Below are 72,089 nucleotides of genomic sequence, written 5' to 3'. Positions count from 1 at the left end.
CCTGAAGGATATATGAAGCTTTGTTTATCCAATAATATTCACATTTCATGAAGGCTTTGCCCGAGGAAAATACAATTTTTCGAGGATGAGCAAATCTGAAATATCCTGAAGCCAAGAGAAATTAATGTTGTTTTCCACTGCCTATGCTTTGTTTACTTCTTGAACATAAATTATTACTTTACATACATTTGTTTTCACTATCCGCTTGTTTTTATAACCAAACACGTCACACACATTGATAAACAGTACGGATCAAAAGTTAATGTTTAGTCTTTTTGTTTAAAAGCCTGAAATAAATTTAAACACGAAAATGAATTTTGCTATCTCTATTTAAAAAAAAATTAAGTTCAAAACGCTATGTACAATAACCGAGCATAACGTCGCACGATGTAGTTCCGACATTTCAGTGGCCCAGGATGGGTGGGGGTAGGGGTGTTTTTTTGGGGGATATATGATACTCAGAGGGGAATATAAAGATGTGTTTAATGACACGTTGGATGTCTTAACCAATCAAATATTTATTAAGCTATCAATATGTATAAACATGGAATAATATTAAGTCCTTTTCTTTAAAAACTTAACATATTTTTATAACATGGTTTTTTAATATTAATTAATGAAAAACTCTGAATATTCAAGAATACTTTCGTCCACGTTTAAAAGTTTCACTCCCGGTTTTTAGTGGAATTCGCGTTGTTTCTTAATTATTATTTATAACTGTTGATGTAAGTGTCCTTTGGTTTTATGAGTCTTTGTTTACTCCTTGGTTTTGATTGTTATTGTCTTGAAAAACATATATAAATAAATAAGTATATTGCACTATTCAAGGATTGTTTTTAACATTTTTAACATGAAATGAAAGCTGTTGTTTTTGACATTTCGAGTATAAAACCTACAAAGAAAGGCCCTTTCGACATGTTTTGGGTCTTGGGCAGTCTAAGTACTGAACAAATATTTCCATACAGCAAGATGAAGCTTGCGATTGCAGTTTTGCTCATGATCGTGTCGGTGTGTTTAGCAGACGATAGAAACCAGGGGAATCCATGCGGTATGTCTATTTTAGTTATTTAAAAACTGACATCACTATATTTATTTGCCGAATGTTTCCCTTCCATTTTGATATGATTTCATTAAAAAAAAAATTGTTATTTAATTGTTCTCCACCAAGCACGTAGTATTTACGAATTGTGTGAAGACTGTTAGTCTTGATGTCTGAAAAGTGTGTTCCGGGATGGTTTCTTGTCTTCATGCAGAATATTTCCTTGCCAAATATATGGGTAAAAAATCTTGTTCGAATCAGTTTTTTGGTAAATTCAATTTACAATGTTATCGTCCCGCATGTGCTTGTATCATTTGTGTATGGACTCAAAGTAATTTCGTGTGTATGCATAAAGTCCAAATATATTATTTGATTACAGGAAAAGAGAAATAAAAAACAACTTCAAATGATGCTTTCACTCCTGGTTTAATTTTCAACCATATTAATGTTAAATAAAATTGAGAAAGGAAATGGGGAATGTGTCAAAGCGACAACAACCCGACCATAGAGCAGACAACAGCCGAAGGCCACCAATGGGTCTTCAATGTAGCGAGAATTCCCGCACCCGTAGGTTTCCTTCAGCTGGCCCCTAAAAATATGCATACTAGTACAGTGATAATGGACGTCATACTAAACTCCGAATTATACACAAGAAACTAAAATTAAAAATCATACAAGACGAACAAAGGCTAGAGGCTCCTGACTTGGAACAGGCGCAAAATTGCGGCGGGGTTAAACATGTTTATGAGATCTCAACCCTCCCCCAATACCTCTAGCCAATGTAAAAAAGTAAACGCATAACAATACGCACATTAAAATTCAGTTCAAGAGAAGTCCGAGTCCGATGTGAAAAGATGTAACAAAAGAAAATAAATAAAATGACAATAATACATAAATAACAACAGACTACTCGCAGTTAACTGACATGCCAGCTCCAGACCTCAATTAAACTGATTGAAAGAGTATGTCTTCATCATATGAATATCAGGCACAATCCCTCCCGTTAGGGGTTTAGTATCATACTATCATAAGATATATGAGAAGAACATAACCCGTGTCATGCCAATAACTGTTTTTTGAAAAATAAATGTGTTAAGTTCCGATGCAAAGACCCTATAAGTGAATCAATATTAAAGCCAAAATATGCAATCTTTAATGCCCTGACAACAGTATCGTAACTATATTCCTTCTTAATAAGTTTGTTTAAAGGTTTTGTAAGCTTTTGGGGTGAATACTGACATTTTTGTGCTTTGTAAAGAATATTACCATAAAAGATTGGATGTGAAATACCTGAACGTATAAGATGTCTGCATGTTGAGTTATATTTACGAATTATTTCCTTATACCGGTGATAAAATTTAGTAAATGTTTTGACCAGTTTGTGATATCGAAAACCCTGGCGTAATAATTTTTCAGTAATACATAAATTTCTCTCGCTAAAATCTAATACGTTGTTACATACACGAGCGAATCGTACAAGTTGAGATATATAAACACCATAAGATGGTGACAAGGGAACGTCACCATCTGAAAATGGATAATTAACGATAGGAAATGAAAAATCATCTCTTTTTTCATAAATTTTTGTATTAAGCTTCCCGTTAATGATATAGATATCAAGATCGAGGAAAGGGCAGTGGTCATTGTTAGTATTAGCTTTATTTAAAGTTAGTTCAACAGGATAAATTTCTTTAGTATACATACTGAAGTCGTCATTATTGAGAGCCAATATATCATCCAAATATCTAAAAGTATTGTTAAATTTTTGTATCAAATGTTGTTTCGATGGGTCTTTGTTAATTTTAGTCATAAATTGTAACTCATAACAATACAAAAACAGGTCCGAAATAAGTGGTGCACAGTTAGTCCCCATTGGAATTCCAATAACTTTACGATATACGGAATCTCCAAAGCGAACAAAAATGTTATCAAGTAAAAGTTCAAGCGCATATATAGTATCAAAGCATGTCCAATTGACATAGTTCTTTTGTTTATTGCTACTAAAAAATGACCTAAAAGAGTTTGAACATATATACTCGCATTCTGACTTTTTAAATGCCCAGTTAATAAGGGATGTGATTTTTTTCTTAATTAGAATATGAGGCAAAGTGGTATAAAGGGTAGAAAAATCAAAACTTTGAACAGATTCAAAATCACCAATATATGCATGCAATTTATCAAGTACTTCCAACGAGTTTTTGACACTCCAAAAGTAATTAATTCCACAAGTTTGTGTTTGTTACAGATGTCGTTTTCTGAAAATGAAGTCAGTTGGAATGTTGGTGAATTCGTGATTTCCTTTTGCAGAACCTCTTTATAAAATTTACGTCAAACAATAATGATATTATTGGCAGCTTTATCAGCCGGGACAAAAACAAATTCCTTGGCTAGTTCTTTTAGTTTATGTTTGATACGCGAAATAGAGTTTTTATGGTTGTTGTTAAGAGTAAAATTATCTTTAAAATGTTGTATTCGAATATCAACTATCTTCATTACTGAATTTAAAAAAGAGTCCAAAGATTTTTTGTCAGCTTTTTCCCGTTTTACCCATTTCAAACAGTAGGTATGGAGTGAGTCGTGGATGATTTCCAATTAATAATTGACAGGGGACTCTCGGTCGCGGACGATGTTAAGGTCTCCTGTTATGACTTGGGAAATTGGGCCATAGGTGTATTCAGAATTTCTGCAATTACACGACATAGGTGTATTTTCAATGATATTTATATCTTTACACAATTGGCTATAATTAAACACATATTTCCGGGTAGATTTCTTGTAAATATAACAAATAAGAGGGAGTTTACTTTTATCGAATGTATCATCCTTTCGGTGCTTCTGTTCTGAACAGATTGTTAACACATGTTCTGGAATTCTCCGTTGATAAATCACAAATAGTTTAGTCAAAGTTTGAAATACCGATAATTTATGGTTACGTATCATTGACCAAAACAATGAAATAGATCTTATTTTTGAAAAGTTATGGCACATACTGTTAATAAAACTTTAAGGTGAGCTTTAGTCTTCAGTATCTCTCATTGTCATTTTGTTAGTACATACGAGTGTTCTTTTCTGCTTTTATATTGTCCTGTTTAGTTCATAAAAAAAACCCCAACAATTTATAAATTGTATGCGATCAGTGCGTTTTTCTCCAAAGCCAAACATTTGAAAGCAAAGGAGTAAAAAAAAAAACGACAAGAGTTTTTATGAAAGGACCTAAACATATAGTCAATTTCATGTAGGTCAAATTTGCCTTACGGAGTTGAAACCTTCGTTTTATTCATAATTTATAACCAAACAATTTTAGAAAGGTTTGGAAAAACCTACTTTTTTTAGCCTCATGGGTATAATGAATTCCTATTTGTACTCTTGAGTGTGGATTAAAAAGAAGCGAGGGAAGGTGCTGTAAACATGGACACTGCTATGCAAGTAAAGGCTACTTCTACTACGACTTTAAGTCAGGAAAATGTCGACCATTGCATTACAAAGGCTGTGGCGGAAATGCAAACAAATTTTACAGCAAAAGGGCCTGTATGCAAACCTGCAGAAGTAAGTTTTTGTCAATGATTTATTTATAAAAAAAAATAAGTGTATATGTCACTGAAAACTAAAATTCAGAATATTCATTTATATATCCTTCTCCGAAACGTTCGAACTTTATTTAGCTACATCACAAAGTTATTGTCGCTATATACAAAGACGATTTTTTTTAATGTAGAATATTTTATGTAGAATGTTCCTTACTTTGAAATTACTGCGCTTTATGTTTGTCTGTTACTCTAGATACTTCAATTGTGTGTAAATGCGTAGCACCATGTTATTGCCATCATACGGAAATCAAGCATTTTTCTTAATGTCTTTACAGTCTATTCAATATGTGTGGGTTCACATTTCAGTAACAGCTTGAATATCATCTCATTAAACTTGTCAAAATATATACTACCGAAACTATAGGTCTGTCACATGTCTGGACCTTGCTTCTTGATATTCCAACAGATGGAATTCTTTACACTATGATATATGACACATGTGACAATTTCAGCAGTCTCATTAATAGTGAGGTTCTCATTTCTAAACAATAACATATCCAATTGATACGTTACGCACGCAAATGCTCAAGTTATACGACCATCGTTAATTTGCTGCTTTAACAAGAACTGTAACAATCAGGTTTATGCGTTATTAATATAAGAGAGGCGAAAGATACCAGCGGAGCATTCAAACTCATAAGTCGAAAATAAACTAACAACGCCATGACTGAAAAATAAAAATAACAATTACTACCGTACGGTTACCATCATAAATTGGTTGACTGATACGTTTTGTCTGCGTCACAAGTAATAAGTATAGTAGCATGTTTTCGCGGTCTTCAACAAATCTAACGTAACCTGAAATGTCGTTTGAACTGTCTATTTATCGTTTGTGTCGTATTCCCTTATGTGGAGATTTGGCTTCGTGTGAATTCGCATGGCCGACTTTTTGTGCTTATAGCTTCGTTTAAGATTACCACATGGTTTTGTTTTTATATTCATTTGCATATTCTAAATTTATTTACTAGAGTTTAAAACCAATCGGTAAACAATTGTTAATTCAATATTGAGCTCTTCTTTCTTGTCATTAATCATTACTTAAATAGGACAACATTACGGAATCGAACAAAAACTAATGAAAAAGGGTATTTGCTGCACTAAAAGGAAAACATTACGGACATTAAAATCAAACTTAAAAATAAAATTTTCCAGCTGAATAAAATTATTGAGGTAAAGAATGAGTCATCCCCACTGTCAAATTGATTAGGTGTTGTCGTCGATGTCTTTGAAACATGAGTGGTAAAATATCACTAACATGTTCATTAGATGAACGATTGGAGCTAACGCTGGTTAATTAAGTTATATCGTATCGTCTGTATGTACTTTGTGTACTTTCAAGTGCAGTCTTAAACAAGGGACTTTCTATACCAAGACGTTATATTAATCTCAAAGAGTACAAATTATTATACTTGAATTAATGAATGTAAAAATGCATTTTGATTATTTTCAACACTGTATTATACAAATCATCTCCTTTTGGTGTCCCTCAGTTCCTGATATACACTCAGAAATAGTTAATATCTCCAATTGTTAAAGTTGTGCTTTACTATGATTAAAAAAAACCTGATAATATTCAAAGTTTGGTATAAAACTCTTTGTCAACATCAGAATTCGTCGGATATTTATTTTTTATGATATAACGTTTGCTATTAATTTCAGAGGGGAGAGGTAATGTATGTGAGGAATGTCCATCACCTTCATACTACCATTCTAGTCACTGTGGTTGCCTTAAAAGGGATCAATGTAAATGTAAACCTGGATTTTATTGCTTTCCTGTTATGTGTGGTTATGCTGGACCTATGAATAACGGTTACACATGCAGGAAACCAATACAAAATAAGTACGAAAAAGGCAACAGTACTAAACTGTTGGTCAATAGTCATAAATCCTTTAATCGAAAACAAATATGGGTCACACACTGAAACCGGGGAAACACATCAACTATCAGAGGTAAAAAAAAACCGGAATGACAGAACACTGCACCGCTACAAAAACAAACACCAACATACATAGAATCGGACTATATGATAACAACTGCCATATTTTTTACTTGGTACACGAAATTTTAAGAAAAATCAGTGAGTTGAACCTGGTTTAATTAACGATATTTTTGTATCATTAATTCTTTTTCACAGTGTGATGCTTGTATTTCAAATAATCATCAAGCATTTTTAGAAGGTTTTGATACAGAAATGAAATGTTTTGACAAGTATTTCAACCATACAGCTGTTTTTAAGGTTAGGTTACGTCATAAACATACAAAATACCTCTATAAATATATTGTCTTTACTCGAGGAGGTTTTCATATTTGCGTATAGAAAAATTATGAATATTTTCAAAAATAGACTACCAAATCACTACCAAAACATCAAATTATATGTTTTTATAAACAAAATTGACAAAATTATCGGCATCATTGTTTAAGTTGAAGAAAAAACAGATATTGTAGTTTCCTTTTCCTTTTTGCGATTAAAATTATATTTCATCAACATTCTTCATTTGTCTCAATAAGGTATAAATATAATGCAGAAAAAAACAAAATAGATCCAGGTATAAATAGGGTAAGAGTGAAAACAATCTGAATTGCATAATCTTTCAATTTTATATTTTGTGTGAAATTTTATAACAAACATTATTTGTTTTCACAAGTAAACTATCATGTTGTTTTGTATCTTTCATTCAGAAAAATGTGCTTCGGGAAAGGGAAAAGGGAAAGGAAAAGGAAAAGGACAAGGGAAAGGGAAAGGGAAAGGGAAACATGGAAAGGGCAAGGTCACGGCCCAGGCAAGCAAGGTAACATACACGGACAACAAGGCCACAGCAAAGCCGGTAGAAAATATGGCAACTATGAAAAACGTGGATGAATAAAATTCATATTTAAAAATATTGATCAAATAATTTAAAAAAAAAAAGAAAAACTTCGAGTAACATCATGTATTTGCAGTTTTATATGGATTTGAGAACTATACATAAAGGTGTTTCATAAGTGTTTGCTGCATGATATACCTACTCCTTAACTAGTGTTCAAATAATGTTCATGAGATATTTATCCACCAGAAATCAAATGATGCGGATAGAACACTGTTGACCCTTCAACTAGGAACAAAACACATACCACATAGTAAGGCTATATAATGTGAAACAAACCCAAAGAGAAAATCTAAAGACTGGTTTGTGCTAAACCATCAAACAACTTTGTTTTTCAATCATGAAATGGAAGCCATTGATACTGTCAATTAAATGTCCTTTTGTGCTTTTTGTCAACATAAAATTTTCGTCTGATTGGCTGTAAGGGACGACTTTCTATATATACTAAAAACAGGACAAAATAATTTACTCGATTTCGCCTGAACGTAAAAAAGTGAGCCTGATTTGTTTTCTTTCCGATGATAACATTACTATCCATTTTCAAATTTATTTTATTCAAAACTGCTATTGACGCGGGCAGATACTGGTGCCGGTTAATCCTTTTAAAGGTCTATCTGTGAAATTTTGTTTCTTTCGAATTGATGCTTATGCAAAATTATTTGAACATAGAATAATCGATTGTAGTGTGAAAATGTTTCTTTAATTCTAAAGTTCACAAATATCTCTTGGTTCCTTCATTAGATTTGAGTATAAACAATTACATACATGGGAAAGATTAAAAAATCCTCAATTATGCACCTAAATTGAACTTTTAAAACAAGAGAAACAGATGTAAATAATCCAAAAATACCGACTTGGCCATTTGTACCTTCTCTTTTAAAAACTTCCATTTCGTTGGTTTAATTTCAACTGGATATCAGCTTGCAAAGTACAAACGTAGGTTGGTGATAATATGGAAGAAACATCTGAGCCAAATTGAACCAAATCTTGCAGGAATACATTTGGAAGGGGTCTATGACTATTCCTCATTTCATTCTTATCAGATGAACAACATGGCCACCAGAGGCAATTGTTACCTCTGATAAGTCAAATAAAAATGTTCTTTCCTCTTAAGCAAAACAAGGTGAAATCGCTTCAAACTTTACAGAATAGATGATTGCGATACCCTATACAATATTCCTCATTTTGTGCTGATAGGTGATATGCGTGGTGGTTACAGTGGTGCATGGTTTTCCATCAAAACCTACAGAACAAGAATGTATCCATATATAGTACACGGATGCCCCACTTGCATTATATTTTTCTATGTTCAGTGGACAGTGAAATTGATGTCCAAACTCTAAATTAGAAAGATCATATCATAGGGAACATGTGTACTAAGTTTCAAGTTGATTGGACTTGAACTTCATCAAAATATAACTTGACAAAAAACTTTAACCAGGAGCGGGACAAACGTACGTACGTACGGACGAATGGACGAAAGGACGCACAGACCAGAAAACAAAATGCCCCTCTTCTATCGTAGGTGGGGCATAACAATCTTATTTCGTATCATCCCTCTGAAACCGGATTTCTAATTTCATTCTAATCGGATTCAAAGTATGGATGCCAAAGGAAACTGATTGGTTTAATTTTCAAATTTCTTCTCTGCAATTGCAATGTCAAATATTTTCAAACGCTGTATACATGATGATCAGGAGATTCTACAAAACTTCCTCATTTTCTGCTGATTGGATGGCAAACCTAATGGCGACAATGGCAAATTATGCTGTTTCCATGTGAAGAATTCAGGCTCCTTAAAACCTCTGGTTGTCCATGTGCAACTGGATCAATTGACATATACCACAAATCTTTCTTTTTTCATATAGATTAAATAGCTAGTGTAACTCTTGGGTACATCAGAAAAACCGCGTCAGATATCTTAAAAAGACCCTATAAAATATATGATTAGATATGAAAAAGTAAACATGTCTAAGGTATGTTTAGACACAAAGAACATTTGTAATGATCAACCAATTCAAGATAAAAGCCATGGAACTATGTAATATTGTTAGAATACTTCTTCTCTCTGCACTACCATCAAAAGCTTTTTAGCATTTCTTGAAAGGCAATTTGGTAAAATATATTGCATGTACCACATTGTCAGTTCAGTTTAAGTAGGAACTTTTGCTATGAGGTGCAGAAAAATTAAACTATAACGGTCAAGAGAAAGTTTTTCTTAAAATCACTAACACTCACAAAAAAATAAGTAGGATTATGTGTATGGTCTTTGAACCTCAAGTTTGTTTCATTGAAAAAAACTCAATGTGGAATTTTTTTTATTGAATCCTCTAAAACCCTTCTTAAATTAACAAGAGGCTCTCAAGAGCCTGTGTCGCTCACCTGTTACTGTATTTACTGATGTTGGCCATCTTGGTTGGTAGACACTTTTTTAAAATAGATACCCTAGTAATGATTGTCGCCAAGTTGGTTAAATTTGGCTCATAGTTTTAGAAAAGAAGATTTTTGTGCAAGTTACAAAAATGCAAAAAGTTGTTCAATATTGACTATAAAGGGCAATAACTCCTTAAGCGGTCCTCTAACAATTTTGATCATGTTCATTTATTTGTAGATCTTACTTTGCTGAACATTATTGCTGTTTACAGTTTATCTCTATCTATAATAGTATTCAAGATAATAACCAAAAACTGCAAAATGTCCTTAAAATTACCAATTTTAGGGCAGCAACCCAACAACGGGTTGTCGGATTCATCTGAAAATATGTGAGAAGATAGATCTTATTCTGATGGACATTTAAATCCTGAAAGATTTGCCCTAAATGTCTTAGTTTCAAAGATATAAAGCAAAAACTGCATTTTACCACTATGTTCTAATTTTAGCCATGTCAGCCAAAAAATTGACTATAAAGGGCAATAACTCCTTAAGGGGTTGACTGACAATTTTGATCATGTTCACTTATTTGTAGGTTTTACTTTGCTGAACATTATTGCTGTTTACAGTTAATTTCTATCTATAATAGTATTCAATATAATAACCAAAAACGGCAAAATTTCCTTAAAATAATCAATTCAGGGGCAGCAACCCAACAACAGGTTGTCCGATTCGTCTGAAAATTTCAGGGCAGATAGATCGTGACCTGATCAACAATTTAACTCAGTCAGATTTGCTCTAAATGCTTTGGTTTCAAAGATATAAGCCAAAATATACATTTTATCCCTGTGTTCTATTTTTAGCCATGGCGTCCATCTTGATTGGATGGCCAGGTCATCGGGACACATTTTAAAACCTAGATACCCCAAGGATGATTGTGGCCAAGATTGGTTAAATTTGGCCCAGTAGTTTCAGAGGAGAAGATTTTTGTAAAAGTTTACAGACGACGGACGTCGGATGCCAAGTAATGAGAAAAGCTCACTTAACCTTTCAGGTCAGGTGAGCTAAAAATGGAAATAAGGGAATGTCTCAAAGAGACAACAATCAGTAGAAAACAGCCCAAGGCCAAACACAGCGAGAAAATCCTATTCTAGGAGTAAGGCGTCATGTGTACTTTTTCAGTGAAAATAGACGTCACACTATCCTCCGAAACACATAAATGACCTAAAATCTAAAAAACATACAGACTAACAATGATCAGATGCTCCCAACTTTGGACTGGCACAAATATACAGCAGGGTCAAACATATTTTGTGAGATCTCAGCCCATCCCCATACCTCTAGCCAATGTACAGTAAATAAACACACAGCAATACACAGAGGAAAACTCAGTACAAAGAAGTCTGAAGTTAGAAGTCAGAAAAGTTAACAGAATGAACTTATTACAAGAGTGCACACACTGAAATGTCTCGCCTTCTTTACTAATCATTGATTTTATGTTGATAGTCCTAAGTATAAAGCTTGATTACAACTGTCACATATAAACTTAACATTAACCAAGATAGCTAAACAAAGACCAATGAACCATGAAAAGTAGGTCAAGGTCAGATGAACCATGCCAGGCAGACATGTACAGCTAACAAAGCTTCCATACAACAAATATAGTAGACCTATTACTTATAGTTTAAGAAAAATAGACCAAAACACAAAAACTTAACACTGTGCAATGAACCGTGCAATTGAGGTCATGGTCAAATAAAACCTGCGGGACTGACATATAGACCATAATATATTTCCATACACCAAATATAGTTGACCTTTGGCATATAATATTAGATAAAAAGACCAAAACTTAAAAACTTAACTTTGACCACTGAACCATGAAAATGAGGTCAAGGTCAGATGACATCTGCCTGCTAGACATGTACACCTTACAACCATTCCATACAACAAATATAGTAGACCTATTGCATAAAGTATGAGAAAAACAGACCAAAACACAAAAACTTAACTATAACCACTGAACCATGAAAATGAGGTCAAGGTCAAATGACACCTGCCAGTTGGACATGTACACCTTCCAGTCCTTCCATACACCAAATATACTAGCCCTTTTACTTATAGTATCTGAGATATGGACTTGACCACCAAAACTTAACCTTGTTCACTGATCCATGAAATGAGGTCGAGGTCAAGTGAAAACTGTCTGACGGGCATAAGGACCTTGTAAGGTACGCACATACCAAATATAGTTATCCTATTACTTATAATAAGAGAGAATTCAACATTACAAAAATTTTGAACTTTTTTTTCAAGTGGTCACTGAACCATGAAAATGAGGTCAAGGACATTGGACATGTGACTGACGGAAACTTCGTAACATGAGGCATCTATATACAAAGTATGAAGCATCCAGGTCTTTCACCTTCTAAAATATAAACCTTTTAAGAAGTTAGCTAACGCCGCCGCCTCCGCCGCCGGATCACTATCCCTATGTCGAGCTTTCTGCAACAAAAGTTGCAGGCTCGACAAAAATGCAATGATACATAAATAACAAAGTACTACTAGCAGATACTGACATGCCATAATTTTAATTCAACAAGATTATGTCTTCATCATATGAAAATCAACCACACAGCCCTTGCTTTAAGGGTTTAGTATCATAACCATCATAAATAATGATGTCTCACTTTTTTGTAATTTTGATTTTGCAAATGTTGAAATTAAAATAGCAAAGCTTAACATGTTACATAAGTTACCTACCACTTGTGGTTCACCACAAACTAGACCTAATCACAAACTAATACACTGTTGACGCTGCTTCTGCCTCCTCCGCCACCATCACCACCATCACCACCATCACCGCAAACAGCATACTATCTTGCTTTTTTTCCGTCAAGCAAGACAAAAATATGAGAAAAACATAAATTTTTCAAATTGTTCAATTTCTTTTGAGTGTTCAAAACTCTTCACATCATTTTAAATTGCTTTTAAAGCTATCTAAAGTAAATTCAAACTAATAACATACAAGGATATAAAAGAAAAGTAGATACATTGCCAATGAAGGATCATCGGTTAAGAAATAGTCATTTATAAATTCATTATATTTTGTTGTATTTCAAACTCAAACTGGTATCCACCCCAAGGGTGACTGGGGTATAAAAATATGGTCACTTGGTCTTCTCCCGACCAGCAGTAAAACGCTTGCCGAAGTGGGGCGTCCGTTTGGCTGTGCGGAATGTATCAAGTTCGCAGTCATGTCCAGTCAAAAGGGGGACGTTAAATCCGATGCCTCGTGTAAAGAGAGTGCCACGCTCTTTGCACATTAAGAACCCTTGCAACAACTCTCTGAGGGGTCCGTAGGTGGCCTGTTGCAAGGCAAAATTTCTGTCTCTATCCAATATACCCTCATTTTCCAGTGGAAGTCCAAATTTCCCCGACCATCATCCTCTATTATAACAACCTACCTATTGTGTTTATTGTTAAGTTGTTCTTGTCCTGAATATGCATGAAATATTTGCCACTAGATGTTAAGCAACCAACAATCAATCAAACAATCAAACTGGTATCTCTTCTCCTCAGTGGAAAAGTCTCCACTTTAATTGAATAAAAAAAGTCTCAGTCATAAAAGTCTCAACTTCAAATGAGTAAAAAAAAGTTTGTTTGTTTTTTGTTTTTAATACAATAAATATATACTATATACAACTTAATACAAACAATGAAAATTTACAATGATATACCAGCTGTAACTTACAGTTGAATTCTAGCCATTCTTATATACAATGTTACATAGATCAGGAAAGTCTTCCTATAAAGATATGAAGCTGTTTATTCAATGAGACAGCTACACACCAAAGGCCAAACAAGAAAACACAATTGAGAGCAATTTTGTTTTGGAATTATTTTGTCATTATATAATTTCATAAAATATGGAATGTGACATTGAATTATATAATTTCATAAAATATTGAATTTGTTTAAACAAGAATATGTGTCATTTTGTGTTAAGTGAATTGTGCAATTTTGGTCCAAACCCTAATTTGGCATAAATCTATCATAAAATATCATGGCAGTAACGTTTATAAATGCAAGAATATAATCTAGCTTGACAAAGATTTGTTCATTGGACGGATACTAAGTTCATAACCAAAAGGTTTTTTGTTTATTCACAAGGTACAGCTGGTGGCCTCTTTGATCTATTCTCTAAAGCAAGTCTTTGTCTTAAATTCCTGACTTCATTTAACAGAGCTATTTCCTTCTCATCAAAAGCACGACCACTTCTTTCTAAAGAAACTGAAAATAAAGAAAACAAATTTAAAGTGTTACCAATAGTTATATGTGTAGAGGGCTTCAGTAGAAAATCCCATTATGTTACATTTAAGCAAACTATACAGTTCTAAAGTGATCTGATATTTGGTTTGAATATTTTAAAGCTCACAGATCCTGCAAATTGAGTCAAGTTGCAATTCTGCTTGACAAACCTTGCCTTTTTTGAACACGTTGAAGCCAAAAGTTAAGCAAAACTAACTATATTTACTATCTTTAGTTTCATTCCTGTGTCTATGAAGTTAAATAGACAATAATATTTCCTTTGTTATTCACTTTAAAAAGTCAGTTCAAGATTTCCAAGTTTTCCTAATGATGGTTAGATGTAAAACATTAAATAATCACTGATTCTAAAACAATCATAACAAAATGTTCTTAAGGGCAGTTACAGGGGAGGTAATGACGTTGCTAACGTAAAATGTTATTTTCGCGACGTCAAACTATGACATATCGGGAAAAGATGCATTTTTCGCCTGATTTTTATCATTCAAACTGATTTAATTTGAAAACGAGTGCATGGACCCCTATTTTTCAAAACGGCAATTTGTTTCATTTTGCAAGGAGATTGTGTGACCCAAATTTTATAAAACTGTAAATAGCGCAATTTTTTTAATTTTGATAAACATGCAGCAAAAAATTACGTTTTTTCCTCTATTCATGAACATTTGATAAATATGAGTTATTTATTAATAAGAATTGCATAATTTTTAATGATACTTATAAAATACAGAAATTACCGATTATTTAACGAAAAACAGTTTGTGTTTATCTTTTAAAACAAAAAAGTTATGTCTTTCTTTAGAAAAAGAAAATAGCGACACAAATCTGAATTTTGAGCAAATATACAAAATTTCGACCTCATTTTACTAAAAAATTAGCATATGAAGGTATATTTTTTATTACATATTTGATTTAATCAGGTAAAAAATAGCCTATATGCAAATTTTCATCAACTTGTAAATACAGGTTCAAAACTGTATCGTATGCCCTTAAGGAATATCACTTAAAAGAAATGCTAAAAATTTGAATATGGGTACGAAAGCATTTTAGTTATTTTTGTTTCATTGATTTTCCATTACCTAGGTACACTTTTTTTGTCATTTAAATTAGCTGAAGCCAAATCTATCTTATAAATTAACCTGGCTGTCCTGGCATCAAAACAGTTAATGTTTTAGTCTTCTTATAGTTAGTGTGACCCTAAACTTTGACCTAATGATAATAAAATCAAAAGATCTTGCCCACTTCAAAGGGATTTCAATTGAATAAGTTCAGAAAAATGTGAATAAGTATAAACTGACCAAAATTTCCTGAAACTTCAGTCTATTTAATAGAGAATTGATCTTGACCTTAAAAATCATAAGTAAAAAGTATCGCCAGTGCCTTAACTATGATTAACCTACCTCCAGAAGAATTAGTTGTAGTCTGTAAAGTCTGATACATATCCGACTGTTTTGTACTGTTTAATGTGGTATTTCCTAGCCTAGTACCTGTAATATATTAATTGTTTTGTACTGTTTAATGTGGTATTTCCTAGCCTAGTACCTGTAATATATTAATTGTTTTGTACTGTTTAATGTGGTATTTCCTAGCCTAGTACCTGTAATATATTAGTTGTTTTAACCCTGTTTTCTGTGGAAGATTTAACATTAGAATTTGTTTACATATATATAAATCCCCAGTTATTGTTTATCTCAGGACTTTAATTTGAATAAAAAAAGATACAAACAATGGCTTGTGTGTCTTTGATAGGACTTGTTCTTGTATGAATTGGGAATTTTCTATGAAAAATCTGTTTGGACAAATTTTTTTCTTGGAAATGTTAAGTTCCTGATTCAAACAGGCAGAAAACTATCAAAGAACTTATAAGTCAATGCCCTCATTCTTGAAAATCAAATAAAAAATATTGATTATTGTTGGCCTAATTCTCAGTGGCAAATATTTCAACCATCTTCAGGAAAAGAACAAATTTTAGTCCAAAAAATTGTTTCTGCAAAGAAGTTGTTAATGATAAAGGATGGAAAATATAAATTACCACTGGAAAAGAGATTATGTTAGGAAAGGTTTCAAAAATTTTGTTGTGCAACTAGCCATCGACAGACCTCTCAAAACAATTGTGGCAAGGACTATTATTTGTGAAGACGGTAAGGCACTCTGCTGACACAAGGAAACTAAATTGTGAAGAAGGTGTGGCATCTAGCCTACACAAGGAATCTGATCTCATGTGTTCAACTCAATCGGACGTGGTTTTGAATGTGTACATCCAGCACAGCCAAAGGATGTCCCTCTTTACTATGGGTTTAGGTATTGGATGGGAGAAGTCCAGTTGACCATATTTGATATCCTAGTCACTTTGGATGCAAATGGGAGAGCAAAAGTTTGTAATATATATATATATATATATATATATATATAAATGCCTAAAAAGTGTACATAACAACACCAATAACACAAAAAGGAACTATAAATGTAAGTATTTATAAATATTTCAGATAACAGATATCCTTCGTCAGTCAGATTCTGATGTTAAATGAATCATCTTTAAGTCTTCTTAGATTAAACTTTTACTAAATCTTGAAATTTATACAATAAAAAAGGCAAACCGAACATCAGTTAAGACGCTTGCACCATTCTAAAAATTTGTTGAATATGACATAGGTTATATGACTAATTACATCAGAGAGTTCAAATATATGCTTTAAATAAAAATAATAATGTGCGATATGAACTAGCACAATTTTAAAGCTTTAACGGTGTCGATATTATGATGTTATAAGAAAGATTGCGTCAATAAGAATTCCAAATAAACAGCACTGAACGGTCTAAATTTCTAAATATTTCAGATTTGACAACTGTAGTGTAGTTACATTAGTGTCTGCGATGTTTAAAACAAACGGCCGTTAAAATATAATAACAAATTTTGACTAAAGTAAAATAGTTGGACGTGGCTTGGTACTTATACATCCCTCAAAAAATTAAGCAATTTAAATTGTTATATTCAACAGATTTATTTTTGAGATGAGTAAGGTAAAGAAATAGAAACGGAAACTGTAATAATAAGTAATATAACCCAGATGTGAAGCACTGCATGGTGTCGAACTACATCTTTTCATTTATCCCATTTGGTGCCAAAGTTGTTAATTTTCTTATCCAAAATCTTTCCCGAGTAAGTCTATCCTCCCTAGACCAAGCAGAGTTGTGGTCAATGATAGTAATGGTCAGTCGATTGAGATCTGCCTTAGTGTGGCCAGGGGATCTCAAATGTCGACTAAGAGGGAGGTCTGGCTTGCACTGGTAGTCGCTACGATGACCGTTCATTCGTTTGTGAAACGGCTGTTCTGACTCGCCTACATACTGTTTACCACATTTACACTGTAGGAGATACACAACATTTGTAGTCTTGCAATTAACATTGCAAAATATGGTGTATTCTGTACCAGTGGAGTGACTGTTAAAAGTCTGGGTATCCAGTATTTGTTTGCAAGTCAGACATCGTTTGTTTCCACAACCTTTACAAGAGCCCACTGACGAAGAGCCTGCTTGAGAGGATAACTCAGCTCTCACCAGCAAGTCTTTAAGGCTTTTGGGCCTGCGGAAAGCCAGTACAGGTGGCTCGGGAAAGATCTTGGATACTTTAGGATGTTTTTCGATATCTTTCCAACTTTCGCGGATAAGGTGAGACAAGTTGTCAAATTTTGGATGGTAAGTCAACACAAAAGGCACCCTCCTGTTGACCTTTTTGACTTTATATTGTAAAAGTTCATCTAGTCTGATGCTGCTAGCACGAGAAAAACCTTTATCAATGTCTTTCCTTTTGTAGCCTCGATGTTTTAGGTGACCGTGAAGTTCTTGTAGTCTTTTTTTGGCAACATCGTTGGTGGAGCAAATCCTTTTTATTTGTATGGCCTGGCTGTAGGGAATGCTCTTGGTGCAATGTTTAGGGTGACAACTTGAAGGAGACAGATATTGATGTTTGTCTGTGGGCTTGCAATACAGATCTGTAAATATGTTTCCATCCCTCACTTGCGTTGTCGTGTCAAGAAATGTGATCTTAGAGTCAGAGATTTCATAAGTGAATTTTATTGAGGGATGGGCATTGTTGGCATGTTGAATAAACAAATCTAGTTCTTGTTCAGTATTATCCCACTTCATGTCAATATCTTCAATAAATCGGAACCAAGAGAGGGGTTGATAAAGAAAAGAATTGAGAATTATCTGTTCTAATTTCCCCATAAAAATATTGGCATAAGACGGGGCCATCTTTGTTCCCATTGCTGTTCCATTAACTTGGAGAAAGTGTTCACCATTGAATGTGAAGTTATTGCATTTTAATACCAAAGTTAGAAGCTGGATGAGACATTCAGTTGGTGGATGTAAGGTGTTACAAGAGTTACAGACTTACCTACAGGCTTCAATACCATCGTCATGGGGGATATTAGTATAGAGGGAGGTAACATCAAGCGAGACAAGGATCGTTTCAGGTGGGAGAGGGTTCTTAAATAAATCTGTTGAATATAACAATTTAAATTGCTTAATTTTTTGAGGGATGTATAAGTACCAAGCCACATCCAACTATTTTACTTTAGTCAAAATTTGTTATTATATTTTAACGGCCGTTTGTTTTAAACATCGCAGACTCTAATGTAACTACACTACAGTTGTCAAATCTGAAATATTAAGAAATTTAGACCGTTCAGTGCTGTTTATTTGGAATTCTTATTGACGCAATCTTTCTTGTAACATCATAATATCGACACCATTAAAGCTTTAAAATTGTGCTAGGTCATATCGCACATTATTATTTTTATTTAAAGCATATATTTGAACTCTCTGATGTAATTAGTCATATAACCTATGTCATATTCAACAAATTTTTAGAATGGTGCAAGCGTCTTAACTGATGTTCGGTTTGCCTTTTTTATTTTATAAATTTCAAGATTTAGTAAAAGTTTAATCTAAGAAGACTTAAAGATGATTCATTTAACATCAGAATCTGACTGACGAAAGATATCTGTTATCCGAAATATTTATAAATAATTACATTTATAGTTCCTTTTTGTGATATTGGCGTTGTTATGTACACTTTTTAGGCGTTTATATAATTTATTTTATTGTGTACATGTATTGTTACTTGTAACGATCCAGTGCCCTCGTGGGAAAAATCGTTGACTATTATTCAGACGTTTTATATATATATATATATATATATATATATATGAGTCTGAAAGATTGTGTAACAATACCGATAAATAGATGGAAAACAAAACACTAAAAAGTGTTGAATATCATTGCACAAAGATGGAAAAACTGAACAGATGATATAAACTATACAATAATTGCAAATATTTCGGCTCAACAAATGGCCTTCTTCGGTGACAAAAGTTTTAACAATAATGAGATACAATGTATAAGGTGTAAACATAGATCACTAATAATACAGGTAAGTTTTGGTCGATTGATTTTAATCCAAAATCCTGAATATAATAATATAAACACTAGACTGTAAATTTAATTATTTCTTTCTATTGATTCCATCTGGATGGAGGACACCCAGTGTTTTTATCCAAAACCTCTCCCGATTTTCTCTTTGCCTATTTTGCCATGTACAATCCTGTTCGATCACAAGGATCTTCATGTGATCAAAATCTTTCAGATTGTGATCTGGTAACCTGAAATGTTGGCTGACAGGAATATACGGTTTTTTTGTGAGGTCACTCCTGTGGCCATTGAGGCGTTTGTGAAATGGCTGCATAGATTCACCAACATATTGGAGACCACATCTAGGACACTCAAGAACGTAAATCACGTTTGAGCTTTTGCAGTTGACATTGCAGAAGATCTTGTATGTCTTTTCTGTGGTCTTACTGTGAAATGTTGATGAATGCTGCAATTGGTTGCAACATTTGCAGCGCTTATCCCCACAAGGCTGACAATTACCTACAGTGTGGTTAGGTTTGGAAAGGTCAGCACGGACAAGTATATTTCTCAGGCTGTTAGGTTGTTTGAAGGCAATCATGGGAGGCTCAGGAAAGATTTTGGATAACTTCGAATGTTTCTCGATTGCTGTCCAATGATCACGAATGGTCTTGAAACTATTTCTCAGGCATGGATGGTAGGTGAGCACACATGGGATTCTTTTACTTTTCTGTTTATCTTTGTAAGTTAGCAGACTGCTTCTGGGGATGGATTCCGCTTTTCGAAAACTATTTTTGATGTTTTTGTGTTTATATCCCCTTCTTTTCAAATGTCCTTTAAGCTGCCCCAGACGTTGTTTTGCAGTGTCTTCAGAGGAGCAGATTCGCCTTATTCTTAGAGCTTGGCTGTATGGAATGCTCTTCGTGCAGTGTGGAGGATGGCAACTTTCAGGCGACAAGTATTGATGAGTATCTGTAGGTTTAGAGTATATATCTGTGTTTATTATACCTACAGAGAGGGTGCTAGATGTATCAAGGAAGTTTATGGTGGAATTAGATGTTTCATGGGTGAATTTGATGGTAGGGTGTTGATTGTTAGCATTTGTTATAAAAGTTTGTAATTTTTGGTCTCCCTTGTCCCATTTCATGTCAACGTCATCAATAAATCGATACCAGGAAAGCGGTTTTTCGATGGAGCACTCCAGCAGTTGCTTTTCAAATTTACCCATGAATATATTGGCATAAGATGGAGCCATTTTTGTACCCATAGCAGTGCCATTTGTCTGTAAATAGTGTTCTCCTTGGAATGTGAAGTTGTTCTTTTTCAAGACCATAGTAAGCATTTCAACTAAGCAATCAGTAGGTGGAATTTTAAGAGATCGAGAGTCCCAAACTTCTCTACATGCTTCAATACCATCCGCATGGGGAATATTCGTATAGAGAGAGGTGACATCCATAGTGACAAGAGTAATGACGTTTCGTCCTCAGTAAGTTGTTTGCTGGAAAGATTAACAACGGTATTGATCTTGTTGCTAAGGACTTGAGGTGTACGTCTAAAATGTCTGTTTTTGTAAAATTCATAAACCTGGTAACCCAGGTAGACCAATCGTCTCAGCTAATGGTCATCCCACAGAAAAAATATCCGAATTCGTTGATTACTATCTTCGACCTCATGTAGAAAACTTGCCATCTTTTATTAAAGATTCTACAGATTACTTACTAAAGATGCAGGATTTAAACCCTCTACCTGCCAATACTACTCTTGTCACTATGGATGTCACCTCTCTCTATACGAATATTCCCCATGCGGATGGTATTGAAGCATGTAGAGAAGTTTGGGACTCTCGATCTCTTAAAATTCCACCTACTGATTGCTTAGTTGAAATGCTTACTATGGTCTTGAAAAAGAACAACTTCACATTCCAAGGAGAACACTATTTACAGACAAATGGCACTGCTATGGGTACAAAAATGGCTCCATCTTATGCCAATATATTCATGGGTAAATTTGAAAAGCAACTGCTGGAGTGCTCCATCGAAAAACCGCTTTCCTGGTATCGATTTATTGATGACGTTGACATGAAATGGGACAAGGGAGACCAAAAATTACAAACTTTTATAACAAATGCTAACAATCAACACCCTACCATCAAATTCACCCATGAAACATCTAATTCCACCATAAACTTCCTTGATACATCTAGCACCCTCTCTGTAGGTATAATAAACACAGATATATACTCTAAACCTACAGATACTCATCAATACTTGTCGCCTGAAAGTTGCCATCCTCCACACTGCACGAAGAGCATTCCATACAGCCAAGCTCTAAGAATAAGGCGAATCTGCTCCTCTGAAGACACTGCAAAACAACGTCTGGGGCAGCTTAAAGGACATTTGAAAAGAAGGGGATATAAACACAAAAACATCAAAAATAGTTTTCGAAAAGCGGAATCCATCCCCAGAAGCAGTCTGCTAACTTACAAAGATAAACAGAAAAGTAAAAGAATCCCATGTGTGCTCACCTACCATCCATGCCTGAGAAATAGTTTCAAGACCATTCGTGATCATTGGACAGCAATCGAGAAACATTCGAAGTTATCCAAAATCTTTCCTGAGCCTCCCATGATTGCCTTCAAACAACCTAACAGCCTGAGAAATATACTTGTCCGTGCTGACCTTTCCAAACCTAACCACACTGTAGGTAATTGTCAGCCTTGTGGGGATAAGCGCTGCAAATGTTGCAACCAATTGCAGCATTCATCAACATTTCACAGTAAGACCACAGAAAAGACATACAAGATCTTCTGCAATGTCAACTGCAAAAGCTCAAACGTGATTTACGTTCTTGAGTGTCCTAGATGTGGTCTCCAATATGTTGGTGAATCTATGCAGCCATTTCACAAACGCCTCAATGGCCACAGGAGTGACCTCACAAAAAAACCGTATATTCCTGTCAGCCAACATTTCAGGTTACCAGATCACAATCTGAAAGATTTTGATCACATGAAGATCCTTGTGATCGAACAGGATTGTACATGGCAAAATAGGCAAAGAGAAAATCGGGAGAGGTTTTGGATAAAAACACTGGGTGTCCTCCATCCAGATGGAATCAATAGAAAGAAATAATTAAATTTACAGTCTAGTGTTTATATTATTATATTCAGGATTTTGGATTAAAATCAATCGACCAAAACTTACCTGTATTATTAGTGATCTATGTTTACACCTTATACATTGTATCTCATTATTGTTAAAACTTTTGTCACCGAAGAAGGCCATTTGTTGAGCCGAAATATTTGCAATTATTGTATAGTTTATATCATCTGTTCAGTTTTTCCATCTTTGTGCAATGATATTCAACACTTTTTAGTGTTTTGTTTTCCATCTATTTATCGGTATTGTTACACAATCTTTCAGACTCATATAATTTTTCCTGTTTGTGTAGTATTGTCAATTTTGATGATCCAATACCTATTAAGTTTACTGGTTGGTAGATTCGTATAGACTCTATATATATATATATATATATATATATATATATATATATAAGTTGATTATAACATTCATATGCATACTCACTATTGTTATTTAGATTATATATGGCGTCTTGTGTGAGAGATTTCCCATGCTCATGAGCAACATATCCCTCTTCTTCCAATAATCTTAATCGTCTCTGACCACTCTCAGCTGCATCCTGTTTCTGTTCATACAGTTCCATGTGAGCAACTTCTGTCTCTGTATCCTAAATAAAAACAAGATTAATATAAATAAGAATGTTTTTATACTACACGGATGCTTAACTCACACTTTCATTTTCTATGTTCAGTGATCTGTGAAATTGGGGTAAAAACTCTAATTTGGCATTAAAATTAGAAAGATCATATCCTAGGAAACATGTGTACTAAGTTTCAAGTTGATTAGACTTCAACTTCTACAAAAGCTTTGATCAAAAACTTTCACCTGTAGGCGCAAAAAAAGACAAACGAACTGACGTCATGCATAGACTGAAAAACATAATGCCTCTCAATGGGGCATAAAAACATAAACAGCTATAATTTAAATAGCCCTTTCAACAAGTTAAAAAAAAAAATAAGATTATTTGGTTTATGTCCCAACAAAATAATTTATACCACAGGAAATTCTTTTATTATTTATACCTTTCTATCTTGCACCTTTGTCATTAAATCTTGTACTTCTTTTTCTAATGACCTATTTTCTGCATTCCTTTTGGCAAGCTGGAAAATAAAGATAATAAAAGAATAAATAATAAAATACTTACAATCTTATTTTTTTTCTATTTCAATAAATCACATTAACAAAGTTATGAGAAATTCTGACCAAATGGCAACTAAAGCTATAACGTAGATGAAGTCAATCACAAAATCATGCATGGGATACATGGTCAAAACCAGCATGCAATATTTCTAAACCAATACACATTTCATTAATCAAAGGAAACCAATAAAATTCAATTTGGTTAAATTCATGGCAAAGTTAATTGTGATGTATTAGTTAATTTTTTTGTAGAAAATCTGATGGAAAAGAAGCTCATATTTTTCAGGAGAATTAGCACACTAGACAAACAACAAATGCATTACCAATGATTCAAAATCTTTTCCAGGATTTTACATGCATATAGAATTAAAGTAACAAACAAATGATTACTTACTTGTAATGACATAGTCTCTCTTTCTAGATCTTGTAGCCTACGTCTAGATTCATACTCATTTGAAGCCCAAGCTTCAATATTCTGTTGTGATGACTTGGCTAATCCATCTTGTAATGTCTGTAAATAAAGGAATGATATATTGATAATTCGATTGATTTGTGTTAAATTCCACTTTTAACGCTATTGTGATATTTCATGGGCGGTCAGTATTTATTCGTGGAGGAAGCCATAGTAGGAATGATATAGCCATTAAACATTGGCATAAAAATCATAAAAATAAAGATGTTGTTTTAAAACATCTGACTATAACCTATATGATAAATGCATGCAATTCAAATTATAACTGTGGCCATTTTTTCTCTTTTCTTTTAATGTTCTTTTTTTGGGGGAGGGGGGTCAGCAAATGAGCAATTTTTCACAGTTGTGTATTATTTTTCAAATGCTAAATGATAAAAATGCTGATACATGTACTTCCTTAATTTAATACAATTTTTTTTATCATATCTATGCATGCTTGTCATAGAGTGTTTACTTCTATGAAAGTTAATGAAAAGTTTCAGATGCAATATAATAATATATTTAATTGTTGTTTTACAAATAATGTATTTATAGCTTAATGAATTGTCATTTGTATTGATTTACAGTTTTTATTTACTTAAGGAATGACTGTAATATTTTTTCTGTCTATGAAGAAATAACATCAAAAATGTGGTGCACACTGAATAACCCGCGTAGCAGGTTATTTAAAGTGTGCACCACATTTTTCATGTTATTTCGAATAGGCAGAAAAAATATTACAGTCATTTCTTATAATTTAATTCTTAAATCCATTTTGAACTGGAGTAAATCAGGAAAAAACGTTGATGATGCCACAATCACATGACAAAATTATGTCTATGGGCTGATAAACAAAACGATGTCAGCCAATCAGAAGACGCGTTACATTCGAAATTGAATTATGCTAAAATAACAAAATTATCTTACCTTTCTTATTTCCATTTGTCTTTCTCTCTCAGCATCCCTCAGTTTTTCCTGTATTCTCTCCTCAAGCTCAGACTGTTTACGATGCATGTCTTGTTCAGTTCTGAGATGGTGAGATGATGTAGCAAATTCTCTAAATAAATCCTGTGTAGAAAAAAAAAATAATACTAATTTAATACTTTATTTCTCCTTATGTAATCTTAAATATCAACAATTGTTGACCAATTTCAGTCATTTGTGAGAGGTTGTGAGTTTTTCAATACATGTATAAAACTTGAGACATTGTGGACCAAAATTAAAAAATAAGCATTTTTCATCAAAAGGTTAAAACTGAACCTACAGGTCATATCTAAATACCGATTGTGATTTAAAATAGGTAAAAAGTCAAAAGTGGAAGATTAACCTTGATTATTATTTCAATAAATAAGAACATCACAAAGTTTTAAAGGTGGGTCCCATAGGGGTCTAAGCGTGATACATGAAAGTCAAACTATTGTGGCGTGAAAATGGGAAATGAGGTCTTGTGGGACCCGGGAAATGACCAAAAAATGAGAATTGCTTGCGTACATAGTGTAAGCGGGATATGGGAATCTGACAAAACAGTAAGCGGGATACAGGATTGGAAACATCCAATGAGACCCCCTTAAAGAGATATAATAAGTTGAGATGTGTGCATTACAATCTAATAAAGAATCCACAGTAAAAAAAAAAAACGCCTGTTTGTACAACTCCTTATCTTTTCGAACTTTTTCATTTGTAATTGTAATTTCAAGTTTTCCATTTCTAAGTGTAGTTGCTATTGTAAATTTTCCATACCTGTTCAAACATTTTCTTTTGTAACTGTAACTCTAAGTTTCTTATTTCTGCCTCTTCCATAGCTGTTTCTGTTTCTTGGTCTCTTTGTAAGGCCTGAAAAAAACATAATGAATGTCTATTTCACAGTATATCAGCAATCATGTAATTTCAAAATATCTCTTCATAACCTAGAAAAGCAAAAAATTAATGAATGTTAGTTCTTCTGAGATGCTTCAAGATCAGTGTTTAATGCATTTTAGGTTTCTGAAAAAATGAACTTGTACTTGTTCAAGAAAACAGGATGATGCCTTTTAAATTGAAAAGAAATATTTGCTGCATTTCCTAAGTCAAAAATTCTTAAAACATATATGCTTTATCATCTTTATAGTCTGGTCAAGCTTCAAAACTTTTCATGTAGGGTACTTTTGAAAGACAGACATCAGCGTTTGCTTTACAAGACAAAAGTAAAATCACCAAAAAATTATTTCCCCTTGAAGCACTTGCCTTTCTGAAGAAATTAAAAAAAAAAAAAAGGATTTATGTTTGATTTTAAAAGGTGACCACACAAGTTAGACAACTTCATATAATTACGCATCCATTTTCATCTAAATAAGTTCCTTTTATTTCAGACAAATATTTGTGGTTACGAAATAGAAGAAAATATATTTATCCAACAAAATAAACATTTTTTTTTTTTTTACCTTTCTTTGAACTTCATCATCAAGTCTCTTCAGTTCAGATTCTCTTTGTTGTTTCTGGAAATGTAAAAACTTTCTTCTTGCTGCATCTAATAATTGTAGCTCTTTTAATTTTACTTCCCTGTTCATGGCATACAATCTGAAAACAACAAAAGTAATTTTAGACATCTTTGAATCGTTACTGACTTCGACTTATCCAAAGGAGTGTTTGGGTAATTTTTTTAGCAAATGACTTATATTATTGAATACTGTAAATGCAGAAATTAATGGGAGGTTTTTATTATTGCGAAAAATGCGACATAGTTGTAAACGCAATAATTTAAACTCGCATTTTGAAATATTTTATATGAATTAAACAGGATTTTCTCAAAATCGTAAAATTTAAAATTGCATTTTAGTCTAGAATTACAAAATCGCAAAAATAAATGCACACTATAATTTGTGAATTTACAGTATATAACATGGAATGTGTGGCTAAACAATAACAACTGACTTAAACTTGTATACAAATTTTATTGAATACTCCAGCATTTGTTCCTTCAAATAGATTACTGTGGATTTTTTAATATTCGTTGGATACTAATTTTCGTGGATTTCGTGGGTGTAAGGTGACCACGAATTTAAAGGTTCAACATATTACAAATTTTCCATAGGAATATATGCAGACTTTGCCAAAACCACGAAATGAAATAACCACGAATATGCAAGTTTTTCTCAAAAAACGAAAATTGGTACTCACCAAAATAAATGAATCCACAATATGTATGTATCTCAATGTAATATTGCTTTTATTTCAACAAACAGATTTCAAACAGCTCTAGACAGAATTTAATGTGAACAGACCCATAAAGTTAATTGACTGATTGGTGTTAATGCCACTTTCAGTATTATGAGCTATACTGTAGCTGCCTGTCCTGGTGGAGGAAGCTGGGGTGCTTGAAGTGAACCACAAACCTTCAACAGGAAAACTAGCAATCCTAGTCAACGAAAGTTAGAGTCAAATGTACTTGCCAGTTAGAGTCAAATGTACTTGCCAGTTAGAGTCAAATGTACTTGCCGGTTAGAGTCAAATGTACTTGCCAGTTAGAGTCAAATGTACTTGCCAGTTGCAGGGTTACAACCTCAGTGTTGACAGGCTGAAGATACAGTACATGTACTACTTACACCACTCATCCACTGAGGCCCCTAATTAAACCTGAACAGATCTGTAGAAATAAAATAAGGACAAAGATATTGTTTACCTCTTTCTTTGATCTACAAGTTTCACTTCCTCGTCTTGGATAAGTTTACGTCTTTTATCTTCTGCCTCCAGGAGGAGCTGTTGTTGTCTGTACCATGCTTCTTCCTCTTGTTGTCGTTTCTGGGTTTCTTTCTGCATTTCCAAAGACAAATGTCTGAAATTATGAAAGCAAAACTATATAATACTTAGTTTACCCTTTTTTGATTCTGTTAATTTAATTCTAATGTGTAGGTTGAAAGCCGTATGGTTTATAATTGCTCACATCCATTTTATTTGAACTCTGGTGTATAGTTGTCCCTCTGGAAATCATATCCATCTCTAAAATTTAAAAATTGATATCACAACCTGTTTAAAAACTTAGTCTGGTCTTTTAATAATTTAAAAAAAAAAAAACACTTTTTTTTTAAATAGATCTTATTTGCCTCACAGAATAAGGAACGATATCAAAAGTTCAATGAAGTATAAAAAAAACTTAATTCATATAGTTTTTTCACTGACCTCCCCCCCCCCTTTACCCCCTATTAACTCATGATTTGGGAATAATAAATTGACCAATAATGATATATATAAAATCGATGTCAATTAGACAAAACTTGCAGCAATTTTCGAATTTTGAACCCCGCCCAAAAATTATTTGAGTTAAGTTTTTTTTTATCCTTCATTGATTTGTTTTATATCGTCCCTAAAGGTTTAAATGTTTCAGCTGCTATCAGTTCACTTCAGTTTTATATTCTGTGTCCAAAACGGACTTTGACTAGAGAAGCTCAAAATCGGACGTCGATTAGAGAATGTCAAAAAATGGACGTCGATTAGATAGACATAAAATTGGCTGTCGATTTGGAATGTTATTTTATTGTGAAATCACATTTGGACGTCAATTTGAGGAACGGACGTCGATATGAGTCTTACATATATGCTTTACATATTTGCACTTTTCTGAAAAACACACGAGAAAATTTGATAATTTCACAAAACTCAATGATTCAGAAAAATAAAAATATGTGTTTTTAGTATAATTTAACAAAAAATATAACAGTCTGGTTGAACTGCAATCTTAACTAAGCTCTGAACTATAACAAAATTATATCGATGTTATATATGAAATTTCTGGAAAAGAAATTTGATTTTATTCATAATCAGACTCTCTTCTAATCTTATCGTTTCTAGAATCTCAGTGACATTTACGCTTTTTTTTTTTTAAATAAACCTTACCCCCCCTTTTTTCCCAACCTTCCAACCCCAATGTTACATTATATATTACATTTGTTGAACCTTCTGAAAAGAACAGAAGAGGCTGTGAGTGAAGAAAGGATTCTGTCATATTCAAATTTGAATATAAACACCCTTTATATATGTATGTTTTTTACATAAATTTCCATTGATACATTTTAAAAAAGATGTTGCTATTGATAATATGTATTTCCATGGTAACTATTGATAACTCTTACCAATAGTTATTTAGAGTTAGCATATGCTTTAATGTATTTTCTTATCGTTTATGAAAAAAATCAGTACATTAAACAGCTAAATTCTGCAAATAATAACTCCGTTTCCAAGGAAAAAATCGGTTGCTATGGTGATCAAACTAAAAAAGGTCCCAAGCATTTTTTTATTTAATTTGGTAAAGTAATATCCAAACTTCATAACTACAGTGCTAACTATCTTGTATACATTTGCAGTTTTCTGAAAAACACCGAGAAAACTTGATAATATCGCAAAAATTCCAAATTGGGGAAAAGTTGAAAATATGCATTTTTTGGCAAACTTTTTCAAAAAATTTACAAATTTGGTTTACATGCAGTCTTAATTAAAATGAAGCTTGAACCAAGTTGTATCAGTGTAACATATAAAAATTAATGAAAAATGCTTGATTCTATTCATAATAAGGCTCTGAATTGTAGTGATTTAGCTGATTTTTGAAAGATTTTACCACGCTTAGCAACCCAAAAATAGAGTGTCCGTTACCATGGCAACCACTCATATTTTCCCACTCAAATTTATTTTTTGAGCAGTATGTGGTTACTGCTTCTTCTAGGCCATTTATAGATAAAATCTGAAACCTTCATAAATAATGTATATGGCACTCTGCCTGATTCTTATGAAGAGCTGTACTTAAGGATGTACTTAGGTGAGGTTAGATGAAAATTAATGAATTAAGAAGTTAAAATTGATACTATAACCTGGAAAAGCATCAATTAAGGATAAATATAAGCTAAAAATATGTATAGGTCATGGACCTCCTTTTCGAGATATTTGAGATTTGAAATATGGCGGGAAAAGACTGACTCAGACTTTTACCTTATATTTGCATTGGTATTATCTGGTCTCAAAACAAAAGAAAGAAAATTAAGAATCTTCTAAAATTTCAGTAAATGACCTTTCATGAGGTATTAAATCTTATATGAAAAAATAAATGGGTGTTATGGGGCAAAATATTTTACAATGTGTTGTATGGAAAAACACCAAGGAGTCCGAACATTTGACCCAAATTCTAAAACCTCACCTAAGTACATCCTTAAGTCTTTTAAAATAACTTTCATATTTAAATGTTGTCTGCTGTCAACTGTCAAAAAGACTTAATTTTATGATACATACATCATTAATTATATCCTTTTAATTCTACAGCAATACCAAATCAAAACTGACATTACAAATAATAGTAATTACAATGTACAACTGTTCTATTTAACCATCATCTTTTTATAATTCATGTTATGTAAGCCCCTATTGTTTATCCACTATTTGAACTGCTTTTCCTTTAAAATCAAAATCTATCAGGAAATTTTGGAAGTTGAATACTGAGGATTAATTTTAGATCTTTGGATACAGAGAAAATAAAGGAATCCTCAGTTCTTGTCTTTGAACCATTACAACAAAATTATATACATGTTAGCAAATGTTCAGGCATGTTTCTAAGAGTATCTCATTGACCCTTACACTGACCATCTGTAACTTACTTTTGTCTCATATATTCCATTTCTTCATGTCTAATTCTTTCTCTTTCTTGTACCTATAAGTAGTTAATGAACACAAGGTTATTATCATGATTGTAACAAATAAGCAATGAAATATAAAAACATGCAAAATGAGTTGCAGTCTCAACTATTGAAGTAAAATGAAAGGTCTGTTTATAAAATTATGTAACTTTCTTTATAACAATTTTCAATGTTTTTATGATACAGTGCAGTTTTAAAGAAATATACAAAGGTTTGAAAAGTCAGATTTGTGTAAAAAATAAATATCAGCTTCCTAAACTGCATGAAGAATTGGTTGCATGGTGTTAAGAGAGTCTGCAAGCATGTGCCAAAAGTATGTCATAAACTGATGCATTGATAATTTGTTTTATTGACTGATTTTTGTTCTTGGTAAACATGTAAATAAATAATCTTTTACACAGTATCTATTAATTGGAGTTTTCATTTTTGCATCATGCATTTCATTCCAATCTTATATGTCTGATATGAAAAAGGTTTAATCCTTTTATTGAAAAAGTATGTTATTTGTCACTTTTGTAATTTTACCTGATAATCTACAATAAACTTTGGGTATTTATTGAAGACAGGATATTGTCCTACAGTAAGAGGTTTGAAATCTTCCAATGTCTTCTCTGGATGAATGTCTTTAGGGGTAGATTCCATCAATCTATAGGTTTCCTTAACCACATGTTTTATATCTACTGCATTTCTATGGTGGTAAAAATACTGAAATAGAACAATGAAAAACATTGTAAGTTTCTACAGTTTCAAAAGCCAGTACTAGTGTCCCCTCCCTTTTATGAAAAAAATTTGAATGATTATTAAAGGGAATCACTGAAACAAGACTTGAGCAGCCTCCTCTTAGGCAATCAGTGTGTCCCCTTATGAAAATTTCTGGATCCACCACTGAATGTGTTAGTATATAGATATTTTAAGGTGATAAATCTTTAATTATCATTAAGAAAAATGTGCTTGCCACTATCAGAAGTTTGTTCCCTTGTTTTTCTCTAACAATAATCATGTTTATACATCAAAATAAACATTAACTATAGTAGTCTTAAGCTCTTCATGAGGGGGAGTTTTTTCATTGCTTGAGTTATGCAGTAAGCTTTGGTTGTTTACTGGTATTCATACTCTATACATAAGAGATAGTTTTTGTTATATATTTACAGCAAAAATTTTCAACCATGATGAAATAGTGACAACAATATTTAACAGGCTATTATTTGAACTTGGAATTATTTTTAATTATGGAATTTGCATAATTTCTTGTGTTTAAATTTTTTTATAAATTCCATATTTATTTGGTATTATAATCTTTTGAGCGGTTAATAACACTTTCCATATAATGTATTTTGGTTAGGTAGTGTTGTGTGCGGCACAGTACATTCTATTAAAAATATACTATTTCTTTGTAATAGAAAGTGTTGTGCGCAGCACAGAACATTTCAGTACAGAATAATCATGGAATTTATTAAAAATCTCATACAAGAAATCAAGCAAATTCCATAGTTAAAAATAATTCCAAGTTCAAATAATAGACTGTTATTTGTTTTATGTGATATTCTAATGGTTTTATTCATTACATGTAAGAGAATTGGTGTTAATGGCAGTTCCATTAAATTTATAAATAATGTTATAAACTTGTGAGGATATAGAGCTTGACATATTGAATCGATACCTGTCTATTGTTGAAACTGTATGTTGACCTCTAGATGTTCTTCTGATCATCATTCATGCTGTCTCATTGACTCCACATCTTGAATTGAAATGACAATTGATATACACTTACTTTAAAATCATCTAATTCTATACACTGCATAAGAGGACCTCTTGCTGACATGGCATAGGCTACAACGACCATCAGAAGGAAGGAGGGGTGGTTAGAGAACACATTGTCAAATAACATCAACCATTCATCTCTTGTTAGAACTTCTGAGAATAACGTCTCCAGTAATGGCCAAGCATAAACCTGAAATAGACAATTATTTGTTGTAGGAATCTAATGAAATATCATTATCATGATTATTATGATTATGGTAAAAGGAACATATGAATCTGAAATTATAATGATTAATAGAACAGTATTTGTTTGTTCCTGTTTATTATATCCATGCAAAAAAGGATGATGATGATGATAAAAGTGAAAATTGAAAATAAAAAGGTTTCTGGAGAGGCCTTTGATCTTTATGATGTGGGTAGGGTTACCAACAAATAAAAAATGTTTTGTCTTCTGTGTTCTTCATAATTCATATATGTATATTTTGTAAACATAAAATAGTTCATAGAGAAATACACATTGCAAAATTGCTCCATACATAAAATATAAAAGCAAAAAAATGGTCTAAAGATGGATAACAGATTCGGTGATTTTTTTTTTTTTAATTTGAAATATATATACATATGTCAATGATATTTTGTTAAAAATCAAATTCCATTCAAAATATATTCCCAAATACATGGACCACACAATATTTGATTAACTGCCACATTATAGTTTTTTTTCTATATTTGCAAACTGTGAATGGACAATCATAATTTGATTAAACATGCCAAACAAATAAATGAGCAATCAATTCTGAGTGCTAGTCAAGATGTCTACTTAAAAAGCTAAGCACTACCAAATCATGGCAAATGACATTACCAAAACCATAAAAACTGAAAAACGTGGTCTATTGGTAGATATAGGAAGATGTGGTGTGAGTGCCAATGAGACAACTCTCCATATTGTTTGACAATGTATTCCAAATGTTCTCTGAATGCCGTCAATCAGTTCAAATGTCAGTTTTAACTGTTAAACAATGTGAACATTACTGGTCCCAGTAAGTCTGGACTAAAACAGCCTTCTATGTAACAGTATGGGCTAAATATGTCCTCGAAAACTAAGACAAAAAGTACAAAATAGAAACTAACAAAACCAATCAGTTTGCCTTTGAGTGAACTTTCAAACTGTTTTATATATTTTTTAGGGTAGAATAAGAAAAAAAAGATGTAAATTGTATCTGTTGGACATAAAACTTGATGATTTTATTAAAAAATATAGATGGATCATTTGCAGCTATATGAAATTAAAAATTAAATTAGACCTCAATCTAACTTAAAAATGCATTACAAAGAAAATATTTATATTTCGAATTTAAGCTAATTAAGAACTGGTAGCTGGTTTTAATGCACTGATTTGAAATTAACATTGGTCCATATAGATAGCCTGATGCAATGCTAAATTTCAAATAAATGTGAACATGGTTTTAATGCATTGCTTTGAATTAACATGGGTCAATGCTCATAGTCTTGATGCAATGCAAAATTTCTGATAATCCTGAACATGGTTGTAATGCACTGATTTGAAATTAACATGGGTCCATATTGATAGCCTGATGCAATGCAAAATTACAGACAATCCTGACCATGGTTTTAATGCACTGATCTAAAATTAACATGGGTCAATATATAAAGCCTGATGCAATGCCAAATTTCAGACATTCCTGAACATGCAAAGCAGTCCAGGTCAATCCAATCTATATAGCCTAAATAATTTATTTTATTATAAGTTTTTGTACTGAATATATAAAAATAAAGATGTGGTATGATTGCCAATGAGACAACACTTCAAAAGAAACCAAATGACACAGACATTATAAACAACTATAAGTCACCATGCAATACAGCCTTCACAGTGAGCAGAGCCATTACCACATAGTCAGCTGCATGGAAATATGTTACTGAACCATAAGAAAACAATGAATCAATCTGCACTAGAAAACAATAACTTGGTGGTAATGGATGTACTGATGAAACCATTTTTCACAGTTTAATAATTGGTCTACATTTTTATTTTTTGACCCATTTTTCTCTATCCTTAATTTTATTGGCCCATTATTATCTTTTCTGAAACCCATCCAGACTCTTTGAGTTCTGCAAGTCTAGACACTGTTTTGACGTACAATGAAAAATATATACATATAGGTGTGCAGACTTATAATTACGAAAGTGTACAGCTGGCATGACCTAATATATTAATATGGTCTCACACTTTGGTGTATTCACTCCTAAGGTAAAGCAAAACTCTTTGTCTTCCTAAATAACATTGTTCCTGAAGGATGTTTAGATTAAGTGTATGGAATAATAGATTAAATATAGATATTAATTGTTGATTTCATTGATAACAATGCTACAATATATACTCTCATAAACCAGATGCAAATTTACAGAAAGGATAATATACCATTGATAAACAAATATTGAATATAGAAAGTGTGAAATACAAATGTCTAATATATATATATCATAATGTGTATCGGAACAATGACACTAATAATCTATGTTTTAATCAAGTGTTTTACCCTTATTTCAGCTTTTGTGAATCCTTATCTTCATTTAAGTAAGCTAGACTCAATGATGTTTTAAGAAGCCATTACTTTGAACAAGGTTTCTTCTTCAATGACAAATAACAACACATAGGCATATGTGATTTATGTCCAACCTGTTATTAAAGAGATTGTTAATTTCAAAAATTCCTTTTTTTTCCCCCAAATACCACTTTTTTAACTCCCATATCCTAAAGCACCCTTTACAACTCCTTAAATCCGTCAACTTTTTAACATTTTGATATCCCTTATCTCCGCTTTTTTCAATGATGTTGGGTATATTTAGTATGTGATTGCTTTGACATCTTAAGATGGACATATGAGTCGGAAACTATGTAACAGAAGTTATCTGTATACAATAAAGTTTGTAGAAAAGAGCTAGTGCTGTTGATGCCACCAGTTTAGTATTTCTATGTCTCACATTCAGTGACTTTTATCAAAGGTGAGAAAAAAACCAAAAGACATCTAGAGGTTAACAATGGTCTTCATAAATAGACAGCTGCCTATAAAATATGTTAAGATTGTAATCAAACTTACAATACATTTAAAGGTGAATATCCCTTTTACAAAGGAACCCTATAGTGTCTCTCCTTTTATGTCATTTCGAATCTTTTGGAGGGTTGTCTCATTTGCAATCATTCCATATCTTCTTATATCTAAGATTCCAAATCCAAATGATCCAAATGATAAGAGGTATATGCAAAAGACAACCACTGACGACATAAATAAAAAGATGTTGCATGAATAGCAATGAGACAACTTTTCATCCAAGTTTGTACAATTTGTAATACGGTAGGTAAACAAGTACAGCCTTCAAAAAGTAAAAACACAAAAATACTGAACTCCGAGGAAAATTCAAAAAGGAAAATCAAAAATCAAAAGGCAAAATCAAAAGTCCAAACACATCAAACGAATGGATAACAACTGTCATATTCCTGACTTGGTACAGGCATTTTCTAATGTAGAAAATGGTGGATTGAACCTGGTTTTATAGCTAGCTAAACCTCTCACTTGTATGACAGTCACATCAAATTCCATTACATTGTCAACGATGCATGAACAAGACAAACATACTCAAAGAGTAAAAATGTCAAAAATAGGGGTACAACAGTCAATATTGTGTTATCATCTTAATATCACTACATAAACAACAAATGTAACAAAGTAGCACAAAAAGGCATACATCAAATTTAACATTCTCATTTTGCTTTTCTTATACGGCTGAATTTATCTATGGAAAGTCTACCCATAAATGAAAGAAGGTTTTCATTACTGGTGTAAAATTGCGCGTTTGAAATTCGCACAGGTAGACATAAAAATAATTTTGTCGTATGACGGCATACATAAATGCAGACTCACGTAAAGTAGATATAACAAAAAACAGACTTACAGTAAAAATAATAAATAAAATAATGGTGTGGTTCAAAGTATGACGGGACACATAAGTACAGTTTCACGTCAAATACGGCTGAATTTATCTATGTAAAGTCTACCCATAAATGATAGAAGGTTTTCATTACTGGTGTAAAATTGCGCCACAGAGCCTTGTCTCACTACAAACAACAAGCTATAAAAAGCCCCAAAATGACTTGTGTAAAACAATTAAAACAAAGAAACAAAGTCTAATCTTATAAAACTTGAGAAACAAGAAAAACTTTTGAACGACATCAACTAACAACAACCAATGGACAACAGGTTCCTGACTTAGGACAGGTCTTAACATTTTGGTATGATGAAATAAAGCATAAAAATGTTACTCGGTATTCATGAAGCCTGCATATATATGTCAGAGTGTCCAGTTGTTAAGGCTTTCAGACACTCATAGAAGTATTCATATACAAGTAACATGACTATAGGTCCTTTATTATCCAAAAACTTAACTCAGACATCAAGCTCAATTAGAGTCAGTGAAGCATAAACTGTAAGTTAAAGTTCTTTTTTTGGTTGGAAACTGTAATACCCTGCATGCATGGTAGAATGATTATATCTTTCTAAGAACTGGCTGTAGCATATGATGATATTCTACTTTAATTTAGCTTGGAGAGGCGAACCAAAATAATATCTAAGTAATAAAACAAGACACAATGTGGTATGGGCTTTGTTCATTGTTGAAGGACGTACAGTGACCTATAGTTGCTAATTTCTGTGTTATTTTGGTCTCTTGTGGAGAGTTGTCTCATTGGCAATAATAACACATCTTCTTAATACAAAATCACAATTTAACCATTTTTTTCACCTTTGGAAATATCCTAAAGTTAAAACAAAAATATGTGTCCGTATTACACCATCTCTCCTTGCACAATTACCATGCTGAGTGATCTTAGAAATCTGAACATAACCCTATGGTAAAACCAAATTAATACTTTGCAATCAAAACTCATGATACAACCAATATTTTCCAATCAAAATTCATGGTACATTACCAAATATATTTCCAAACAAAATTCATGATCTACTAAATATTTCCAAACAAAATTCATGATCTACCAAATATTTTCCAATCAAAATTTGTGATACAACCAACTTTTCCAATCAAAATCCATGATACAAACAACGTTAAAAAATTTTAAGTTGTTTTAATAAGACATTTTTCTCTAAAATATAAGAAAGTTTAATGAAATTTGTTTTAAAAATCACTTTTCAGTACATATGTATAACTGAATTTATAGCATGATAATGTAGCAGCAAAAAAGTTATACCAATATTTCTGTGTTGTTGGGTTGCTGTCCCATTGAAGTGTACCCAACATCTCCTTACATTCATACTTATTAAAAAAAAGAGTCCATATATATAAATAATATTTATTTACAATTGAGCACTAAATATAAAAATAATAAACATATAATATATTACATAAATAGTTCGTTTGCAATACTGGTCATATTTGTAACGTGGAAAAATGTTTTTATCAAGTACTACCATTACTATTATCATCACTACTAGATATCGTAGAATCTGCAACTAAGAGTCCATGGCTGAAGATGGCCGTGTCTTGGTTGTGATATCCCTCTTGGTTGTGATATCCTTCTTGATGGTGATATCCTAAGTTCTCAGCAGAAATGATATCATGACTAAGAATAGGTGTTCCTGCATTAAACACAGTTGATCTGTTTATAATGTTAGAAAGTTTCTGAATAATATCTCCATACAACTTCGGTGTTCTTCCATCATCCCCAGCAATTTCTGAACAAATTGTCAGAAGCTTTTTCTCCACTTGTATTTTCTGTCTCTTTGGTTTCGTATTGTTTGTCCTGTTACGTTTATTTGCAAACCATGCCTTCACTTGTCCGAGAGAAACATTGCCTTCATCTGCCATTCTTTCCTTTTCAATTTCAGATGGGTAAGGATTGTCAAGATTTCTATCAAACCAATTTGTCATGATTTCGATGGCTCTCGCATTTAACTGTCGGCTTTTTGGTTTTGACGAGGACACCATACTTCCAGACGGCATAGCTTCTTTAAGTAAATCCAGACTAGATGATACACGACTTGTTAAATGCATTCTTTGACGATCATGAAACGTGTGCACTTCGAATAGTTCTGTCTGATATTGAGTTTCATCCTGAAATATCTGTCCTTTAAGTTTAGCAATTGCATCACATCTCTGGGTTTCTATCTCGGCACACTGTGTACTATAAAAATTCTGTAGTTCTTGAACTTTCGGATTATCGTGAGACAATGTTTGAAACTGAGACTGGAGATGAGCTTCCTGTACAGCGGCAAAAGACGGATCAACAATAGGTTCTGCATCACTTCCTCCAACAATGCTCTGGTCAGAACATAATGTGTACGGCACTGATGCTTGGAAACATTCAGTCACTAATGTAGCCTGCAGATCCTGAAACATTGGATGAGCAGACAGTTTGTAGAGTCCTGCATTTGTCTCTTCTTGTGATTTGTCAGACTGTATCAAGGATGCCATTGTTGTCACTAAGTTACTTCGGGATAACAAACTTTCACTTTGAAATAACTTTTCACAAATAAGAACTGATAAATCTCACAAACAGGAACTTCTACTTTGAAATTACTTTTCCCAAATGAGACATAAACATTGTTCAGTTATACATATTCTAACTTCTATTCACAGAAAAATTCAACCAATCAAAACAAGTCTTGAGCCAATCAGAAAATTTCTTCTACTGCTCACTAATTAATGACTTGTCAAATTTGTAGATCACAACCCAATAAACAAACAATTAGTGAAAAATAATAACAATTTTGTTTCCAATTGTCCAAACAAATATATCATGACTGTACATTGATTGGTTGACAATGATCAGTGCTAGGGAAAGTTAAGGTGTGAACATTCCCAGCCCTGAGATTGCTGAGATACAGGTGAACTGTTTTCATCTACCTGACAGCCTTGGCAGACAATATGACAAACTGATTTGATTTGTAAATGATATTTTTATTTTTATATTATGATTTAATTAACAGTTTTTATTTACTTGTCTCAAAAATGTCTTCAGTCATGGGAAAATTTAGCAGAGTAATAAAGTGTAGTATTATTGGTAAAGCATGGTTTAATGAAAAAAAATCAAACAGTTCAGTTGTTCAATATGAAAGATACATGTTTTTAAGATTCTTTCACAGTTTAAAATTTATTAAATTAAAAAATATTGATATCATTTTGAACAATTCTCACAATTCTGCTTTTTCAAGATTTTTTTTCAAATATTTTAGCTTTTTTTTTTTATTTCATATTCAAAAGTTGCATATTTTTAAAAATAATTATAAAAGAGAAGCAGGTATTTTAATTAAGTCATTGCAGTCTTGGGATATCATATACAAGTATAAATAAAAGAATTAAAGTTTTTAAAATTAACCAACACAAATATTTTTCAAAAGATGTTATTAATGAAAGGTTTAAAGTTTAAACATAAACTATCAAATTTGGGATGTTCTTAAAATGAAGAAGCCAAATAAAGCTTAAACAAGTACTATTTTCTATTATCTATACATATCATAACCAGTATGAATTAAGCCAGGTTTATAGAATATTTTTAACCATTGTCAATTTTTTTCTTTTTTTTCAGATCACAAATCTATTAAATCATTGTTCTAAAAGTGATGACAAATTAAAACTAAGCCATAAGAAAAGAGTTTCCAGGAGGATATCTATTTAAAAAAAAAATGTGTGTTTTTTTTTTATTTCAAACTAATCATTGAAGGATGTTCAAAAGGTTAAAAATTCTACACCTAATTTTATAATATATATGGAATTGGGCAGATATCCTTTGGAAATTGATATAAAACTCCGTATAATTAACTACTTGACAAAATTATTGTCTAGAAAACAAGAAAAACTTCCTGCGATTCTATACAAGTACTCATTGTATAAATATAAAAATGATATTACTTGGTTAAAAAATGTTAAATCCATTCTTGATGAATCGGGTTTGTCATTTGTATGGGTTACCCAATATTTTGTAAGTGATACATGGCTATATACTATTGTTAAACAAAATCTTGTTGATCAATTTAAACAGAAATGGCATACTGACGTGCTAGAATCGTCAAAAGCGTTAAACTATCAGATGTATAAAGAAAACTGTGAATTTGAATATTATTTAAAAAATTTAGATGATAGGGGTATTACATTATGTAGACTGAGGACAGGAAATTTACTGGTAGATGGCAAAATGTTGCAAGAGAAAATAGAAAATGCTTAATTTGTAACTCTGGCGATATTGGAGACGAATTCAATTATATTTTTATATGCTCTGTATTTAATGATAGTCGCAAACAGTTATTGAGAAAAAAATATACAAATCAACCAAATTCGTTGAAATTTAATGAACTGATGAATTGTACAAATCTTTCTGATCTTAGCAGCTTGTGCAAATTTATAAGACTAGTCAATATGCATATATGCTCTCCTGGGTAGCTCATGTACTTGATATAATTAAGTTTAATATGTATACTGTAATTATATAATTGTTCTTGAAAAACTGGTCATTATCGTGATATATGGACTGCCCACAGGACGGTGGTATTGACTAAGATAGTGATAATGACTGAGCCGAAGGCGAGGTCATTATCGCTGTCGCAGTCAATACCACTGTCCTACGGGCAGTCCATGTATCACGATAATGACCAGTTTTTCAAGAACAATTATGTTTATTTCATTAAGAAACCATGGTTTCGAAAATTCTCATAAATTCAAAATGCCTGCAGCGAACTTGAGTAGTTGTACGATTTCTATGGCAAAGAGTGAAGAACAGTCATAGTACTGCCATTCATTTTAGTGCAATTTTTCGATATCTTTAATTTTATGATTAACAAAAACATATAACAAACATTTCAACAAATTAAATATAATATTAAAAACAGGAACATGTTTTATAAAATACCACTTCATTGACAACAACACTTAACTAAACTGCATCTTTTATTGTCGACATATTTCGCAGATTAGATCGGCTTCATCAGGACCATGTTTTATAAAAGGTACATCTCTCTAAACAGAGAAACCACGCCCCACCGTTCATTAACAGAAAAATCACGCCCCAACGGTCATTATCAGACAAAAACCACGCCCCAACGGTCATTATCAGACGGAAACCACGCCCCACCGGTCATTATCATGTTAAAGTTCGTTTACGACCGGTTTTCTGGTCCGTTTTTTTCTGTTAATGACCGATTGAATTTATTACAAAAAATAATGAATGTCATGTGACCCCTTTTAATCCAATAAGAGAATCTTAATCTCATGGGATATGAAATAATTTATGATATTTGACTCTCTCTTGCTTTCGTATAACTTTTGTAAATATGTACATATACATTATGTAATATTTATTGTTTGTATCTCTATACCAATGTTATTTGGTTTGTTGAGAAAGAAAGATATATAATTAAATTATAAGCTTTTCACTGAAAATTTCAAGATCAATAGATTGTTGTCTGTTAATTGTTTTCAACCTGTCATTTTGTTTTTATTGCTTAAGTTTTTTTTAAATATAAGTCTATACTGCAATTTAATTTAATCCTATCATCCTATGTTCTGTTTTATGTAACAGGGTTCATGTATGTTGATGAATCTCATATGTTATTTATCAATTATACAGACCAATGAACATTCACAAAAAGTTTTGTTCAAATTCGTTCATTGGTTTTAGAGTCGAAGACTTTGAAAAAATTTATATAGATTATGAGGGTAGTTTTTAACGACCTTGACTACCCATGAGGGGCTTGCACAGTATATAATAATGTAACACACACAAAAGTGATAGCTCACATGGATCTATTGGTCCAGGTGATTTAAAAATGTAAAATTCCCAAACATGACTAAGGGGGCATAACTCCAAATTATCAGGTACATGGATGATTCTACATGTCTAAACCTTATGATATTAATTTTATTGCACCAAGAGTATATTAGTGATGTTGTGATTGGTTTAATGCTGTCATGTGGTGACCCCTATGGATCTGTATGGGATCAGTAGATTAACTAGATTCCATAGGGGGGTTCATGACCTTCTATTGGTCTACTATAATGAAGATATCATCTTATCAATTTTATGAATTTTTATTGATCTATAAGAATTTTCAACAACGGTCATTCGAACATTTAAAACAAGAATATGACTAAATCTTTTTTTCTACTTGCATTATTGATATATTTATTCTGTTTTTAGTTATATCTATTTAATTTTTTGCCTTTTATGCTAAAATTGGGTGAAAATTGTCTTTCAAGGGCCATAACTCCTACAAGAAGTAACCTGAAATTTCAGCAGAGTAAATAAATATATTTGTAGATCTTGTCTTTGCAGTTTACAATTTTTTTTCTTCTAAAAATTTATGCCAATCATGCAAAAAGTAGTAAAGATCATGATTTAAAGGCAACAGTCCTGTAAAGATTTATTTGATCAATGATTCCAGCCATGTTGACCCTTTGGTCAAGTTAAGCTATAAAATTCCAAATTAAGCGTGTAAATACCTGGTTGTTATTAATCTTTCAAAAATTTTGGAATTTCCAAAGTCTTATTCTATTCAGTAATTTTAAAAACTTGCCAATATTTTTTTTTTAAATTAATGAATTAATTATCAATGATGATTCAATGTTTCAGAAGGCACCTTTGACAGAAAGTTGAATGGAAATTTTATTCTAATGAATGTATATCATAAAGATGTAACATTAAATATCTATTAAAAACATTACAGTCCAATAATTAAATCACAGGATTTGAAATTATTAGCTTATAAATCCATATATATATGTTTTAAATTATTTTTAACCAACTGGCTGACGGTTGTATAAAGCATCCCATAATATGAGAATTATTGATTTCTCCACATCAGCATGTTGATTAAGTTATATTTTAACTCTTTTTAAAAGACCATTTAACAATCCAGAGTGGAAAATATTGCAGTCAAAAATGTGTTGGTGTCTAAATCAAAAGTAATTCTCAATAATTTCATGGAAAATACAGATTGCAATATACAAATGGGAATGGTTAGTTTTCTCTTGAATTCTTCAACATTTGTCATTTCAAGGCCTTTTAAAGCTGATTAAGGGGTATGGGTTTTGCTTATTGTTGAAGGCTGTACATTGAACTATAGTTGATAATTTCTTGTGGAGAGTTGTCTCATTAGAAATCATACCATATCTTCTTTTAATATGATTGGAAATTACACACAAGACAAATTTATTCAAAAAGGGGTTTATCAAACTAGTCAGAACTGGTAAAAATACATGCAGAATTAAAGAAAAAAGTATATTTCAGTATTCAGATAGAGTATACATTCTGGCATACCAAATCAAAAAATCTGAATAAAACTTTGCAACTTTTCTTTCATAATTTCTTCGCTTCTGGTATTAATTGAGAGCAAACAGTTTGTTTGAATAAATGATTTCATTTATTGTAGGTTTCACAGAAGCAATTTAAATTATTGCTGGCACAACAATAGGGTTTCAATTTTTTCACCAAAAGCTTTTCAATTATTTGCAGTTTCACCAAAACACCAAAATAATTTCAATTATTGATGGTTTCACCAAAATGATTTTATTTATTGATGGTTTCACTAAAATGGTTTCAATTTTTGTTGGTTCTCCCAAAATGGTTTCAATTATAATTTTGTTTTCACCAAAACCATTTCAATTATGGTGGTTGCACCAAAATAATTCTGTATATTGATTGTTTCACCAAAGTAATTAAAAATAATGATAGTTTTACCAAAACCATTTAAATTACTGATGTTTTCACCACCATTGGTTTCAGTTACTGATGGTTTCACCAAATTAAATCAATAAGTGATGATTCATCAAAAAAATCAATATTGATGGTCCCACCAAAATGGATTTCAATTATTGATGGTTTCACCAAATAGTTTCAATTATTGATGTTTTAACCATAAAAAATTCAGTTATTGCTAGTTTCACTGAAATAATTTCAGTTTTTGATGGTTTCATTAAAATTATTTCAATTTTTGGAGGTTTCACCAAAACGGTTTCATTTGTTGATGGTTTCACCAAAATGATTTTAATTATTGACAGAAGCATCTAAATAATTTCAATCATTGATTTGCCCATAAAATGGTTTCAGTTATTGATGGTTTCACCAAATTAATTTCATTTTCTGATGGTTTCACCAGAATTATTTCAATTATTGATGGTTTCACCTAAATGATTTCTATCATTGATGGTTTCACTAAATTAATTTCATTTTCTGATGGTTTCACCAAAATTATTTCAATTATTGATGGTTTCATCAAAATGATTTCTATTATTGATGGTTTCACCTAAATGATTTAACCCAATTAAATTTAATTATTGATTGTTTCACCAAAATATCTCAATAATTGAAAGTTCCACAATTACCTTAGAAAAGGCACTTACCTGAGATGTGACTGAGTATTTAACAAAATGTTGCAGTAAATATTTATCATGGTAAGCTAAAACATTCTCTATCATTCCCAGGATGTTGATTGGTGGATTAGGGAAATATTCAAACCAATGATCTGCCCAGTTCACTGTAGAAAAGAGAAATATATAAAAATAATCATTAAACAAAAGGCATTTATTTATTTTTAAAGTTTTAATCTTAATATTTATTTTTTTCTAATAAGAATTAATCAAATTTGAAATTTACCAACTTGTTTCTAATATTTAAATACTTTAATTGAAATTCTGAAGCATAAATTCAACCTTTAATATTCATGACCTCTTGACATCAAAATATCAAAGATAGCTTAAGAAAGCATGCACTTTTTGAATTTCTAAAATATCATCCAGAAAAAATCATGATATATTTCTAAAAGATAGGCGTGAAAGATATGGAAGAGTAAAATCAAGCATTATAAAATTTTGCAATATTTTCAAACAATTTCCAACTTGCCTGCAAAGAATACTGTGATTAGCCATTTAAGGTGGTACATAACACTACAGGGAGATAACTATGTAGAAATTGGCTTAATGTTTAAATTACATTCTATTGTGCAGGAAATATTAACCCTCTCCAGGATCAAATCTAGTATTGTCAAACTGCTATATATATATATATTCAATGAAATGATTCCAATAAAGTAGGTGATTCAAGATTTTTGAAATTTGAATATTTTTGTAAAATGGTCAAAGTAAATATTTTGTCCAAATTTTATGAAAATTAAGCAAGGCAAATTAATTTGAGTCCAGGTGTTTGGTATCACCTTAATTTGTAACATTACATCACATACTTACTCATGATGGATGACAAGATTTCAAAACACACTAAATGATTGTTCTGGAATAACTTCACGAACGGAAAAGCTAGACATGGAAGATACTGTGTCTCTCCAAATATAGGTGACCAATGTGCCATGGCTGATAAGATTCTGAAAATTAAAACCACAATATTTTATACAAAATTTAGACTTATCAATATTTTTGATACAAAACTTAAAGACTTGTAACCACATTTAATACAAAGTTTAGACTTATCACAATTTTTCGATAAAAAGATTTTAATAGACTTTATATCACAATTTTTTATACAAAATTTAGAAATTTTTCACAATTTCAAGATAGTTCGCAAACAAACAAAATATAAAGTGGATTTTGCATTTCAGGTTTTCAAGAAATAAAGTTAAATTTCAATTTAGAGGTTTTCAAGAAATAAAGTAAAATTTCAATTTAGGTTTTCCAAAAATAAAGTAAAATTTCAAGTAAGGTTTTCAAAAAATAAATTAAAAGTTCAATTCACCACCATTCACCACCATGAAAACATTTATTAAATACAAATGAAATAGTAAAATGTTATACTACAACTTGTGAGATGTATGCAGATATTAACTGAAGGCTTTAAACTAAACATGAACGCCTACCTTTGTAAAATGCGTAGAAGTCTTCGACTTTTGATTGGATATTCTTCATGTATTTTAGCATATGCAGGATGTGTTCCTTTGTCAACTAAAGCTGCATATGCAGTGTGATTTTCTGGTAATCTTAAAATAGATCGCCATATAAACATTCTATATTTAGCCGGGTATTCCCCATACCCTTTTAAAATGGCTCTTAATTTTTCCATATTGAGTTGTTCAGGAAGTTCTTTCTGAAAAGAAAAGTGTGGTTTTTTTAAATTCAAAATAAAACAATTTTTTTAATGAAAAAACAACATAGAAAAAAATATTTTCAACACTTTAGTGATTTTGATTTATAATTACATCTGATATCATCTTGGCATTTAGTTCATACATCTCTTCTTGTCCTATTTGCTCATGATTTCATTATTTAAAAATTCCACATATTGAGTTCTATTGTAATTTAGAAACCCCTTCCCTCAAACTAAGTCAGAAAAAGCACTGTTATTTGGAATAAAAAATATTTACTGATGTCTCTGTGTCACAGTAATTTTTTTTTTTTACATAATCCTTATTAAAGTACTAATAGATTCATGATTAAATGAACTAGTAATGGCACATATATCATGTGATAAATTGAAAACAATGTATTGAGTTAAAATATGAAGTAATAAAAGCACTTACTTCTACTTGAAAATCTGGTTGATTTCTCCTGTTTTCTTTGCCTTTTGCCCTGGCTCCTTTTTGTTTCTGTGATTTCAAAGACTGATCTGATGCCACTGTATCAGACATTTTGTTGTCTTTTACTACCTTGACCAAAGGTGCAGGTGGCTAAAATATCAATAAAATGGACAATTAAAACAAATAGTAATCAACATCTTAAATACAGAAACTATTGCTAATATATTTCATGTTTTAGACACTATGTAAAGTAACAGTTAAGCCATATTTTAAATATATTCAATTGCGGTTTTTTTAATTGACCATGTGGAATTGTTATAAAATATCCAATCTTATTTTGTAAATTTTCTGAAGGTAGATTATAATATGGTCATACATCAAACAACAATAGCAATAACTATTACAATTTGAAATTGGCCCAGAAAAAAGAAGTTGAATCTAGCTGGCAAATAAAAAGAATTAAAAACATAATAATTTGAATATGATTAATTTCAAAATCCTAACATGTATGTAAGATGTCTGTTTTGCTTTTAATTGCATATAAGGTTGCTGCCTTATTAGCATATACAAAAAAACTTTCTTAACATATATATTACCTTTCCTATTTCATCTGAGACTACATGTAGATCATAGACATGGAGACTACCATCTTCCATTGTAGAAACCATGTGACGTCCTGAAGGGCTGATAGAGAAGTTGTTGACCTTGTTATCAATGGTGCCGACATCAAATAGTAGTTTACATGAGTTAATATTTATATATCTTACTATTCCATCCTGACTTAAAACACCAAGTGTCTAAATATAAACAAAGTGGCAAGATTGGTATATTGATTATCAAAATTTACAACTCTAAAATTAAAGAACTGAAACTAATTTTTGGAAAGCGTAAGCGATGGATGAACAGGACATACGGACAGGACAGACAAGTGTGACACTTAATGTCCCCTCTAGATCTGCCAGGACAGGGGCATAAAAACTTGAGGGAATCAATAAAACTTCAAATGTGTCTCAACAAGGTAAGACTCTTGCTTTCATTTCATCATGTGCAATGTGAATTCGACTTGGAAAAAATTGTTATGATGGGGAAATAATATACAATTGGTAAAAAATTTCTTATCAGACAACTAGTCTGGTGTCATAAGATCTAAGACAGTGAAAACATGTGTCTTGTGAAGTGAACCAGATTCATGTCAACAATCTACCACAATACTGTGGATTCATTGTTATTAGTGGGAAACCAATTTTCTTTAATTTTGTGGGTACAGGGAAACCACAAAGGAGTATGCTCTGTAAGGTTCTAAAATGGCCCCCTTTTTTAGCTTAAAATTCAAATTCAGATTTATTAACAAATATCACAATAAATTATAGCTAATACAGTGACTAGATACGAAATAAGCCATTTTGTTGAAAATTTTACGTTTCTGTGTTTCATTATGACGTCACAAATTGAACTCATATTGATTTTCATGAAAAATTCAATGAAAATGAGTAAATTCCCATAGATTATTGGACAGGAATCATAGAGCGCATACGTCGACAACAAAGATCTTTTAAAATAATGTTTGTGAAGACATTTCACATGTCTTATTTGAATATTGACTTTGTCGACGCCTGCACTCTATGTTTCCTGGTCCTTAATTTGGTTGAAAGCCAGCTGATTTTGTCAAATTTCACCAAAGTCCCTTATCTTGACTTTTTTTGGATGTAAAAATCCACGTGTTAGAATTTAACTTTGACAAAAACAGTTCTGTTTAACTTTCTCACATGTCTTTAAGGCAACTTAAAACATTTATTGTCTTGTAACTATGAACTTTATAATTGGGGATAAATATGGCCCTTACCAAACTTACTCCTTCAAATGTTCAATGAATTGCAAATTTGCTTTTAGATTAAATGTAAACTTTTGGAAAACCATGAAATCAAATATCCATAAAAATTTGGTATCAATGAAAAATGAATGAATCCACATTATTCCTTTTCAACATTTTTCAAAAAGTTTGCTAGAGAAATCTACTTTACTCGGCCAGATATATCTTGAACCTTTCATGTTCCTTGCAAGTCAAAACTAATTATTACCTGATTTTGTCCTGCATCAAATTTGTCAGGAAGAAAGTTGAGTTGCTTAACTGATGTGACTTTAGTAGGCAGTTCAACAATGCGTAACAATCTGTGTGTATCAAGATCCCACAGGTGAATAAATCTAGATCTACCGCCTGCTGCTAAAACACGGCCATCTCTGGAAATAAATATGAAATGTTCGGATCCAGGTTTGGTTAAACATGAAAAAAAATGTAACAAAAATATAAAATATATAAGATAAGGTGATGCAATTTTTGTGCATGTCCTGTTATATGATTATTTTATGCATAGTATCTATGTAAAAATAAGATGAGGTCTGGTTGCCAATAATCAAATTCTCCACATAAACAATGAGAAAAACCCATACATCACAAAGTTTAGCTAACTAGTATCAGTGCACAGATATATTTACTGTAACTTGGTCATTTTTTCTCAAAATATTGGGACTATTATCTAATATGCAGCAAACTTTCTGTATTTTTTCTTTCCTTTTTAAGTAGAAATGTGGATCTGCAACATGTTTTCACTTGTAATTTCTGCACATCAAATCACTTTGAAGCAGCAAAACTTATGTCACTTGGGTGGTTTCCCAAAGTATTGGCAACTGAATTTTACTGCACAGTTACTTACTTTGTAGCAGCAAAACTTCTGTAACTTGGTTTCTTCCCTGGAGGAATGGGTAACTGGTATTTACAATTCAATGTATCCGACTCCCAAGCAAATATTGTGTCATCTTTAAATGCAGTGATGATTGTGTTACTCAGTGGCAAGAAAGAGACCTGTAATCATAGTAAAGAAAAAAGTTGCTTTTAGCCTACACTCGTGTCTGGTAATTCAGTCCGTCTGATAACTCTGCCCTTCATTCCCTGTGTGTTTTACCAAATTTTTTTAGTCTGCTATATTATTTTAATTTTAAAGAAAACCATTTGCTAATGTCATGCCAAAATGAAAGGGAGATAATTCAATTTTAAAACTATGGAAAGCCAAAATAACAAAATTCAAAACGATCCTAAAAATCCTGCATCATTTAGAAATATGTATATGAAAGTTTGACACAAGCTTTCTGTTTTTTTGTTTTGTGATATTTTTTCGATTCTTAAGAATACAAATAAAATATATTGACTATGAAATAAAATTTGGGGTTTTATATTTCAATCACTAGATTTACTGCACAGACATTAAACCCATTGACAAGGATAATCATGGCTTAGTTGCATTTCAGAATACTGAATGATAGCAATTTTGTTATGAGAATACTATTAACCATTCTATTGACATTCTTTTCTTTTTTATAATCATATTTTAACTTTTCTTTATTTTCTGATCTTAATAAAAAAAAAAAGAAGGTTTTTACATTTTGGTTAATTCTTCTTTTTTATATTTCGTTCTCCTTTCTTAGTGGTCCATTACTAAAACATCATTTCGTAATGTTTAATTTCCTTAATATATGATAAATTGGTTTTCCATACATGTTTATTACACATGGACGGACTTACCTGACAATCACACTTACGTGAAAAACACAGGTGATCCATTTGTCTGATTGATTTTATAATCATTTCAGATATATCTTTGCGGAATTAAGATAATATGCGTAACATTGAGTTTTCATTGAAAAGATTTAAATAAATTTTGAAGAAATTTTTATATAATAAAGAATAAATATAAAAGATCAAATCCTTAGGTGGGCAGGGTTACCGGACTGCATCGTATGTAATTTTCTATATATCTAAGAGATTTATAATCATGACAGAAAAATTTTTTTAGACTAACAGCAGTCAAAACTTTGATTGAGGTTTGTCCAAATTCAACGTTTATGCAAGACTGTTATATATAATCTCAAACATTAAATTTGTATTTTTTTTTAAATCCAAAGATACATTTTTGGAAACTATACAATTGTTTACTGTTATTATTTATTTCAAAACAACAAACTTTTCTTGTTTTCTTGTTTATTCGGATGACGTGGAAAAATATTATATGAAGGCTACATCTTATTTTTACTAACATTGGAATTTTCCTCTCTTTTTTTAATGTTTCAAAACTAATAAAGAAAGTTTTTTATTGCAAACATAAAGAAAGTAATCTCCTTTTCGTCAAGATATTCAAATTTTTGTCTGTTCTATTTTCCAATTGAACAAATACAATAGTTATTGTTCTCTGTGTAGTTAATTTACTGGAACAATAGAACAGACAAAATTCTAAACACCTTGACTAAGAGGAGATAACTCTGTGGAAAACTTTCATTTGGTTCACAATAAAAATACCTGAACAATGCCAACATCTTCTTTGATATTAAGTTTCCTTTTCCTCTGGAAAGTATCTAGATCCCACAGCTGAGCAGCATCAGTAGATGTTGTCAATGCATATCTTCCTGAGGCATGTACTGATATATTCCCTATCACAGATTCATGTCCTTTCATCCAAGCCACCATCTCTTTTGTATCTGAAATATATAAAACTAGTTGTAATACTGTGAATTCGTTACTGTTCACTGGATACAAATTTTCTTGGATTTAATGGGTAAAGGAAGGCCATGATTTTGCTGACTTTGAACATACTATGAAAACCAAATATCTAAAAAAAAATATGATTTTCCAAAAGACGAAAAAAATGGTAGCCATGAATATAAATGTATCAACAGTATATTTTCCCCAGATTTTCTTTGAGATTTTCATGTAATCTCGTCCTAGCTCAAATTTAAAGAATAAAGTATTTGAAGATCTATATGAGATTTTCTATTTCAATTAACCGTTTTTTGTTTTTTTAAACCCATTTAATCCACCATTTTCTACATTTGAAAATGCCTGTATCAAGTCAGGAAAATGACAGTTCTTGTCCATTCGTTTTTGATGTGTTTCGTTATTTGATTTTGTTATGTTATTATGGACTTTCCGAATTGATTTTCCTCTAAGTTCAGTATTTTTGTGATTTTACTTTTTGGTCAAACATCTGGACTGAGCTCTGACTTAATGCCATGACACTTTTAATAGGATGAAAAGACAGCTGACTAAATCACATACCTATTAAAACATCAACAGGCCATTTTGTCTAATATATGTCTGAAATTTAGATGTAAAATATTAATGGCAACACATATATCTACTTACCAACATCATAACATTTCAATGAGTAATCTGATAGTCCCACCAAAAACTCAGATTTCCTTCTCAAGTCAAACGCCATTGCTGTACATGGATGTCCTAGCTTTTGAACCAAGGAAAACCTGGAAATTTATAAAAATTATTTACACAATAAATAGCATACATATTCTTTTAACATTATTTGATTTATAAAATAGGTATAACATCAAGAGATCAAACCTTCATATAAGTTAAACATATTTTCCTTAATCTTAATATTTATTGTTATTTGTTAATATGAGGCAGGCATTACCTGTAAATGGGGACGAAGTCTGTATGAATTATTTTTTTGTAACTTAAATATTTGTTAAAAAAAGAAATGGAAATACCGTAACGTTTCTGATTTTGGTTCTGTTGTTAGGGATTTTAGTTGTGACTTTATTTAAGTTATGATGTCATATGCAATGTAAACAAAGAAACGCTATCATCAGGTAACGTTTTTTCATATCAAGGAATTATTAAAAATGAAATTGGTATTGCGTTCCTTCCTATTTTATACTAGACTGATAAATAAAAAAGTTTTATACAAACGAGACCGGAAAAAGGAGGTACATTGTAGATTTCTGCGCAGATGCAGGAATTCAAAACATGACATAAAAAAAATTGAACGATTTTGAGTTCATTAGTACAATGAAAATTTGGGAATTTTTTTTTTTTATTGATTTTTCTACTGTTATTGGGGACTTTGTTCCCATGTAAGTGTAGTCACTGCAATTGTATTTTTTCCTGGATATATATACTTTTTACTCACTTGGTCAAATCATGTTTTGGTCTATTTTAGACATTCATTCCTACACACATGCTGTAGGTGTGCATAAACCAACATGGCCATCTTGAAGGGTATTACATTTTCAAATGTTAATTAAATAAATACAACAATATTTCTTTTTAAACCAAAAATTAAATAGTATAATGTTCCTAAGCAGTTGCCATAAGTTTAAAAAATATTTACTAGTACACTTCATGATTTTTCAATTTTCACAATTTTCTTTATGAAAAATAGCACCCAGATATTTTGTTTTATGTGTTTATAATTTGCATTTACCTGTTTTTAGTAATATCAAACATGAATATATGTCCCTGATGGTCCCCTGCGACAAAACTGTCACCATTACTGTCAAATGCAGTGTGAAGAAATCGGACATTTTTACCAGCATGTGATAATGTACTTGGCTGACTGTTAGTAATCTGTATCATTAAGCTGAAAAAGAATATAGGGTAATCTTCAAATATTAATACAATTAAAGCAACAAACAAACAAAAGAATAAGCAATTTATTTCTTTACTTACAATTACAAATGTACTGGTAATTTTGTTCTTAAAATACATAGAAATAAAACTTCACTTCTTTGTAACTAAAAAAATGAAACTGACTGAATAAATGTGAAAATTGTACTTTTTTATTTTTAAATTAAAAACAAAACTTTGAACATGTTGAACTACTAATCCAATTTATTGTTGTTCAAACATTTTTTTCCAGCAGGAAGAGTTGAATCAGATTTATTTTCATAGCTTTTTCATTAAAAATTTACAGAATATGAAAGTGATATTATACAATTACTGTCTTTTGATGAGGTAAATATGCGGTTTTATTGACTTTTGAAAAAATGATATTCACTGAGGCCAACGGCCGAAGTGAATATCAGTTTTTCAAAAGTCAATAAAACTCCATATTTACCGAAACAAAAGACAGTAATTGTTTTATTCCATAGTTCGAGAGAAGTAAATGTATCTAATGACAAACATATACTAATTTTTTTTTTACATGAAACATTTTACCATAACGTTGCATTTAAAAGCGCGTGACGTTTAGCGCGGTGAATAACACTTTCTCAGGTGAATATGCTTTTTTATTCAAAATCCAATGCATATAGAAAAACCTACTAAAATAATACCAATATGGAATAATAGTGATTACTTGTTTTATTATTAACATCATACCCATTATCTGATGATGGTGTAGGTTTTCTGTGCCATACTTTACCAGATGTCTTTCTACAAACATCAAGGGACTGCATCTTAGATGGAACCTTGTACCTGCAAAAAACTAATATTTTTGAAACTGCCACAATTTTCAACATACCGTATACACTTTGAAAAGAAAACCTTGTGCATCTACATTGTACATGTTATAAATGCATTACTTGATTTTTAGCTAGAAATGTTCACAACACATGCAAATAAATTATTTCTGCTGTATACATGTATAAAACTTGAAACTGAATCTCCAACAATATGCCTTGGAAGATATAGGTCACATATATATATATATATATATAAAAGCTTTTTTTTAAATAATTTGGGAAAATCATTGAACTGTGAACAAATGCAGTTTAATTCTATCTAAAATAACTTACATCACATCCTATTTTTTTCGAGTAATGTTGTTTGTAAAGCCTGTAAATTTAGTTAGATCTGTGAACACTCATTGATGCTGTGAGTAAACTTACCAGTATTCTCAATGGATATCAAGTGAACACCATAGGAAGATCTTAGGAGTATTGATTTTATCCATTCAAAAAATGATTTAGTTTTCTATAAATCAAACAAACAATTAATGCTTCAAAACAAGCCATCAACTTTTAAATATTCAATGTGTTGTCATTAATTTCAAGAATGTATACCATTAAGAAGATAACTGTATTGTATTTTAAGCTCCGGCGGCATCAATTGGGGAATTTGATGGGCGCAAATTAGGTTTACTGGCAACGCGTTAGCGGAGACAGTAAACGGGTATTTGCGACCATCAAATCCAATATTGATGCCGTCGGAGCTTAAAATACAATATTGTTATCTCCATTCTAACGAAACTGACAGAAAACAACGTTAAAAACTTAAAACATGTATTTTAAAATCTGTCATATGCCGTCTGCGCTTGCGCATATGTCCCATAGCATCAATTGTCAATTGATGCCATGTAAGAAAGTGACGTTAACCAATCAAAAAGAACGATACAAACATTGTTGCAATAGAATTAAAAATCTGAATAAGTTTATTGAACTTTAATCCCCTTAATATTAAACTTTTTTTTTAAAGTAAGGAGTAATTGGTCTCATTTGGGTCTAAGCGTGACACAGGATTATTGTGCCTAGAAAACAGGAAATGAAGTCTAGCGGGACAAGGGAAAATTACAAAAAAATGAGAATTGCTTATGTACATAGTGTAAGCGGGATACGGGAATCTGACAAAACAGTAAGCGGGATCAGAACCCCCAGTGAGACCCCCTAAGGAGAACAATCCAAGGGCAAACCGACTCGATTGGCAAATGAACTCAGCGCGACCATGTTAATAGGGTAGACGGACCCAATACCCATCTGACAATAGTCGAATGGCTGATTGATAAAGCTTGTCTAAAACAGTGTAAGTTCTTTATAAGGGACTTGTAATTGTTAGGATAACAGGTAAATAAAATTTTGGGGATTCTAAATTGATATGGATTTTTTGCTTTGATATTACATATTTCATACCCTGTAAATTTTGAATTTTGCTTCCCTAACTTATTAGCATTTCAGCTTCATTAAGTGTGGTTAGTATTGCTCTTCTAATAAACAGTGATGTTTACAATTTTTTCGGGACCAAACATGTTTTGATTTGTCGCGCTTTGATAAAATTATAGATTTTGTAAATTCATAAAAATACGAACTCTGGGGGTAAATTAAGTTCATCATTGCAGTGATTATAAAATCTCATCTAGCTTTAAATATCAATTCATTTTAAGTTCTACCTTTTAAATATATTGAAGATACATTTTATATTTCAAAAAAGAAAATATAGGTATCTCTTAATATTAATTCGTTTTATAAATTAATGTATGAAAAATTTATACTTTTGTAAACTTTTGGGTTTAAGAGATTTCATCAGAGAAAAGTCCCGAGCTAACCGATGAATGTTTACTTCCGGTGATAATCAACTTTTTGAGCGAAAGCCACGTCAGATTTACACGGTTTAAATATAAGTAGAGTTGTGTCTTAATGACAATTGATGATTTGATATACTGAAACTTCATTAAAGAAACAAGATGTCATCGAATGATATCGGGGATTGGTACCGCAGTATTCCGAAAATAACGAAATGGTGGTTTTCAGGATCAGTTATTATACCAATAGCAGCGAAGTTGGGACTTCTGAATCCTATGTGGTTGTTTCTACATTATGAATCCTTAATTTACAAATTTCAGGTACAATGAATTAGTATTTCATTTGTGTTTTTGTGATTTGACATATGCATAATTGCTAGCCTTTATACACCTTATCGCTAATCCTGGCTGAACAGGCCGCTTGAACTTTTTCATTTTGGAGTCAGATATTTTGTTTATGACATCAAAATTTTACTGGAATCTGTGTTATATCCAGTAATGGCGGACAAATAGCAATAAGGTGTATATCTATAGACAGGTCCTCAACACTACATAAATTATTGCCGAATACAAGTAGGCTTGTGCCAGTTGTGGTCAACATTTTTTAATCAAAATCGGTTTGGGCGAAATCATGTTTGATTTCATTTTTGTTCGCCCCCATTTAAAGTCATAAGAAACCTCAAATCAAAAAAAATAATGCATATATATATATATGTTTTTTTATCATTTTATAACTCAATGAATAGTTTTCAGTATAAAACTTATGTACATATACTTTTTTCTGAAGAAAATTCTTCAATTTATTCATATTTAGAAGAAGTTTATTTCCAGGAAGCAATTCCCCCGACATATTTTCCGTATGCAAAGTGACCTCAGTGTGACCCATCTCGTAAAAATCTGGTGGTCGCAATATGCATGGATGTCCATAAGATAAACTATTATTTTACATGTTAAACACATGCTCAATTTCCATGCTTTTTGTTGATTGTTGTCAAACAGGTGACAATCATTAAACTTCATTGAACTTCGGCTTCAAAACAAGAAGTTTAATTACCTGCCATATTTTCACAATAACACTGACCAATTGAAAAAAAAATTGACGATTATACGAAAATTACATGAAAAAAATGATAAATTCGTGCACAGAAGACTAAGTTTATGATGTTTGTATGCATTGGTTCAAGAATTGGAAGAATATTATTTTTGACCGGTCACTCGCTTCTTATAACTTTAAGTTGGCGCCCCAATCTTAAATAAGTTGGAATCAATGATTAATCATCTAATCACAAAACAAATATTTCAGCTTGTTTAAAGCCACTATAATCAACAGTTACAACTAATAAAAAAATCATGCATCTAAGAATGAATTAATTTATCAATAAGTACACATCCATGGATCATTCAATGGATTTAGTGTAAAGACGTCATAATAAACAGTTCGAGAAAAAGATGACATTGTGTTGTGCAATGAAAAGATACACAGTGATATTGTTGGCTTTTTTCAAAACTACCTCTACCCTTTTTTATTGGGAAATATGCGTCATTTTCATCAAATTGGGAAATTCAAAATATAAACCATGAAATTGACTGAAACTTCAATTTACAGACCCATTTTCAAGAGTCAAACCCTGCTTTAAAATAAGACCCCATTTTGTCAGTGATGATACATGAATAGACCCTCAAAAATGTGCACATATAGTCATTTTAGGCAAGAAAATTGTTTAAATGAGTGTTTTTATTCAGTTTGTATTCATACATAACTACTACTGAGACTGCACAGTTTTGGAAAAAAAGTTGTCTTTTTGGGAATGATTTAAAGCCATTTTTTTTTCAAATTGGGATTCTTCTCCAGGAGAAAAAGCCTTTATTCTCCACTTATTTAAGGCAAACAATATCACTGATACAGTTATCGACAGATTGTAGATCAGATTGTATTAGCCTTTTTTTTTAACCTCCTGTACTTGTTTCCTCAAATATTAATCAAAAGATTCTGATACTTATAAAACATATTTGTAACTTAATAAACCTTAAGGTTCATCATAACATACCATCAAAAATCCATGTACATTTGTAGATACAGCCAAAAAAATAAAAGAAATACAGACAACCTTGTCGGGCAGTTGGAATTTGTAAAGCCAAGCATCCACTAGAATTCAAACTAAGAATCACTTTTATGTAATTTTTAGTTGGTCCCAGACCACAATTGTCATTCCTTGTTTTTCGTTGTTCACGAATATAGTCCCTAGTGTTGACAGTGGGTTACTTGCCATTAATTTTTATACCCCTTCCAAATTTATTTCTCCAGTTACATATTACTGTTTAACTTTGTGATAATTATACTTTCACAATAATGGTTTTGTGATTAGAAACTTTGAATCTAAATGAATATTGTTCTAAAATGTATCTTTTGTGATATCTATTTTCAGTTTTGGAGGCCATTGACAGCTGTACTATTTTATCCAACAGGATTCCCATACTTGATAAACCTTTATTTTTTATATTCTTATTCTATCAGAATAGAGACAGGTATGTTAACTACAATGTATTTCTACAAAAATTATCATTTATATGTGCAAGTTTATGTTACAAACAAGTTGTCTGCACTGTTTACATGTATATGTTCTTTCTGGATAAAAAAAAAAGAAGATTTGATATTATTGCCAATGAGACAACTCTCAAAAAGAGACCAAATGACACAGAAATTAACAGCTATAGGTCACTGTACGACCTACAACAATGAGAAAACTGACAGATATATTAATGAACAAAAAAAAATATAAAAAACATATATGTTTCACAGCAACAAACGACAAAAAAATTTGCAATTTGTTTTCATTGTCATGCTGTGGTTTGAACAGTGGTTCATGCATAAGGCAGCGTTTAGCAATTCTGTTTAATAATTATGTAAATACAGAATTTCAATTTAGAAAAATACTAGAGAAATTTCTAATGGCATCATTTCATGATGTACAAATGTAGCAGTCAAAAAACATACATTGTTGTCTAATTTACACACTAGTTTTTCAACAGAGCACACATCAAGACACAAGTGTGGCATCAATATGTCACCACATACTTTTTTGAACATTTATACATAATAATGATTTTATCTTTTATAAATTTAATTAGATTTTCAAAATTATCCCTTTTAAAATTCCTCATTCCCAATGCAAGAGTTGATTTCCTTTTGATAAAATTAATGACAGGGAATTCAAATGGTTTGTTTGATTAAGAGAGCTCTTCTACATGTACATTTATACACAGGCATGTTTGTTAAAAATTTGGCTTGTTTACTTTCCAAGAAGCAAATTTTTGAGATAGCTACATGTAATGTTGGTTAGAAAAAATCCTCAGACTTACAAGATATATATACAGATAAACATATGTATTCAATATTACATTTACAAGACAAAGAAATGAAAAAAGGAATAAATATGGATTGCCTACTAAAACAGGACAAGTGAAAGGTCAAAATCGACATGTGTTGTAGTATGTTTTGGTTTCTTTTATTTGTGATTATAGTTTAATATGTGTTTTTTTCATGATTATAGTTTATTATGTGTTTTTTCCCCAGGTATATATGATGGCAAGCCAGCAGAATATGCTTTTATGTGGCTCTTCAACTGGTTAGCACTTGTTGTATCCTTTGAAATAAATTTGGATGAATAAAATCAAAATTGGGATAAATATCAGTTAGGCATAAAGTGATTAACAAGTCACCAAATCATATAGTAACTTCTGACATTCTTCAATGTCTAATGCTTAGATATGAAAAAAAAACATCCACAAATGCTCTCAAGATTCAATACCTCCTTATCACTGTTTTCCAAAAACCATATAAAAAATACCCATGGTACCACAGTCCAATTTATTGCTTAGTATAGCAAATGCTCTTTTCAGCACCTTTCTTTTTTTCAAAATGTTCTTGTAATAATTTAGATTGACTAGCTGTTGGCAAAAGAAATGGATTAACAAAATGAATGGTTGAGTGCTTAACCACAGGCCCTGCAGCTCAGGCTTGTAAAATTGCTGACAGGTCTGTAAAAGTCATCTCTACAGGCTTAAAGGCCAACAGGATCTAACTAAAATTTCCCTAAAAATAGATATCATGGGCCTGTAGAGATAAAGTGTGGAATATTTTGATAATATTTCTGTTGATTTTGGAGAATTAAAATCAGAAATTTTGTTTTTGACTTTAACATGTTTAAAGAATGACCTGAAGCTGTTTACATTTTAGTGGCTTTATATTTAGAGTTTCCCTTAACTGATAAAAACAGATAATTGGATTAGTAGCTGAAATATATGTAAGTACTAAAATAAAATCACTTGTAATACATAAAATTGAGAATGGAAATGGGGAATATGTCTAAGAGACAACAACCCAACCATAGAAAAAACAACAGCAGAAGGTCACCAACAGGTCTTCAATGTAGCGAGAAATTCCCACACCCGGAGGTGTCCCTCAGCTGGCCCCTAAACAAATGTACAGTATCTATACTCTGATAAAAAAGAGAAGCATATAGTTTTGTATTCAATCATGAAAACTAACTCAAATTAAATAACTATCTCTTAATTATCTACTGATACAATTGACAAGTTGTTAGCAAGTTGAATGCATTATGTAAGAATGAAACTCAAATGAACGCTGTTCCTTTTGAGTTTTTTGTTAGTTCTTAGATTTAAATGCTGATTTAAAAAAAATAAGAAGAAAGAAAATAAATTCAAATTATATGAATTTAAATTAATTTAAGCAAATGTTGAAACAAAATCAGAAACCATTGATTTTATCTCTAACTATAAAACTAATACATATCATTAAATGAAAGAATTATTGAAATAGATTATAAAAAGAAATACATCACTTTATAATTCTCTTTATTTACTATTATAGTTATTGATGGATCCTATGGTGTTAAGTGTGTTATATGTGTGGTGTCAGTTAAATAAAGATCAGATCGTACAGTTCTGGTTTGGAACACAGTTTAAGGTGGGTAGTTAACAAAATTATATATTCACATATATGTGTGCAGGCAGACTAAATGTTTTTTGTCAGATACATCACAAAAATATGACAGTTTTTAAATTGAACAGAAAATGTTTCTGAATCTCAAGGATTATGGGTAATTTCATTGTTTCATACCCAAAATTAAAGGAATGTCAAACATTGGTCGAATTTTAATTGCATAGGTCATTAGGACATTGTTAGACATTTTAAGGTGGTATGGGAGTCTAAAATAAAAATGATAGAATTTGTTCATACTTTGCCAAAACGTTGTATCTAGTGATACATGTTGAAAAATATAATAAAAATGATAGGTCACCGCGCATTTTCTCAAACTACAGGACGGGACAAAATGACACATTTTGTATGGATTATACAGGAAAAAACACCATTTTGTGATTAGAAACTAAACAAAATGATAGAATTGTTAAATACTTCAGGAAAAGATAGCTTTCAGACACTGCTTTGAGGATATCAAAAGAAAAGTTAGGGTCACCGTACTTTTTTTCCGGCTAAAATACAAAATAGGAAAATTCCATACAGAATCCTTCAGAAAATGCACTTTTTTAGAGTTACCTCCCCTTAAAATGCCAATTTAAAAAAAAAAATAAAAACAACCAAAAATAATTAACATTTGCAAAAATATCAATATTTAGAAGTTATATTCTTATAAATTGGTACTTTTAAATGAAAATGTACATTAAACATCTGCATTCCTGCATCAAATTTTGCTAACTTGATGGAGAATCTGGACCTTTGAGTCTGTTTTTTACAATCCAAGATGGAGGAAGACACCCATACCACCTTAATCTTTTTGGTGCACACTTTTGAAAGTATTACCCAGAAGATTCTGCCAAACATGTTACAGTATGTAAAGTTCCTTACTTTTGCATCTTCTTAGTGGCTAGTAAATACAAATAACATCATAACATAAACAACAATTTTACATTAGAGTTCCTGTTGATGGGTATCTGTTATTCTGTAAATCTGTCTAAGTTAGTATTCATCTTGATAGCACTTGAATTTCATCTTATATTATATGTTCAAAATATATGGCTATTTTTTTTTCTCATTCTGGATCACTTTTTATGGTGGATCTTTACATCTGAAAATGTGGTATGATTACCAATGAGAAAACTCTCCACAAAAGACCAAATGACACAGCTATAGGTCACAGTACAGCTTCAACAATGAGCAATGTCTTTACCACATAGTCAGCTACAAAAGGCCCCAACATGTTCATTATAAACAGTACATTGTTAGAAAATTCACATTATAATCATTGAAAATTGGAAAACAACTGAACTTGCAATAACTAGTACAAATGTACCACATTTAACTGTCAATATTTTTTTCTGTTTCAGGCCATGTATTTGCCATGGGTTTTGTTTGCTTTCAATGCTATTATTGGAAGTGGGTATGTAGAATCTTTATACTGTAGATGTAATGGACTGTTTTCTGCCAACCTGCCATTGATTTTCCAACTTTAATTTCCACACTACTTTTTTTTTACATAAAGGCATTATCATTGATTATATGTAATACTGCTATAACATAGTATCTTGACCTCCCATGAAGAGTTATTCCTGTGGTATTTTTCCTCATGAAAATTTATCCTAAGTCATTAAATTGAATGGAAGAACTATGTTTTACTTTTTAAAAAACAATTCAATGCATTGGTATTTTTGTGGATTACATGTATTACCAGAGGACTGATTACCAGTATAAATGATGGATTACAGGGCTATCACTTAGGCATTGCTTGACTAGCACGTCCAAAAATTATAAGTCCCTAGGTCTAGACTCCCCTAAAGAAAATCCATTGTGAAAACCCTGAAATACTCAATTACACATTGAAATTGATTTGTTTCATTTTCATTCAAATTTGGTTCAGTTATTTTTTTTTCTAGATTATTTTACTTTTAATAGGTAAATTTCAGATAAAACAGGCTTAAATAATCTTAAAGTAGTGACTGTTTCAAGATGATATAGTTATTTTTTTTAAATGATGTTAGCTAGTATGTAAATAAAAGTTTATGCCTATTTTTTCCAGTGGCCTGGCACAGTTACTTGGAATAGTTGTTGGACACTTGTATTTCTTCTTAATGTTTAAATATCCACAAGATTTTGGAGGAGCTACATGGTTAAGAGTACCAGCCATATTGTAAGTTTATTATCAGCAGCGTGATCAAATTCGCCAAAAGTAAATTAAAACTGAAATTTGCAATGGATGTACAATAAAAAAGATGGCTCATCTGGTGGCAGCATATAAAACATTATCAAATGAAAAAAATATATACTGTATTTAGTGGGTCTCATTTGGGTCTAAGTGTGACATGGGATTGCGGATTTTTTTGTAAGCGGGACACGTGAAAGTCAAATAATTGTGTCATGAAAACGGGAAATGAGGTCTAGCAGGACCCAGGAAATGACAAAAAAATGAGAATTGCTTACGTACATAGTGTAAGCGGGATACGGGAATCTGACAAAACAGTAAGTGGGATCTGGGATCGGAACCCCCCAATGAGACCCCCTATTTAGTCATATATAGTCTGCACTTTTTTACCCAAAATATGTAGTTGGTACAAAGGGTGTGGTATACACAACTATAGACATGATAGAAGGTTTTAGATTTAAAAAAAAAAAAAATTCGCACCAATTTTGATTTCAACAGTTAAAATATTTGAAGATGGTACAATTGCCAATGAGACAAGTATCCTCCTTTCCAAAAAACATTGATTTAATTATAAGTTAATACTATATGTCATTAAAATACCTTCAAAAATGGTTTTGAGCTGTTTGGTTTGTTTTGTGTTTTCAAATAGTTAGTGTAACAATAGAAAAAATACCACATGTTAGTAAATTGGTCAACAGATAATTGGATTAGCATTAAGTTGATGTATAATGTAACACATGGTATTTATACTTGATAAAATGATTGATGTTCTAAAGATGTCTTGTTTTGTTTAATATTGTGATGTATTGAAGCTTTACTTTTGTCATGTTATTAACATCTTCTTGTATTCATATGTAAACTTAATCAACTTTGACTTTTAGAACATATAGATAGTTTTCTATTCATGTAATTTGAGTTAAGGTTCTTTCATTTTGTTTTCACATTGGAGTGCAACATAGTCATAATACACTAATACTTTTATAGACTAACTAAATTTAACTTGTAATATAATTTTTATTGACAAAAGTTGTTTTTTGTGAAATTTATATCTGTTTAAGGCCTTGTATAAATAATGTCAAGGATTTGGAAATATGTAATCAGATTCTTGTATACCACATGTCTAAATCCAACTCAAAATAGATGAATTGAAAACTATCAATTCTGTTTCAATATTGTTTTGATAAAAAATTTGAAAGTATTGTTTTCATGTAGATACAAATGGCTACCAAATAGAAGAGGTGGAGTGTCAGGATTTGGACAAGCACCAGCCAGCAGACGACAAGATGGCAATGATAATGCAAATGGTGGCAGGCATGCCTGGGGAAGAGGAAATCAACTTGGGGATTAAGAAGATCTGAAATATAGAAAACATCATTTTATTACACTGTAATGCTTGAATATATCTGGTGAAAAGTATTGTGTAAACTTCATGTTCACCAAGACCAGATTCATCAAAGACTAAAATATAGATATTATTCAAGCGATTCAAATTTAAGTGTGTTAGCACTAAGTTTAACGCAATGTACAATGTACAAATATTGAAACTAAGACTTTTTTATTCTGTAAACCATGATATTTTTATAATGTTTTAAGTATCTCTATTGCCATGGTGAGAGCTTGATTCAAACAAATTATTTGCTTTGAAAATTTGACAGAAGTTTATTAGTATCGTTCTAAAAGTATAGAATGCCATACAAGCATATTTCTAAAATGTCCCCATTTGAAATATGCAGCTGTGCATGCATATTTTAATCATTATGAGGGTTTAAGTTTATTTCCATTGAAACCATTTCATATTTCATTGTATTACATTCTAAACCATGTATGTTTTTAATCAATGTTCTTGTTTCGTTTAATTTATCCTTAAAAACCAATCTGTGTATAAATGCTCAAATTATCTGGCTATTGCCTAATTGTGGTGTATCTAGCATTAAATGCTATAAAACATTTCCTAGACCAAAGATCAGTAATTTGGCTTTTACTGGTAAATGGAAGAATCACATGTACTTTCTCAGTTCTTCTGAACTTTGTACTGAACAAGAGATTTGTACAGATTGCAAGTTCATGCATCACTTCCTCACTTTACTTACATAAGAGATAAGGTATTTCCTCGACTACTTTTCAAACAGTTATTGAATTCCATTGTCCTGCACTGTGTGCACATTTACCTAGCTTAATTAAAGTGTAAAACTTGTGTGTCAAGATGAATCACTATTTATTCAATTAATATATATATAGGAAGGAAAATTTGTTATGTTTGCTAGTAATGTATCAGAAATCATGTTTGTTATTTATATTTCTTCTTCTTTGACATTCAATGTCTTCATAACAGAAAAAAAAAAAATATTCACAATTTTTGTCATGTGATTAATCTATTCACCTAAGTATTTACCCCACAAAAAGAAAAACACAATTTGAGAAAATATTTTTTTAGTGATTGGATATATTTGAAATTATTTTTATCAACATTCATTTTACAGTTATATACTTGTGTATATGATTAGTTGTAAAATAAGCAGAAGTAAAATTATAATGTCATATACCTGGTTGGTTTTTATTTAGTTGTTGGTCAAAGCAGTATACTGTTGATAGCAAAACAGTGCACTCAGTCAACAGCTATTTACTCTTTGAAATTTCTCTCTAAGATACTATCAGATTATTACATGACATTTTTCATATCGCATGTATTATCAGCCCTAGGTTCAATATCAGCCCAAGAGCCGCATGGCTCGAGGGCTGATATTGACCGAGGGCTGATAATACATGCGATATGAAAAATGACATGTTATGATCTTTTTATCATATGCTTCAACAGTAGAGAAAAATAAGAGATTCATATATTGATCCTTCTACGTGGTTCCCGAAAAGAAATTGAAAGAGTAACTGAAAGTTCACGGACGTCGGACCCAAAATTTGATACATTCAATATGAAATCTTTCCATCATATGCCTCAACAGAGAAAAAAAACCATTAAAATAGACGAATCGACAAAAAAATAATTCAACAATATACATAATGAACATTGTTTGGAAAAATCAACTTTTTTAAAGTAACTTTCTAAATTATGTTTCAGAAAAACTTAAAAAATGCATTTATTTAATATTTTTTTTTTTTTAATCATAGTAAATTTAATTATTTTACACAATATACTTTCCAGTATTCAAATAATTGTTTTGTACACTACTTTGTAATGTTTTTCACTGAAAACGTAGCATCGAGGTGTATTTTCCGGAATTTGCTGAGTATCACCGGAATGCCATGTGATAACGTTACGGAAAGGCATGTGATAACAATCGAAGCATGTGATAAACTTTTCATATCAGCCCGCTAAGCACCAATTCGAAAAATATGGAAAATACTTTAATTATCATACGGTAAAAATCATATGTTATTTAGTCTAAGTATATGATAATATTTTTTATCACTAGTTGTTTGTATAATGATTTTAAAAAAAAGTCCTCAAAAGGTGCTGATAATGAAATACAAATATCCAAGCAAACCAAGAAGTAGATGACTTTATGTACTCTGGGAAGTAAATAGGTATGCTAATGCTTTTGTTAACATAATTTGGTGTGCTTATTGCAAAACTACTTAGTGAATTTTTCTTTACCTTTTTATTCTTTCATTCATTACTTTATTTGAAATAAAAACAAAGACTTACCATACTCAGCTGTGTATTATACACACTTATTTTACCCAAAACATATAATTGGTAAATGGGTGTGTATTATACATGATTTTAGACTCTGAAGACAATGTTTTCTTCACAATTGTATCATTTCAAAGTACAGGTGTGGAAACTCAAGAGACTTGGGGATATATGTGGTTTATTTATTCTATTTAAAACAGCTTCAATTGTGTCATGTTCATATGTAAGTCCAAGTCATTGAGTTAAATTCAATAACAATAAGTGTTTTTAGCTGATCTCTTTTCAGTGTTTTTTGCTCCATTTAATCATTTTATTATTTCATGCCCATTTTTTTCAGTAATGTGTAACTGCTGTATTGTGTGTATGTCATCAAATAATATAATTTTGTTGAAATTAAATAAATATTGTTTATGTGTTGTGTTGTCTTTTTCAAAACAGTAGTGGAATTAAAAAAATAATTAGAAAATTAGAAAAACCTTTAAACCTATTCCACTCTTTCAAAAGCACCTGTATTTCTGAACAGGAGTTTCCTAGTTACCCTTTTACTTGGGAACCCAATATTTTATGGCGAAGGTGATATTAAGTGTTATCCTTGTCTGTTTGTACATCTGTCCGTCCATTTTTCTGTCAACATTACCATAACATTATATTGCTGCAATTGCTATATTGGTGTGAGTGGCAATATGAAAACTCTCCATTAAAATCACAATATTTTGGGTTGCATCACTTCACCAATATTTCCCTTTATAAATTGATTAAAATGTTCTACAGAGCGCAGCTCGAATTGTCCACAGAGCTCACACTCCAGACAGTTGGGGCAAGTAAGGACACAACATTCAAGCTTGATACAGCTCTGTATTTTTATTTTTATTAAATATTCGACATAGCATAGCATAGCTATATATAGGTTACTGACACAGAATAAATGTGGTCTAAGAATTTCAAGATTTGATATTGGACATTTACCTATCATAGACTTATACAAGTATCTAAATATGTGGTTACATTCAGCTTATCAAAGAACACCAGGAAATTTTGATGAATCACACAAAGTTGAATTTTGGACTTTTTGGACCTCACTGTGGACTAATTTGAAAACAGAGCACAAAATATTAATATAGTTAGAATAACCAAATCGGAGAACCCCAAGAATTCATTTTTTTTATGAATCAAACAAGGTTGAATTTTGGACTCTGTGGACTAATTAGAACACTGGGCCCAGATGTCATTAATGTCAGTTTAGTTCAGGTTCTTGTATTTTCCTCCATGAATTGTGTAGCACTACCCATAGGGTATACTTGTAGCAACTATATACACCTTAAAATATAAAGGAAAAAATAATCATGTACAGATAGATGAATTATGACAGTATTGTTTTTTTTAATTCATAGGAGAGTAATTACAATTTTAAAACCACAAAATTGTTAAATAATAGTAATGTGCTGAGATATGAGAAAAAGTTAAGTACTAACTGGATATATTTACAAGTAAAATTGAAATTTAATTTCTTTTATTAGTTTTACATTTAAATTCAATTGGTTTGTTAATGGTGCTTTTCTTAAATTCTGATTTAGAATATAATGATAGAATTATCTGAGAATTATCAGAGTCTTTGAATATACAAGATAAATTAATAAAGTAAATACCTCTATTTGTATATTTTTATAATGAAAGAATGACAGGACGACACTGTTGTCAATCAATAATAAAGGAGAACGATATTAACCCATTCGCCCCCAAGAGATTTCTGGAAAATCAGGCATTTTCGAAAATTTGCAATCATATGCAAATTAGCAGACTCTTGATGCTGTAACTGATGCTCATCTATTACACTATATATTGGGATTTGGGGACGGATGACATGGATGGGAGGGGGTTAAGGTGGAATATTTTTTCGTGGGTTTGAACCCACCCCACTGAAAAATTATAATTTTCCGATTCTAAAACGACCTTGAGAGGTGAACATTGACAAGACTGTGTTTCTTTGTCATTCAAGTATTACCCTATAGTTACAGCTGTCCATTCATGCTAACTGGGAGTATATTGGACTTCACTGTCTTGCTGGGGAATTATTAAGTCAGGTCTACCTAAATGTCCGTTTTTACGGATTTTTGACAAAACGGTGACCTAGATTTTACAGCCTAGACTCCTATTGGCCATATTATACCTCGTTGTGTTCCTGTACCACCTATGCATACAGGTGGGATTGGGGGCTAAAGGGTTAAAGGTTTTTTTAAAGAAAAGTTTTGACCTCATGGTCTTCAACGATGCTGAAGGCTTCTGTTTTAAATCACCATCAGGAACATATCTAAAACTAGATGTTTCACAGTCTCAGGTGCATTGAACATTATTTTCTATATTGACTCTGATGTTACTGCTGTACAATTAAAACAATCAAACTTCTGCTGGTTTTTTCGTGCGAATACAAAATAAAGGTGGTTCTGTTTTATCAAATTTTGGGGGTATGTTGCAATGGATGGGAGAGTCATTGAATAGACAAGATAAGTTAATAGAGTCAATACCTCCATTTATATATATTTATTTGAGAAAATACAGTTTATGATTTTCATTTGTCTATATTAGGAAACTACTTGGAATGCCAAAGGGATGTTATAATACGGTTGTAATCATGCAACGGACTGACAAATAAATTGTATAACATTGACGTTGACGCTCGATGCTAAAAATTAAATAAAGTACGAAGTGGAAGAGAATTTAATTTGTATAATCAGGCATATGACAGTTATTTGATGTGTTTGAGTTTTTTTATTTTGCCATTTGATTAAGGACTTTCCGTTTTGAATTTTCATCGGAGTTCAGTATTTTTGTGATTTTACTATTGTAAAAAACATTAGCTGTCAAATATAAAAATACAAAAATTCTCATATTTGGAAAATAGCATACTGAAACGTTTGTTCAAATTATTAAAAAAAAACCTCTTAAACAAACAAAATACAAAGCATTTACCCAGTCTAATGTATATGCATTTCGTGTGTATTTCATACTATATACCAGCAAATTAACCATCGAGATGACCTCTAAAGAATTACGACAGTCAATTGACCCGATGCTAACAAAAATATGTAACTTGATACACAGACAAGTTCGTGCAAACGTATTATGTCTAGGTCTGTTTGATTTGCTGTCATATAATTTGTTGTTTTCCTTTTTATTAACTGAACATACGTAACCCGTCTCAGCTAAGTCAAATTCATATCAAAATTGAAGGTCGTTTGAATATGGTTTTAAATAAGATGACCTTACTAACTTGCAAACCAACAATACATGAACGACTTGCTGAGCTTATTTACTAGTATACACAAATGAACCAAATTAAACGCTTACAGCCAAAAGAATTTCACAATACCACTTTATATTAATTTGAAACAAAACAAACTATGTTTCAATGTATATTCCAAATCGTAGCTTATGCCTATAAAAGGATGAGAAATTCATCAGTTAACCTAAGTGAGATGAATTTTTATTACGATATTATCTTAAGCAATATACAACGACTAAAGTCAATTTGCTTGAGGAAGATTGAATCGTTTTGTCTAATTTTGAAAGTTTATAAGAAAAATCTCTTATACTAAATGTGATAAATCAGGCAAATTCTGATTAACGGTGTGCAGCTGATGTAATCTGTGACTACGAGAGTTGTGGACTAAAGGATTACAAGTAATATCTACAACGTTGAAATTAAGAATCATTAAGAAATTTCATGTTACCTGTTTATTAAGCAATCAAAAAAGGTTAAGACATATTTTGATTCCCTGTTTTATATTTAACATAAATGTGGTGTACAAGTCCTGATGTTGTTAATGTTACAACTTGTACAGGCAAATTGTACATGTTATAAGTTAAACGTGTACATGCAAAAATGTTACTAAAATACATCGGACATGTTGTAGCATGTACAAAATAATGCTCAAAAATGGGGTTGACTTGTACAAAATTTGAATATAAAGATATGTTTCTATTATAACAACACATGCAAATAACCTCAATAATATTTTAATCAATGTTAAATGGGCACTTGCTACGAGATATATATATATAAAATATGATTGTTTTTGTTCAATCATTTATGAAAGTTAAATGATGAAATGATAATTCGCTTTTAGCAGCCAGTATGGTTTTATTTTGTCAAAATAAGCTTTAAAGAAAGATCGATGATGAATTATTCACTTGTAAGTAAATAATACGACATCATTGAATCCGTATTCATGTGACCTTTAATTTAACCATTTGCCAGAGATGGATTACGCATGAATTATGCGTATTTAGTTATTAAAAGTAAAAAAAAATTGTCAACATTAAAAGTGAAACGGAGGTGAATCATTCGTATATAGATAAAACGACAATCTATCACTTTTAACCTATAACATGACAAGAAAAATAACATAGAAAATCCAATTGCACGATGTCGCTATCTATTTATATCTATATTGATGTTTATATCGTATTTTGTTACCGTAGTTTTTGGACGTCATCTCAATAGTTATTTAGATTGCGTTTGGACTAAAATACATACGAAATTCTGGTATATATTATCTAGTATATGCATTGTTTAGTATTTTACTATTTATTTTAGAGTTTTTTTTATTGTAATTTAGATATGTGTTTTAGTATGTCATAAATCAAATATGAGAATGCGAGTCAAATCTTTACATGATTTTGACAGGTAAAGCCCCTTTAAATAAAGGCAACAGTAGTATACCGCTGTTCAAAACTCATAAATCCATGGACAAAAAACAAAATCGGGATAACAAACTAAAACCGAGGGAAACGCATTAAATATAAGAGGAGAACAACGACATAACACTAAAATGTAACACACATAGACAAAATCCCACGAGAATAACAAATATAACATATATATATAACATCAA

General features: G+C 31.4%; 2 protein-coding genes across 3 annotated transcripts; one reads left to right on the top strand and one right to left on the bottom strand.

Moving 5' to 3' along the window:
- Window positions 1-13,547: 13,547 nt before the first annotated feature.
- Window positions 13,548-56,112, bottom strand: LOC143079486 (TBC1 domain family member 31-like). 2 transcript variants are annotated; one of them, XM_076254839.1, is made up of 24 exons: window positions 55,982-56,112; window positions 54,456-54,551; window positions 53,560-53,715; window positions 52,482-52,597; window positions 51,639-51,817; window positions 50,002-50,150; window positions 49,369-49,528; window positions 47,887-48,087; window positions 47,294-47,440; window positions 46,634-46,860; window positions 46,011-46,144; window positions 45,171-45,304; window positions 32,755-32,934; window positions 31,509-31,688; window positions 30,945-30,997; window positions 27,989-28,141; window positions 26,751-26,886; window positions 26,071-26,163; window positions 25,258-25,398; window positions 24,274-24,390; window positions 23,762-23,839; window positions 23,184-23,346; window positions 15,591-15,677; window positions 13,548-14,157 (listed from the first exon to the last, which is right to left on the bottom strand). In XM_076254839.1, the coding sequence occupies exons 2-24, from the start codon at window positions 54,530-54,532 to the stop codon at window positions 14,027-14,029; spliced, it is 3,192 nt and encodes a 1,063-aa protein (XP_076110954.1). In that variant the 5' UTR covers window positions 54,533-54,551; window positions 55,982-56,112; the 3' UTR covers window positions 13,548-14,026. The 2 variants fall into 2 exon arrangements, with proteins under 2 accessions (XP_076110954.1, XP_076110956.1); XM_076254841.1 differs by lacking the exons at window positions 13,548-14,157; window positions 15,591-15,677; window positions 55,982-56,112 and adding an exon at window positions 15,687-15,787.
- A 285-nt stretch (window positions 56,113-56,397) lies between these two features.
- On the top strand, window positions 56,398-65,418 carry LOC143079494 (derlin-1-like). Its single transcript, XM_076254856.1, has 8 exons — window positions 56,398-56,691; window positions 58,797-58,896; window positions 59,945-60,009; window positions 60,648-60,674; window positions 61,262-61,357; window positions 62,737-62,789; window positions 63,426-63,536; window positions 64,761-65,418. Exons 1-8 carry the CDS (start codon window positions 56,533-56,535, stop codon window positions 64,894-64,896), a joined length of 747 nt encoding a protein of 248 aa, XP_076110971.1. The 5' UTR covers window positions 56,398-56,532; the 3' UTR covers window positions 64,897-65,418.
- Window positions 65,419-72,089: the final 6,671 nt, after the last annotated feature.

This window comes from Mytilus galloprovincialis, chromosome 6 (genome assembly GCF_965363235.1).
Source record: "Mytilus galloprovincialis chromosome 6, xbMytGall1.hap1.1, whole genome shotgun sequence".
Lineage (NCBI taxonomy): Eukaryota > Metazoa > Mollusca > Bivalvia > Mytilida > Mytilidae > Mytilus > Mytilus galloprovincialis.
Note: the sequence above shows the minus strand (reverse complement) of the source record. Positions and strands in the feature narration are given on the sequence as shown.

Coding starts and splice junctions, on each gene's coding strand:
- LOC143079486 (XM_076254839.1), bottom strand. CDS start 54,532: ATGCAGTCCCTTGATGTTTGTAGAAAGACATCTGGTAAAGTATGGCAC. Junction 46,145..46,633: donor CTTCTACGCATTTTACAAAG/GTAGGCGTTCAT, acceptor TTTAATTTTCAG/AATCTTATCAGCCATGGCAC. Junction 26,887..27,988: donor CTTGTAGATCAAAGAAAGAG/GTAAACAATATC, acceptor TGTTGTTTTCAG/ATTGTATGCCATGAACAGGG.
- LOC143079494 (XM_076254856.1), top strand. CDS start 56,533: ATGTCATCGAATGATATCGGGGATTGGTACCGCAGTATTCCGAAAATA. Junction 60,010..60,647: donor TCAACTGGTTAGCACTTGTT/GTATCCTTTGAA, acceptor TGATAAAAACAG/ATAATTGGATTAGTAGCTGA. Junction 61,358..62,736: donor GGTTTGGAACACAGTTTAAG/GTGGGTAGTTAA, acceptor TTTCTGTTTCAG/GCCATGTATTTGCCATGGGT.